Source organism: Gopherus flavomarginatus, chromosome 5 (assembly GCF_025201925.1).
Source record: "Gopherus flavomarginatus isolate rGopFla2 chromosome 5, rGopFla2.mat.asm, whole genome shotgun sequence".
Lineage (NCBI taxonomy): Eukaryota > Metazoa > Chordata > Testudines > Testudinidae > Gopherus > Gopherus flavomarginatus.
Window position 1 is genome coordinate 17302573 of NC_066621.1, and position 71549 is coordinate 17374121.

Sequence of the window (71549 nt, forward strand, 5' to 3'; positions counted from 1 at the left end):
TTTGGTCCTGCCGTGAGGGCAGGGGACTGGACTCGATGACCTCTCGAGGTCCCTTCCAGTCCTAGAGTCTATGAGTCTATGTGGAACCCACTTGTTCTCCTGGCAGGTTGCCAACATGGCCCATTTCTGGGTAAAGTTTGGACAATCCTCTTTCCCTTGTTTCTAAATTGCCCATGACATCCTTTGGCTGGCTGCTAGGATCCCTGGGCAGCTGTGCTCTGTGTTATGCCAATTAAGTCCTGCCTTTGGCTAGTAGCCAATGTGTCATCTTGGCCAGGCAGCATCTGGTCACCCTCGCCTCCCCTGGATCTAAATTCAACAAGCCGAAATCTTACAGGGCTGAAATCGAGTGTCAAAATCAGCCTGCTAATTCCACCTGCCGTGGGGAAAAACTACTGATGTCAAGGGAAGCCCCCGGAGATCAGCCATCTCCAAAAGAACTTCCCGTGGAATCAATGAAAGTGTCTATTACAGAGACACAAGCGGCAGCATTTTAAAGGACAATATCTATAATCTGCAAAGAGCTGTTCACGTGCTCAGACTGGGGCTGGCAAGCAGATTGCCGGAGAGATCACGACCACTGAAATATTGAAGTACTTGCATATAAACTGCTCTTTCAAGTATTTTTGACAAGGGTACTAATTAAATCTTAATTGACATTGCACTAATTAGCTTCTTAATTACATGGAACCACATAATTAGCAGCACACTCTGCACTAATTGTTAATTAGGAAAACCAGCCCCCCTGCCCCCCCGCCTCCCCTTGTCTCTTAACTAAAGAGCCTCTTGTATGGAGAGGAGATGGGAACAATAGAGCTGGTAAATACCCCTTCAGAAGGGCCTGCTGCCCCAGGAGAGAGCGGCTGCTGATTCTGCACACAAGGGCTGTGGATGTGTGGGCTCCAGGTGTGGAGGCTTTTGGGAGGGGGTTGCAAAGGGTAACCTCCCATAAAAAGATAGGCAGAGGCAGGAACAGGTGATGTTTAATGAGGCCCTAGGGTGAAAGGTGTTCTGGATCTAAGCGCAAAGTATTCATTCATGATTATTAATTGTTAGTATTAAGCAAAGGAATCTCCGGTCTGGAAAGCTTACAAATGAACCAGTGGGCACCAGATCATTTAACACTTCTTGTGCCCAGCGGCTCAACCCCCTCTTTGCCAGTCTCTCCCTCTAACTCTTCCAGGACATAGCTGATTAACCCCACACATACCAGGGGGACTGTTCTTGCCCATCTAGTGCTGGCCAGTTTTCACTCCCCACATACTGCACCTTTTAACCCCTTTCTTGCCCAGCCCCCTATCTGGTACCCAGCTTAACCCTTTTAATCCATGCCCATAGTGAGCTGGTTAAAGCCTCCTGGGCAGAATCATTTAACCACTTGTGTGCTGGCCTACCTGCTTCCATGATGAGCTGTTAAATGGCACTGTGCCATAGCATATCGACCTTCCCCGAGTGGACCATTAACCCTTTCTGTGCAGGGCTGCATAGCTGGGCCCCATGGTCCTTAACCCCCTCTGTGCCAGGCTGGAATGTTCAGCTCTTCCTGCACACCCCAGAGATGTTTACGCAGTTCAATGGTAACTACCTTTAAATTGCCAGGCCAGGTCCACAGCTGGGGCAGTGGTTTGTATTGTTATCTGTTGTAATTCCACCAGCTGGGGAACTAGGCTCATGGCCGCCTGGAGTAAAAGCAGCACCTTTTGTGTAGATCATTGTGTGCCAAGCCCTGCTATTGATTCTGCGTCTGACCTTCCCCTCAAAAAATATCCTTTTGCTTTAAACTGTCTAGTGCTTAGTCATAGAAGAGGAGTTTTTCTAAAAATGTTAGATGCAAATCAGCCAAGTCATTTTCGAGTGACACAGCTGCATCAGCCCGCCTCGTTTTTTTCTGGTTCATTTTTAATTCTCTTTCCGTTGCAGACTCCCAGCTGGCTCATGCTGCACATCTGCATTCAGTTTCCTTTGGAGGTGTTAGCCCAGAGCGGGCATCCTGCCAAGTTTCCAGGTGTGAAAAAAACACAGGAGCTGCAATTTTTCAGTGGTGATTCAGGTTGGTTTAACCCTTTTATCTGGTGCACATTGTGTTCTGGGGCTTGTCCAGAGAAGGGGAACTTGCACTGATGTCGCTACAGTAATGCAAACCCCTAATGTAGACACACTGTAGCAGTGGCAAATGAGGCTTGGCCCGGCATGGAAAGTCCTGTCATGCACCAGCATTGTCAGAGAATCCTAGAAATGTAGGGCTGGAAGGGAACTCAAGGCATCATCTAGTCCAGCCTCCCATGCCAAGGCAGGATTAAATAAACCTAGGCCACTCCCGACAGATGTTTATCCAACGTGTTCTTAAAATCCTCCAGTGATGGGGATTCCAGCCACACTAAGCAGGTGGGTTTGCACTGGTTATATTTACACCAGTGCAACCCCACGCCCACTATAGTCAGGGCATAATTCTCTCCCCATCTCTTTTCTCTGTTTCTCCTTCTGTTTCTGACTTGTCCATTCCTTCCTATCTTTCCTTCTTCCATCTTAAATCCGCCTTTCTCTTCCTTCCAGCCTCTCTTTTCATTCTGCTTCTTCCCTTTATTTCAGTGTCGATTTCCCTTTCTTCCTCATCCCTTTCTTCCTTGCTCCCTCTCACCCTGCTGCTCTCTCTCTCTCTTTCAGCCAAACCACTGGGGTAGAGCATTGTATGTCACTGTGTACATATGTCTGTGCATTGTGGGTTTTTTTGTCCTTTTGTTGTTTTTGTGCATATGTTTCTCAGTGGTGGTGTTTTGCTCATGTGTTGGTGTGTACATATATGGGGTGGATTTTGCATGTGTTAGCATGATATGCACACGTGTTGGCTTTTTGTGTGCATATATGCTTATAAGTTGGGGTCTGCCCCTGTGTGGAGGGGTGTGTCTATGCTAAACAGCTGTTACCTTGTTTTGATGTGTCCCTATGCCTGTGTGTTTGTGTACTGATGTGTGCCTAAGTGCTTATGTTGAATTGTGCCCATATGCTGGTAGGTTAGCTTGTGGCCCTGTGCTGGTGTGTTACATTGTGCACATGTATTGACATGTGCCTATGTTGAAATGTACTGGTGTCTTAGGGCTTGTACACGCTAGCGCTTACTCTGGTGGAAAAGCCACCCCTCTGAACGATGTCAGTTACACCTGCGGAAGAAGCTCTCTGGTGTGTGCCTTGACATGGCCATCAAGCAATCTCTCAGAAAGGACTGAGGAAGCATCAGAATCTTTGCACAAAGGATAAGGCTCTGACCCAGTATTGCCTGACTGCACATTTTAAGGCAGCGGTAGCAGCTATGACAAACAAATGTGTGGAATGCAGCCTTCAGCTCCACCAAGAAGCTACCACAAATTGCACGGCTGCAGCTGAAACTGCTGTCCAAATATTATAAAAGTCACAACTGTAAGAATGAGAAATCCTTTGAGCACTGACCCTGGAACAAATCCAGACAACCGACAGCAATGTCTACTGTGCCCTCACCTGAAACTGCAGAAAGTTTGTGCATGATCGGAGAGAAGGGCACACAAGAAATGAAGCCTTTTGTAACCAGTAGGTTACAAAGGGGGGAGCTAGACCTCTCTGACCCCATAAAAAGGCATAATCTGAAATCATTGGATAATCTCAACAAAGCAGTCGAACAAAAGAAGACACAGATAGCACTAGCAATAACTACTGTCCTCCAGATATCCAGCAAGCTGACAGTTATTGCCCAGACCAGACTTGTTGATATCCAGGGTCTGATGAAGTATGAGCTGGCACCTGTCCCATTTTCCCTCTTCAACTTGGGTGGATCTCTAAGAAAGACCCAAAAGAGCAACACCCTATCTTGGCTGGAGAAAAAGCTGTCAGTGGTTGAGCTACAAGCATTCCAGGAGCCAAAAGAGACAGTCAGAGACAAAAAGACACCTTGTAAAAATTGGAAGTCAAATAGAAAGGAACACAAACTTTGGCAAGTCAAGTGTAAAGTATAATTAGGCAGGCTGAAAAAGAATTTGAAGAGCAACTAGCAAAAGACAGAAACAAATGACAATTTTTTTTTTATGTGCATCAGAAGCAGGAAGCCTGCCAAACAATCAGTGGGGCAGTGGACGATCAAGGTGCTAAAGGAGCACTTGAGGAAGAAAAAACAGTTGCGGAGAAACTAAATGAATTCTTTGCATTGGTTTTCACGGCCGAGGGTGCGAGGGAGACTCCCACACCTGAACCATTCTTTTTAGATCAAATCAGAGGAACTGTCCCAGACTGAAGTGTCAGTAGAAGAGGTTGTGGAACAAAATGATAAATTAAAGAGTAAGAAGTCACCAGGATCAGATGGTATTCACCCAAGAGTTCTGAAGAAATGAAATTGCAAAACTATTAACTGTAGTATGTAACCTACTGCTTAAATCAGCCTCTGTACCAGACGACTGGCAGACAGCTAATGTAATGCCGATTTTGAAAAAAGGCTACAGAGTTGATCCTGGCGATTAAGGCCAGTAAGCCTAACTTCAGTACTGGGCAAACTGGTTGAAACCATAGTAAAGAACAGAATTATCAAACACATAGATGAACGGGCAACAAAATGGCAGATGAAATTCAATGTTGATAAATGCAAAGTAATGCACATTAGAAAACATAATCTCAACTATCCGTGCAAAATGATGGGGTGTAAATTACCTGTGGCCACTCAAGAAAGAGATCTTGAAGTCATCGTGGATAGTTTTCCTGAAAACATCTGCTTCATGTGCAGCAGCACTTTAAAAAGTGAAATAAGGATGTATTATTTACCCCTTCACATAACACAAGAACCAGGGGTTACCCAATGAAATTAACAGACATAGGTTTAAAACAAACAAAAGGAAGTATTTCTTCACACAATGCACGGTCAACCTATGGAACTCCTTGCCAGGGGAAGTTGTGATGGCCAAAAGTTGTCAGCGATAGGTTGAGGATGATCTCTTTCACAGGTTTTATTTTTCATGGGTCCTTTGGTGACTGAGGACTCTGATCCTTGAGACACAGGCTCATTGGCAGACATTGCAGGTGGTGTTGGAAGATAGGGTTGGGCCACAATTTCTGCGTGACAGTTGTCCGTCCTTTCTTTTCTGGCGTTTTTCTGTAACCAGGGCAAGGCGATTTTCCTCAAAAGTGGACGTTCCCTCTCTGACAAGTCTTTGCCAGTTATCCCTATTCTAGCCTGCTGTCTCCCAGTGTGCGGTGTCGATGCTACATCTCTTGATGTTTATCTTAAGGGTGTCTTTAAAGCATTTCTTTAGCCTCCCCATTTCCTTTCTCCTTTGGTGAATTGGGCATACAGCGCTTGTTTTGGTAGGTGTGCATCAGGTGTGTGTACATAGTGCCCACTCCACCTCAGCTGGTGCTGGATAATCAGGCCCTCCACACTGAAGATGTTGGCCTCCCTGAGGACACTGACATTAGTGTGACGATCCTCCCACTTTATGCTGAGGATCTTCCAAAGAGAGTGCTGGTGCTGGCATTCCTTGTTTTGTAGGTCGCCCAAGTCTCACATCCATAGAGAAGAGTTGGGGTTACCATTGCCTGATAAACTAAACTAAAAGTCTAGCACGTGTTCCAATGTTGTGATCTTTGAACGGCTGGTGAGACAGTCTGGCAAAGGCAAGGCAGGCACAGCGGATTCTGTACTGAATCTCGATGTCTATGTCTTCCCTCTGTGAGAAACAACTGCCAAGATAGGCAAAGCATTCTACATTTTCCAGTTCTTCTCGGTCTATGTGGATCTTCCTTGCTGGGTCTGTCGATTGACCAGGAGCTGGCTAGTGGAGATCTTTAGTTTTGCCGATGTTCAGAGTTTGGTAAGCTTCAGAGAAACAGCTAACAGCTGTTTGTAGAGCCACCTTTCAATGTGCAACAACAGCACTAACATCTGTGTACTGGAGTTTGGTTATTGTTGCAGATATTACTTTAGTTCTGGCACGGAGACGAGAAAGGTTGAAGAGGTTGCTGTCAGTCTGATATTGGATGCCAATGCCCTATGGTAGATGCTCTTGGGTTAGCATTTTCATAGCTGCTAAGAAAATGGAGAAAAGGGTGAATGCCAGTACACATCCTTGTTTTACGTCAGTTCGGATGACAAAGGGCTCAGAGTTAGAGCCACTGCACAGCATGGAGGTAGTCATCTGGTTGTGGAGGAGTCTTACAATAGTGGTAAATTTGTTTGGGCAGCCAAACGTTGACATGATTTTTCACAGATCCTCATGGTTGACAGAGTGGAAGGCTTTGGTCAGATCGATAAAGGCCATATTCAGCTCCTGGTGTTGTTCTTGACATTTTTCCTAGATCTGCCTGGCTGCAAAAATCATGTCAGTGGTGCCTCGTGATCGTCTGAAGCCACACTGGGACTCTGGAAGTGCTTCCTCTGCAAGAGGGAGCAGGCAATTCAATAAGATTCTAGCAAGACTCTCCCCAGCGATGGAGAGGAGGGCAATGCCTTGATAGTTGCCACAGTCAGCCCTATCTCCTTTTTTGAAAATGGTGATGATGTTAGCATTACGTGAGTCAGCAGGGATTTCTTCGGTGCGCCAGATTTTTAGGAGCAGCAAATGAAGCACATTAGTTAGTGTTTCTTTCCCTACTTTGAGTAATTCAACTGGTAGGCCATCAGGACTTGGAGCTTTATTGTTCTTCACATGCTTAATTGCTTTGCGGACCTCCTCAGGTGTTGGTGGGTTGGCAAGAGTTTCGCAGATTGAGTGCTGAGAGATGGAGTCGATGATGTCGTCAGTCACAGATGATTCTCGATTTAGAAGCTTTTGGTAGTGTTCCTTCCAGAGCTCTGATGGATTCGTTATCCTTAAGAAGGCACTACCATCTTCGGATCTCAGCGGTGTGAGAGCACCTTGCTCTGTACAGGGTCTTTTTCTCCTCACAAAAAAAGCTCCGCATATCATGTCTGTCAGCGAACGTTTAGATTTGTGTTGCTTTGTCCTCCCACCATTTGGTTTTGATTTCTCGTATCCTCCTTTGAACCTCAGCTTTGAGCTGATGGGAAGAGCTCTGCTTCTGACAGGATGATGGATGGTTTTGCCAGCTGCAGAAAGCTTTTCTCCTCTGGTCCAAAAGGGCTGTGATCTCAATGTTGTTGTCGTTAAACCAGTCCTGGTGGCAGTGAGTAGCAAGGCAAACAGCGAGTAGCAATGCCCTGTTCAGTCGTGACCGCTGCTGCTGAAAATGCCTCCCTATCCCAGTCCAGGGGCAAATGATAATCCTCTTGTGGTCACTGCCTGTGAGTGGGTCTGTGACTAGGGACTCCTTGTGATCACTTCACCTGTCCCCATCACCACTCGCCCATCGCTGCAGGTGGATGTGGGGAGAACGTTCTTCCTGGGAAAGAAGCCTGCGCATGAGTAGTTTAATGTAGGGGGAGCCACTGCACACCAGCAGCCACACAAATCTTGGTGGAAGAGGCAGCTGTAGTCTGGTGGCAAGGAGTTCCAAGACAACCAGGGGCTTCTCCTCCATTTCAGCTTTCACCTGCCTTGGCAGCCATTGAGAGGTGATCCTGCTTCATCCGCCTGCTCAGCTGTTGAGGTCTTATACATAACCCATTAGAAAGTAAGAAGTATAAATGGGTTCAAAAAAGAATTAGATAAGTTCATGGAGGATAGGTCCAACAATGGCTGTTAGCCAGGATGGTCAGGGACGCAGCCTCATGCTGTGGCTGTCCCTCACCTCTGATTGCCTGAAGTTGGAACTGGATAACAGAGGATGGATCGATCATTTGATAATTCCCTTGCTCTGTTAATTCTCTCTGAAATATCTGGATTGGCCACTGTCAGAAGACCGGACACTGCTAGATGGATCCTAGGTCTGACCCAGTATGGCTGTTCTTATGATCAACATTATTGTTGACCTCATGCTTCTGGAGGTGGTGTCCACTGGTAGTGTCAAGTGAAAAACTTTTGGGGAGCTGTCCGGTCAGCCGCTGAACATTGTTGTTAGACTAAATCATGAATACAAGGTGGCTCTTGGTGACAATTATGCAAATGAAGAATCATTCAAATGCAAGAAGTTTGGAACCCCACTGTGTTAACACCGTTTTACCAAAGCAACACGTGAAGATGATATCAACTTCAAAGGCTAAATTTAACATTGCAAACTTTCTCCTCGATGTCTGGATTGTGCAGTGCGAGCAGACAGTGTCACCGGGTTGTGAAGTGCACCTTGCTGGTGGGTTTGAGCAGTGCGAGTAGTGCCTGGCCACCATTCTGCAATACTGGAACTTGAGGCAGTTCACAAGGAAGTAGATTCACTCAAGTTGCTCATGCAAAGCAAATACCCAGAGTAAACAGGGTGCTTGGACTCAGATATGGCATCTGTGTGGCTAAGATATTGCTCTATTCGTGGGGTGCATGAATTCCATTTCAAAACTGGTGTGGGCCCAAAGAAGAGATTCATTCTCAGGCGCAGAGTGGCTATGGAGCTGGGAATGGACGTGTGTCTTAGGCTGCCAAACAGTCATGCTCTCAGTGTATGTGACTCTACTTCAGCTTTCAGTGACATTGGAAAAAAGAGATGGCTGAAGAAACCAGCTGAGCACCCAGAGACGTGAATGGAGAAGGAATTTAGAGCTCTTCTTCCCATGTCTGCCCACCCCAGCAGGGGAATGTGGGGGAAAGGGTGTGCCAGAATGCCTCTCACATACTCATTTGGGCATCCTGACTCCCAGGCTCAGGGGTTGTGGCATGCACTGAGTCTGTTTGTTCTCAGTTCCCCACTCTGGTCTTGGGTGTGAGGCAGGGGTCTGCATGGAGGATATCTATTCTGCACTCCCAGCCCTGATCTGAGTGCTTCTGGCATTCACAAAGCATCTTCCTTCTCAGCTGCCTGGGTCTCCGTGAGGTGGCTGTGATATGAACTGAACATACACACTTCCAGAAATCCCTCTTCTCTGGTCTGAGTTCATATGTCCACGGTGGGCCCATTCTCAGCACCCTTACAGTCACAGTGCTGTTTGCCTGTAATATAGGCCAAGTCTACCTGGCCTCAGCTCCCCTCTGTCTCCGCCTTGTGGCCCAGACCCACAAAGGGAATTGCGGGTTGCAATACACAGCATTGCCACCCCTAAATTTTAGAGGCTTAGGAAATCATTGGAACAACAGTAAGACCCTCAAAGCCTGAATGAGGTGGTTAGTGTCCTTCTAGAATTAATAGGATGGATTTGAATAGGGCTCTATCTCCTGAATGAGCGCTCTAATCTCTGAGCTAAAGGGTATTCTGATGTGGGCTGCTCTTCATCTCTTGTTGAAATTGGGCCAAAGCAAGGTATGGTTATGAGAAGTCATCTAGCTCAAGGGATGGGGGTTTTTCCTGGGATGTTGATAACCCTAGTTCAAGTCTTCCCTCTGCTTAGGGTGGGACAGGCCTTTGGAGAGGGAATGTCTTTCCTCTTGCAACTCTTCCACTTTAATTAACTCTGAACTGGGCCAAACCAAGGGCTAACACTAAGCAGCTCACTATAGCACAGAGGTTAGTGCTTGTTTCTGGGATGCTGAGGCTCCTGGTTCAGTTCTTCCCCATGCCTGGGGAGGGGTAGGCCTTTGAGGGGGGCATGGCCTCAAGCTTTCCTCTTGAAGCTGCTTCCACTTTAATTAACTATGAATTGCTCCAAAGCAAACTCCTCAAAAGAGCTGCCTTCTCTGATGTAGAAGTTTGGGTACTTTCCTGGGATGCTGAGGACCCTGGTTCAATCCCTGTGGCAGGGAAGGGGTTTGCAACATGTATCAGCTGCCTCTGGGGCCTTTTACTTAAATATTTATTGGGTGGGGGTGTGTGCTGAAAAAGCAAGTCACTCTTTTGTCCTCCTCAGCTAGGCTACCTGCCCAGGCTGTGGGAGACCCCAGGCCCAACCCCTCCTCTGCAAGGGGTTGTGCCAAGGCTCTCCCACCTCCCAGGAGACCTCCCCCCTCCTGCCTCCCACTTACACCTCCCAGCCCCACCCCCAACCTGGCCCCCAGCCACCACCCCTCCCACCCCCCACCCCTCCTGCCCTTGCCCCCACCCACCACTCTTGTGAAGTGAGCAATCTCTGTTCAAACCCCCTTCTGTTTCCAGAAAGACAAGGGCCTTCCGCAAGCGAAAGGGGACCTAAACAGGAACCTCCCACTTCTCCCCTGGGGGGTGGGACAGCCTTCTCCAAATCCTTTTAAATAGTCAGAGGAAGGATTTGAACCAGAATCATCCACCTCCTAAGCAAGCAACTTAACTGCTGGACTATAGAGTGACCCTAAACCTTAGCCTGGCCCAGTTCATAGTTAACTAACTAAAGTGGAGACAGTGTCAAGAGGAAAGAGAGTCAGAGCTCAAATCCCATCTCTGGAAGGAGATTCGAACCAGGGCCTTTAACACCACAGGCTAAGGCCTAAACCACCAGGCTATGCCAGGCTTCTTATAAAGGTGCTTTGATTGGGATCATTTAATACTTAATTAAAGTGGAATGGCTGCAAGAGGTGAGGCATTTCCTGCTCAAACCCCTTCCCAAGCCAAAATCACGGGGAGGGTGCGCTGAGCCAGCACCCACAGCACATACCCTAACCACCAGGCTACTTGGGCTGAGTATTGCTTTGGCCCAAGTAGCAGTTAATTCATGTGGCATGGCGGCAAGATAAATGGTTTCAAACAGCATGGCGGGGGGGGGCTTTGAACCAGGTGCTCTAGTACCACAGGCAAAGGCCCCAGCCACCAGGCTATACAGGGCAGCTTAGTGTAGACCTTTGCTTTGGACCATTTCATAGTTAATTAAAGTGGAACTGCACCAAGAAGAAAGGAACGGGTGGCTCCTATCCCATCTCAAGGGGAGTCAAACCAGCATCACCAGCACCCCACAGGGGGCTTGTAACCACCAGTCTATGAAGCACTTCTTTGGCATGGCTTTTCTTTTGGCCCAATTAAGAATTGATTAAAGTGGAACAGCATCAGGCAGAGAGAAAAGCACAAACCCCTTCTTTGTCACAACCATAGCCAAGTGCAAACCAGCCTACAGCAGGACTTCGCACAGAGCTGCTCTGTTTTGGCCCCATTAATAGCTAATTAAAGTGGAACAGCTTCGAGAAGAACAACTGAGGGAATTCCTTCTTCAAACTCCTGCACCTCTGTAGTCAGGCAGAGAAAGGAATCGAACCAGGTTCTTCACCATCCCTGCAGAGGCCCTAAGCTTTCAAGCTAACAGGGCTTCTGACTTTCACTTGCTGCTTTGCCCCAGTAAATCATTAATTAATGTGGAATGGCTTAAAGAGAAAAAGCCCAGTGGAGCCCCACAGCAGAATAACATACACCAGCAGTCAGGCCACTCCTTTCAGAGATAGGAGTTCACTGCTCAAACCCCTTTTCATTAGCAAAAAGGGGAGGCCTCAGAACAATGGGTTACAGCGTGAATCTTGCAACCTCTGTGGCCTAATTAGCAGCCTTAACTCAGACTTAGGAGTCCTGTTGTTGTCATCCCACTGATATAGAAACACTGATATCACCACAGCTAAGTCCTTTTGGCAACATATGGAGAAGGGAGCTGAACCTGGGACTACTTGGTTGATATTACAGGAAACAGCACCGTGACTGTAAGGAACTCAAGAATGGGCATGACTCAGGCATATAGTGCTGAGACCAAAGCTGAAGAGTTGCTCAATTCACACCACAGCCACAGCGCTAAAATCTGGAGCACAGGCATGCTTTCTGAATGCCACAAGCATTTAGCTCAGGGTGGGCAATGCAGAACAGACACCATCAGGGGAGGCTGAAGAGTTGAGAACAATCAGTTTCAGTGCATGCCCTAGCCACAGAGCCCTGAGACTGGGGAGTTGGGTGTCCAAAGAGGCATGTGAGAGACATTCTGGAGCTCCCCTTCCACCATGCTCCTGCTACTAGGAGGGGAGGGGAGAGAAGGATGCTAAACCCCTCCGCTGCCCACTTTTTCAGCCACTTTTTTTTTCCCATGCCCCTGAGCAGGGAGTGCTCAGCTTCTTGACGATGTTCCTCTGAAATTAACTACCCATTGGGCCAGGAAAAGGCTCAGAATTGCTCTGTAAGGCAGTGGTCAGGGTGCTGACTGCAATGGTCAAAAATCCTCCCTCAATGCCTCCCACTTCCTGTTAAGAACAGGTTTAAAGAGGCAGCTTTTGGCCTCTTCAGGCTGTTTCCACATTCATTAGGCCAAAAGATGAGCTACTTGTAAGAAGTACTGGATAGCCTGGTGGTTGTGACAACAACAGGACACCTAAGTTGGGCCACAGAGGCTGCAAGATGATGGACTTTAAGCCTGTTATTTATTTCAGTTCAAACCCATGTCTCCCTTATTAAGTCCAACTTCACATTACATACATTGGGCTAAATAACTCTTACACATAGATTGGGATGCATAAAGAAAGAAGTTATTTCAAATAAGGTAATATTTTAACATCTGTGTCTCCAGGCAACTGTGTACAATCAGGGAGCATTAATAAAATGCATGTGTAGCCCATCAATTATGTTTATGCTTTGTCCAGGCTCAGTTCCTCTGGAGTGAAGATTCCCACTTCATTCCAAGTTCCTGAATAACAGAAGGAGGCACTGAAGCAGGATATGAAACCCTTGCAATCAGCACCCTAACCACCAGTTTATAGAGCAATTCTGAGCCTTTTCCTGGCCCAATTGATAGTTAATTAAAGTGGAACAACATCAAGAAGCTGAGCACTCCCTGCTCAGTCGCATGGGAAAAAAAGAGATGGCTGAAAACAGCAGCTGAGCACCCAGAAAAGTGGGCAATGAAGGAGTTTAGCATTCTTCTCCCCCACAGCAGCAGGAGCATGGTGGAAGAGGAGCTCCAGAATGTCTCTCACATGCCTCTTTGGACACCCAACTCCCCAGTCTCAGGGCTCTGTGGCTAGGGCATGCACTGAAACTGATTGTTCTCAACTCTTCAGCCTCCCCTGATGGTGTCTGTTCTGCATTGCCCACCCTGAGCTAAATGCTTGTGGCGTCCAGATTTTAGCGCTGTGGCTGTGGTGTGAATTGAGCAACTCTTCTGCTTTGGTCTCAGCGCTATATGCCTGAGACATGCCCATTCTTGGGTTCCTTACAGTCACGGTGCTGTTTGCTGTAATATCAACCAAGTAGTCCCAGGTTCAGCTCCCTTCTCCATATGTTGCCAAAAGGACTTAGCTGTGGTGATATCAGTGTTTCTATATCACTGGGATGACAACAACAGGACTCCTAAGTCTGAGTTAAGGCTACTAATTAGGCCACAGAGGTTGCAAGATTCACACTGTAGCCCATTGTTCTGAGGCCTCCCCTTTCTGCTAATGAAAAGGGGTTTGAGCAGTGAACTCCTATCTCTGAAAGGAGTGGCCTGACTGCTGGTGTATGTTATTCTGCTGTGGGGCTCCACTGGGCTTTTCTCTTTAAGCCATTCCACATTAATTAATGATTTACTGGGGCAAAGCAGCAAGTGAAAGTCAGAAACCCTGTTAGCTTGAAAGCTTAGGGCCTCTTCAGGGATGGTGAAGAACCTGGTTCGATTCCTTTCTCTGCTTGACTACAGAGGTGCAGGAGTTTGAAGAAAGAACTCCCTCAGTTGTTCTTCTCGAAGCTGTTCCACTTTAATTAGCTATTAATGGGGCCAAAACAGAGCAGCTCTGTGCAAAGTCCTGCCCTAGCCTGGTGGTTAGGCTGGTTTGCACTTGGCTATGGTTGTGACAAAAAAGGGATTTGTGCTTTTCTCTCTGCCTGATGCTGTTCCACTTTAATCAATTCTTAATTGGGCCAAAAGAAAAGCCATGCCAAAGAAGTGCTTCATAGGCTGGTGGTTACAAGCCCCCTGTGGGGTGCTGGTGATGCTGGTTTGACTCCCCTTGAGATGGGATAGGAGCCACCTGTTCCTTTCTTCTTGGTGCAGTTCCACTTTAATTAACTATGAAATGGTCCAAAGCAAAAGCCTGCACTAAGTTGCCCTGTATAGCCTGGTGGCTGGGGCCTTTGCCTCTGGTGCTAGAGCACCTGGTTCAAAGCCCCCCCGCCATTCTGTTTGAAACCATTTATCTTGCCGCCATGCCACATGAATTAACTGCTACTTGGGCCAAAGCAATACGCAGCCTTTGTGTAGCCTGGTGGTTAGGGTATGTGCTGTGGGTGCTGACTCAGCACACCCTCCCTGTGATCTTGGCTTGGGAAGGGGTTTGAGCAGGAAATGCCTCACCTCTTGCAGCCATTCCACTTTAATTAAGTATTAAATGATCCCAATCAAAGCACCTTTACAAGAAGCCTGGCATAGCCTGGTGGTTTAGGCCCTAGCCTGTGGTGTTAGAGGCCCTGGTTCAAATCTCCTTCCAGAGATGGGATTTGAGCTCTGACTCTCTTTCCTCTTGACACTGTCTCCACTTTAGTTAGTTAACTATGAACTGGGCCAGGCCAAGGTCTAGGGTCACTCTATAGTCCAGCAGTTAAGTTGCTTGCTTAGGAGGTGGATGATTCTGGTTCAAATCCTTCCTCTGACTGTTTAAAAGGATTTGGAGAAGGCTGTCCCACCCCCCAGGGGAGAAGTGGGAGGTTCCTGTTTAGGTCCCCTTTCGCTTGCGGAAGGCCCTTGTCTTTCTGGAAACAGAAGGGGGTTTGAACAGAGATTGCTGACTTCACAAGAGTGGTGGGTGGGGGCAAGGGCAGGAGGGGTGGGGGTTGGTCCTGGGAGGTGGGAGGGGTGGTGGCTGGGGGCCAGGTTGGGGGTGGGGCTGGGAGGTGTAAGTGGGAGGCAGGAGGGGGGAGGTCTCCTGGGAGGTGGGAGAGCCTTGGCACAACCCCTTGCAGAGGAGGGGTTGGGCCTGGGGTCTCCCACAGCCTGGGCAGGTAGCCTAGCTGAGGGGGACAAAAGAGTGACTTGCTTTTTCAGTACACCCCCCCCCCCCCAACAAATATTTAAGTAAAAGGCCCCAGAGGCAGCTGATACATGTTGCAAACCCCTTCCCTGCCACAGGGATTGAACCAGGGTCCTCAGCATCCCAGGAAAATACCCAAACTTCTACACCAGAGAAGGCAGCTCTTTTGAGGAGTTTGCTTTGGAGCAATTCATAGTTAATTAAAGTGGAAGCAGCTTCAAGAGGAAAGCTTGAGGCCATGCCCCCCTCAAAGGTCTATCCCTCCCCAGGCATGGGGAAGAACTGAACCAGGAGCCTCAGCATCCCAGAAACAAGCACTAACCTCTGTGCTATAGTGAGCTGCTTAGTGTTAGCCCTTGGTTTGGCCCAGTTCAGAGTTAATTAAAGTGGAAGAGCTGCAAGAGGAAAGACATTCCCTCTCCAAAGGTCTGTCCCACCCTAAGCAGAGGGAAGACTTGAACGAGGGTTATCAACATGCCAGGCAAAACCCCCATCCCTTGAGCTAGAGGGCTTCTCATAACTATATCTTGCTTTGCCCCCATTAATGGTTAATTAAAGTGGAACAGCTTCAACAGGAAAGACTGAGGGGAAGGCCCATGTCAAAATACTTTATAGCCCAGCAGTTAGGACCACCACTTGAGACGTACCTGGGTGCTATACAAATTCCTTTTAATCAAGCAGCAGGGGCTTTGCATCAGTCTCCCTCGCCTTGGTGAGTGCCCAAACCATGGACAATAGAGTGATTCTCAGGCTGTCTGGGGCCTAATTAAGAGTTAATTAAAGTGGAACAGTTTCAACAAGAGATGACGAGCAGCCCCACATCAAAATATCCTTAGCTCAGGGATTAGGGCGTTCACTTGAGATGACAGATCCCTGTTTATCTACCTTCTTGTAGGATGTATGTGTGGGGATTAAACCATGTAAGGCCCCTAACCACTGGTGCTAAAGGTTGTGAGGGAAAGCTCATTCTCTCAGGACACTCATCTGAGGTGGCAGATCCCTGTTCCCAATTCCTTCTGTGCATCGGGCAGAGGGAGGACATTGCCTCAGATTCTCCACTATCCTGGGTGCGCACCTCAATCTAACCGCTATAAGGGAGGCTGTCTCCCCCCTTGTGTGGAGCTAGGCAGATGCTGAGTCTGCCTCCCAAGTCCAGCCCTACTGGGAAGATAGGCAGGGCAATGACTGTTGGCCCCTGGTTTGAGAATTAGGCCAGGGGTCAGGCACGATATAGGCAGCTGGTGCCCAGAGTAGGGCAGCAGGATATGTGCTCAGAGGCAGATGCACAGAGCAAAAACCAAGTGAATTGAGGTGCATCCAGCAAAAACCAAGTGAATTGAGCAGCATCCAGGGTCAGGCGGAAGCCAAGCAGGGGTTTTGTGGATCACAGCAGTGCCGAAACCTGAGACTTTGGATCTGTTGTGTGTGCCTATGCCATGGCCTGTGCATGCCCACTCTTGGCTGCCCTGAATGCTGGGTTGTGTGCCTCTGGCATGAACTCACTCAGTTCATTCCCCCGCTCAGTACTGCATGCCTGCGCCGTCAGTGCTCTCTGCACCTCCAACTAAAATGCTGCTAGAGTTCCCCAGGTCAGAGGAATGGAGAGGCTCTGTTCACCAACTGACACAAAATCTAAATCCAGACAGTATTCTGGCTCTGCATGTGGCATACCGGTTCTCAAGCCAACCTTGTTCTGTATTTGCATTTTACAGCACTTTAAAATTAAGCACAGCTCATTTGCTGGGAGGAGAAGGAAGCTGTATCTCATCAGTCCCTTGAGCATAACCCCAAATTTGTACCACCACTGGTGCCCAAAATGCTAGTTCAGGCTTTGTGCTCCTCTGGCACGGGTTTGCATTCCAGGCCTTGCTCAGAGCAGCACCATGTTGTAGACCCAAAGTAGAGCTCTGCTAATGCTGGGCTTATTGGGTTTTGGAGCTGTGTGTTGGCCAGCTCAGGAGATGGCGTGTCGGATACATTCTAGGTGAACACTTGCTCTAGCTTTATGCAAAAGAAAAGTGATTTCATCCCATCCTAAGAAAAAGCATGAAATAGCAGCTGTGCTGTATCAATTACCTAACTGCACATTGTAATTTATAAGCCGGCTCCCATTACATACAGTCTGAGCAGTTTCGAGGGCAAAGAGCAGAAACTCTCAGGCATGGTCACCCATCAGAGAAGATCTGACAGGCTAGGAGGTAGCTCTGTGTCTGCCTGTTGATGGCTTTATAAATTAGGACCATTACTTTGAATTCATGGCATGGACAGCACTGACGGAACTAGAGAATTAACAAGGACCCAAGCAACAGCTGAAGCAAGTAATCTTTGCTCAGTATTGCTAGCAAGATTTGAAGGTAGGTAACTGCAGTCCAAGCCCACTGCAGCTTTTTCAGAGTCAGTAGCCTACGGATCACCAGCACCTAAGCAGCAAGCATCTCTGGAAAAGGTGCATTATGAGTTGTTTGCTAAGAACAAAACAAGCAAGAAATTGCTACCAACAATAGCCTCTGTTAGGCAGCACCTGAAAGATGCAAATGATCAGTCATACATATGGAATCATGCAACAGTTCAGTATCTTCAAGTGTCCTCTGTCAACTAGGGGTGCATGATAGATAGCACAGGACATCTCGTTCCTACAATGATGGTGCAGGCACCTGCTCCTGCAGCTATCCTCCTGTTTTGGCAGTGTAGCCATGAGAGCACCTGTGCAACAAGGAGCTATAAATACGCAAGGAAGGGCTTCCATGCACGCAACTGTGACAGTGACGAGCATAGCAAGCGCATGTTGAATACGTCAGACACAGATTCTGAGGGCGACTAGAAATGTTTCAACGACCTGCAAATTACTGACTATTTTTGTGAGTAAATATAACTCAAAGTGGTGTTGCATTAGACATTTAGTAGCTCATAATTATAGGTGAGGGTTACATAAAAGTACATACCCGTAGCTATAGTTTGTTATTCACATGATATATTCATACAAGACACTCTACAGTCCTTCTATTAAGAGTCATTGCTGTTATATAAGTAGTTTACATGTATTGTCATTGTATTCAGAAATAGTAAGAAGATAATTACAATTGTACCATGTGTGTTTTAGACTTCAATCTCCTGCCAAGTGGAAAAATCAAATACATGTTTTATAATTAGGCGGTAAGGGTCTTTTTATCTGCAGAACTTTATAAAAACAGCAGAGAGAAAAGCTTCTCCCAAAGCAGTTCATACTATAAATAATGAGAAAATGCCATGTGACTACAGACTTTTGCTTTAACTCGTGGCAAAAAGTAGAGGAAAATGCATAAATATATCACCTGGGGCAAAACAGTTCCCAACGTTTCCAAACCAGCACTATTTTGAGTACATAGTTGCATTACCAATTGTGTTTAGAAGCTTTCTGCAAATTTTGGTCAAAATTAAACCATGTTTCTATGAGTTATGGCCCTTTTGGGGATTTTATGATTTTTTTCAGACGAGATGCCCGATAATGTGTAAACGTTACGTGATACAGAAAAGCTGCATCACTTGCAGCATTTACAGCCACCCTGCAGCTGATCCCCAGATATGTGCCTAACATGTGATAGCAATGACATTTTTCTAGCCCCAAATGGATCCTGGCTGGTAAAATACATGCCAATCTCCCCAGTATCCAGCAGACCAGTTTCAGACTCATTTTTGCCTCTTCCACGTCTGACTGCTTAAAACTCTGCTCCAATAACCTTTCTGTAAGTGGATTCCATTTCCTCAACCTGCCACTGGTTCTGCAGCTCCTGTCCTTGATGCCTAAGCAAAGTCAAACCCCCAAGGCAGCGGTTTTGAAAGCTTCTTTCTCGCTGTCTCTGTTTTAAGCACAGTTTTCCAAGAAATATAAAAATGACTTAACACCTGCTGCGGTGTTCGTCTTTCATGAGGACCTGAAAGAATGTAGCTCTGGTACATGGTGCAGCTGGGGGGATGCAGCTCCCTGTTTATGAAGAAAAGGTGGTGGGTGGCAGGGAGAAAATAATTCAGATTTTTCACGGGGGGCAGGGGTGGAGGGAAGGAGCTGAGAAAAATTGTTCACATTTGACAAATCTTTCCAATTAGGGGCCAATTATGTCGTCAGATTCCTAATTGGGATTCCGGCAGTTTTTCAAGCTTGTAGGGTAATTACAGGCACAAAAATTCTATTAAGATGGAAATTTGGGAGAAATACCTTATCATAACATTTAGGTTTTGCCATCTGTGCAGACAGGCCGTGGCTAGGATGGAAAGGGGACGCTCCCTTTGGGGCTGTCTCTCACGTGAGACGCTCTTGAGCCAGATTCTGAGCTGGCTGCAAATCAGCATCTCTCTGTGGAACTATTTGTAGCAACGGCTATTCTGGACCACATTGCTGGGGGAACTAAAGGTAGAAGGAGCGGGGTCTGGCCTGTTTGTAGGTGTGAGGGGGTGAGGGATTTTAGGATAGGAACTTAGGGGCGGGGAGGCACTGGAAGTGTGCTCAGACACTGGGGATATGAATTCTAGCATTACTTCCCACGGTATGAGGATGACTCATAGTGCTAGTGCACTAGGGTGTGAATTCAGAACTCTGTACTAGGTACTATGTCTTTCTAGGTATAGCCCTGTCTGGGCATGGCACCAGTGTCAGATCTGAGCCCCCCAGTTTCTAACTAGAAAGAGTGATTGTCATTATTCTATCTTTTTTCACAGCATGTAGAAGAAAAAGCATGTGATTAGTTTTGAGAGGCCTGATTCTCATCTTAAATTGGATGTCAGCTATGCTCACTTTAAGATCCATTTGTGCTGGCATCAGAGGGACTGAGTATGAATGAGAATCAGGCCGTAGGAGCTTTGTTTGCTAGTTTGTCTGTGTGTGATTCCTTTTGTATGCACAAGCAGGTGAATTGTGTGTATATGAGTAGAAGTGGGTGTGAAGAACTTACTGAGGGCCTGTCTTCACTGCTTGAGTTAACGTGGTTGATTGGTCCCCGGGTTCGCTTAGCCTGGGTGTGAGCAGCCACACTGCAAAGCCACTCTGGAGTAACAGCTTCTGCACCGGTGCTGTCTCCCCCATGTGTATCGCTAGGACTTCTAGGGGCACATCCCACAGTTCTGGGTGCTGCAATAAGTTGAGCTTTTCTAGGATTCTTTGCAAGTGACCGTCTCTGTCCTTCTGGGTCCACAGGGCAAACTGGGAAGATCCTGGAGGACTATCATCATTCAAGTGACTGAGCCTGCACCCACACTGGATAGCGGGCGGTTGACCAGCCCAAGTCCACCTGGCACATGAGCTTTAACCCACACCCCTAGCCAGGTCAGCTACACTGATTTGCACCAGCTGAGGGTCTGGCATATGTGTGGATGCCACAGTATTACACCTGGTGCATGATTCTCCTTGTGTAAATCAAAAGCATCTGCACTAAAGTCAGGGGAGTTTTGCCAGGGGAAAACTGGTATGCGAGTCCCTCAGAGTCTCTGTCCCTTAGAGTCTGGAAGCAGGCCTCCTAGTGCTAGGGCACAGGAGAAGAAGATCAATTCCCTCGTCCTTTCCTGCATGTAGTTCCTTTCCCTGTATTGCTCCCTCTCCATGTGTCTCGTGACTCCATTCTTGGCACCAGCATTTGGTGAAAGGAGCCAACAGGAAGAGAGGGAGGAAAATCAATGCCAGCCGCTTGACGGATGTGTTACTGCTCCATCTCCTCCTTGCCCTTACCTGGGCACACAGACAAATCCTGCAGTGTTACATGGCTCCAGGGAGCTGTTTGTTCTCCTGCACAGAACTATCTGCAGAGTAAGACAATGCTCCATTCATAGCCTCTCATGCCAGTGGAGCCTGCAGCTAATAGACAACTCCTGGGGCAGAGCGGGGCCATGTTTCCACATCAATACCCAGGCCTGGATGGCTGGAGGGTTTGAACCTAGGATCTTCAGTGTGAGCCTCTACTACCTGAGTGAAAAGAATAACTCCTCTTGCAGGTAACAATAATAGAATATGAGAGCTGGAAGGGAACTCAGGAGGTCATCCAATCCATCCCCCTCCTCAAAGCAGGACCCATCTCCAGACAGATTTTTACCTCAGTTCCCTAAATGGCCCCCTCAAGGATTGAACTCACAACCCTAGGTTTAGAAGGCCAATGCTCAGACCACAGAGCTATCCCTCCCCCAGAGTTGTGTCTGGATCAGGTACTCATATACGAGTAGACTTGTATCTGGATCAGCCACTAGAGGGGGACAAAGACCCATACTATCTTGGATCCTAATTCATTTAACCACCCACCTAGCTTTTAAGCATATGGGCCTAGATCCTCAAAGGGTATCTAGACACCTATCTCCCATTGACTGCAACAGAAAATCTCCCATGATTAAATACCTTCCTGAATCCATCCTTAGTGCAGGTTACACTGTATTTGAACCAGGAGTACAAGAGAAACAGTGTACTGCCCTCCTCTTACTTAGCCTGCTAAGCCCCTCCCTCCCAGGTCTTGAGCTAGCCCTCCCCATCAAGGGAGGAAAAAGATGGTTGGGACAATTAAGGTGCTGACTATAACTTGGGGTTCGGCAGCATGCCACACTGATATAGACTTCGCTAATGAAACTGGCCTGGGGTAATTATTTTAATCTGGGTTATTGGGATGAAAAGCGGCTCTTTCTGTGACTGCAAATTTATAACAACACTTCAAAAAAAAAAAAAGAAGAGAAAAGAAAAAGAAACCCCCCCTGCTCTCCATAAGAGTCTTGCTTTCTTTGATCTTTTGTGTGAGGCCTCTTATCGGCAGGCGAGTAGGTTTACACAGTGGAAGATAGGGGAATAATACTCCACTGAGATAAGCCGCAGCCCTGGCTCTCCTTTGTGTAGCAAATTTGATAGCACTGGGAAAATATTTACTGGGAGACTTTGGGAAGGAATTAGTCCCCAATGCAGCTGAGAAGAAATAATTGCCTTGAATTGTAATTAAAGGGCAGGGGGGGTTCAGTTTCTGCCTCCCTTTGTCTGTCTTAGTTCCCCTCCACTTGTCTGGGTTGCTCTCGGCTTCTCCGGCTTCTCGCTGTTGATTTGGAGAAGAGGTTTGCCGGGGTTAGTCCCCATTGTGACTAGAAGTGGCCCATCCTTTCCTGGATGCTCTAGCTGTCCAAAGTTTGCAGCACACAGACCATTACACTAATCTAATTTCATTCCGACTCTGGCACCAGTGCAGATACACAATGGGACCCATTAAGAATCCCTTCTGAGGGGAAACTCTTTAGCAGAGGGCTGGGGAGGGGCAGCAGGGCAGGTCTGGGTAAGGCTGAGCACAGCATGTAGTGTGTTTAATGCAGCATATTCCATCTCACAAACACAGACGTTAATGAATTAAGCCTTGGGGTCCCCCGAGAGTTGCGAAAGGAGGGTGAGCCCCACAGTACAAACAGGGAAACAGTCATGAACGTTCTGGCCACCGTTTCCAAAAATGGCTTCTGATTCTGGGTGCCCAACCCAGGACACCTTGGCCCAGATCCTCAAAGGTAGTGAGGGGTCTAACGCCCAGGATCAGGGCTGTGGGGCCTGATTTTCAAGGGGGGCTCAGCACCCACAACAAGGCAATGGGCGCGTTGCAGTGGTTCAGCACCCAGAAAGGCCATCCCACGGTATAAGCATCTTAGACACCAAAAATCAGTAGCTCTTTTTTAAAACGTTGACCTGAGTGTCTCACCCAAGGAGGCAGGCCAGGATTTGCTCCCTGAGCTCCTAAATGTCAGTCTAGAGCCATACTCCCAAAAGACCAGTCTTCCTCCCTTACATACACCCACCCAAAAACCCCGGTGACAGGATATAAGAAATAGATCAATAACTACATCCATCAGCAGCAACATAATTCACAGCACAGCCGTATCAGATCTGATGCTTTCAGTTCACTCCAATGCAACAGCCCTTCAGTTCTGCAAGGTGTACCATTTGCTTTGAACAAAGGCAAGCCGTCAAAATGAATACCAACGAATGCCACCTGGATTTGTGTTGAAAACAACACAGTTCCCAGTTTATTCAAAAGCAGGAAGGGGTCTAACCCCTTTCAACAAACTGTCCGGGTTTGGGCTTGTTTTTTAAATGGAACATGGCTTGTCAATCAGAACAACATTTTCACTTGTTTTTCAACCAAGCAAATGCCAGAAACAAACAAACAAACAAACAAATGCCAGAAACAAACAAAACACCCTCTCCCCTTAAAAATACCCAACAAACCAACCAACCAACCAAAACCCATTTTCTGCTTTTCTAAAACATGTTTGCAGGAAACTTAGGAAACAGCCCAACTTTTTTTTTTCCTGAAGTTTCCACCAAAAAATAACCAACCACCAACCAAACAAAACCAGTTTAGCCAAGTCCTGCTTGCAAACCTTGCTAGTCTCCTGACTGTATGAAGCGAGAGGCAGGGTTTGGGAGCCTCTCTATACTGACCCAAGGACAGCTTGTATTAAACAAAGTTCCTTGATTTTTATACTTTACCTAATGGCACATAATCCACAGCCTACTTCAGCATGCAACTCTGTCTGCTCCAATGGGAGGCCTCCAAGATGACCTTTGAACTTTGCAGCTACCCATCTCCCAGCCTAGACATGCCTTTATAGACAACAATAGTAGTTACTACACAGAGGGGCCCAGTGGTCTGCAGTTTTCCATAATCACAGGAAAAGGGATTAGACAAGGGAGTTAACAGAGCACAGCCATGAAGACTAGTCCCCATATTTGGTGCTGTGCCAGGGAGATGTTTTTCCTGATTTTTTTTTTAAATCGATTTAGGCAGTTACCTGGAATGCTGGTAATGAAGCTCCCTGATGCAACCTGTGAAATGGACAAGTCTGTTTTCACCATCAGAGCAGAGTGCCAAAAACGCAGTAACAGTGGAAAAGTAGAAAAGGAAACTGGAGTGTCTCAACTCCTTTCTGCATTAACAACATACAGTCCTATTTATGGAACAGGAGTTAGTGGATACTGCCCCCTGCCATGTAGTATTAACCTTTTGTATCCTTTAGAGCAGCTCTGTGGCCTCTCTAATTTATGCTGGCTGTAGTGGCTCCCAGTGCTGCTTGACCCATATCAGGGATCTGGGGTCAGGAAATCAACACCCCTCTTAACAGGAGGCTGCATGACCTTCCAGGTAGAACACCAGCCCAGGAGTCCAGAGATTGGGGTTCAATGCCTAGCTCTACCACTGGCAGGCTAGATGATATTTGACATGTCATTTTCTCAGTGTCCCTATCTATAAAATGGGTATAATGATCCTACTGTCCTTTGGAAAGCACTTTGTACTCTAGTGATGAAAAGTGTTAGATAAACACTAGTTAGTAGTAGTATTATTACCAGCATCTTGATGGTAATTAGACACCTGGGGAATGATACCATAGGTGAGATCCTCAGCTGCTGTAAACGGATATTGCTCCACAGACTTCAACACAGTTTGTGGAGCTAAGCTGATTTACACCAGATGAGGTTTCCAGAGAGCCTGATTCAGCCCCCACTGACTTCACTAGGGATTGGATCAGGTCCTGCATCCCCCCACCCTGCCTGGGTTCCTGCTGTCCAGCAGCTCCAACTGGAGAAGCAGAGCAAGAGGCTCAAGCCTGCAAGTGAGAGGAATGGTGGGGGGAGGTAAGTAAAGGGAGAGTGCAAAGGGTTTTGGATGGAGACGCAAAACATGAAGGATTTCTGCTGTCTCCTCTGCAATGAGTTTGCCAGAGGGACAAGGAGGGGGACTCTTACAGGTGCCAGAAGGAATTTCCAGACAGCTTTCAGCAGCCCCAGCCCTCCCTCCGGCTTCTTGGCAAGGACGCGGCTTTGCCTTAAAGACAACCCTGAGTCATTGAGGCTGGGACAAGGGAGACAGTCACCTGGGAAAGACCCCTCCATCCATGGTTGGCTAATCAGTTTCCTATTAATCAGGCTTTTTTATTATTATTATTATTGTTATTATTATTAAACATCGCTCTTCTCCCAAATCATCTCACAGCCGCAGCGAGGTCCCCGGTAATAGCTCCATAAATTTCAGCTATAAAAAGTAATGGAGGGAGACAAATGAGATAATTAGGAATAAATCTTGGCGAGGTCTCTATTCATCAACATCCCCCAGAACCGGCCAATATTCCAAATCATTAGCAAAGCCCGTAATTAACAAAGAGCCCAGGCTTCCAACGTTAATAAAGCTCTCTCGACTCTACATTATCAGGTAGCGGCTGACGAATCAGCCCCGTTAATATTATGGCCTTTGTTAAAGATCCTCTCTCTCTCTCTGCTTTTTTTTTAAAGCTAAAAAACCCGTGTCAATTTTTCCCCTCTTCTGCTAAATTTTAATTAGATTTTGCATGTGCATCTGTAGAGGGCGAGTAAGGGGACAAAGGGACAAGAGTTTTTCCTTTTATGTTCCAGGATGCTGGCGAAAAAAGAATTTTGACAGATGGTTCATGCTCCCCCCACCCGCTTTTTCTCTTCTGCGTTTATTTAGCATGATGTACCTCCACTAAGGATGCCCTTTGGATCAGAGATTGGGACTCCTCATGGAACATACCTTAAAAGCCAGATTTTTTTTTTCCAAGCCCCACATTTGAGGCTGGATTTCCAAGGCTGCTGAGTACGATGGGTGCACATTAGGTGCTGAGTGCTTTTGAAAATCTATCCGTAAGAGTTATATGGGGAGCTGCTGAATGCTCAGCACTTTTGCAACTCCGGATCCATGTGTCTGCAGAGGGCATGAACCCCTCAAAACACATACTGCCTGCTTGTCCAGATCCCAGGGAATAGCACAAAGCAGAAGATCCTTGCTGAAGAGTTTAGAATTCCATAAGCTCCTAACGCTCAAGCTAGGACTCCAGGTTCTCCATTGCCTAGCACCTTGGCTCCCGTTTTGAACGGTCAAGCTCAGCGGGCCAGCCCAGGGGGTGGGGGTAGAAAGGTGACTTTATGGCATCTTTGTGCCTCTTAAATTCTGGGCTCAGTTGAAGGTCTGCCCATTCCCCTGGCATAAGTTAGAGCAGCCCTGTGGCCCCTCTAATTTATGCTGGCTATAGTGGCTCCCAATGCTGCCCAGAATAGTCAAAACACTCTGTCCCATCTCTGTCATACTGATGCAGTTGCCTATGTCCCTTCTCCCTTGGCAGTAGTGTTAAATAGGAATTGCCACATCAGAAACAACCATTGGATCATCTAGTCTGACCTACTGCAGGCCATTTAACGTTCAGAGGAAGTTGCCAGAGACCTATTTATGGACAACTATGGAATAACCTGCCTGTAGGGGAAATGTCTTCCTAACCCCAAAGCAGTTAGTGGTTGGCTTTTGCCCTGAAGCATGAAGGTTTACACCCCTTATACATGTTTATCTTATTTTATAATACTCTGAATTATAATTAGATCATGGAACTCATTGCCTCAGGACATCATAGATGCCAATAATTTACCAAGATTCAAAGAGGGGTTGGATGTTTATATGAATCGGAAGAGTATCCAGAGTTATAATAGTTAATATTAACAGAGTTTTGGAAGGGATAAACTCACCTCATACTTCAAGGCTTAAGATGATCTCTAACTGTCCGGGATTAGGACGGGGCCTTTGTCAGAGGCAGACTATTCTACACCTGGCTACTTTGGGGTTCTTGCACTGGCCACTGAAGCATCTGGCATTGGCCACTGTTGGAGTCAGGATACGGGATTGATGGCCCTCAGGTCTGATCTGGGAAGGCAATTCTATGTTCTCTATGAAAGTTCTTATAATCCAGCTCCAATCTAAATTCTCTGGAGCACTTGCCCTTGATGATATCATGGGGTGGTGAGTCCCAAAGGTTGTGTGCATTTTGTGTGTGTTGTAAAGCATCAGTTCTGGTCAGTTTTCTACATGTTGTCTGACAGTTTCATTGGACGCCCCTTTGTCCTTACATTATGAGGCAAGGTAAGTGGGAAGGCACAAAACTGCAGGTTGGGGGGTACCCTGAGATAGACCAGTCCCTTATTCCAGCTGTCATAGTTGTCCTAGTCACCAATAGGATAGAAGTGCTCACGTTCAGGGCCAGATCCTCAGCGGGTTGTAAACTGATGGAGCTATGCTGATTTACACCCGCTGATTGTCTCCAAGCACGGAGATGGTTTCCACAACAATTTTGTGTCACATTGTCACTGTACCACAAGTGAAGTTTCAGCCGCTCTCTTCCTGGAGTTTGGTCATTAGCTGCTTGTGAAAGTCAAGTATAGGGTGATGGGATTTCTGCTGCCAGATGCCTCTTAATGTTGCACGCAAGGTGGCAAATGTTCTGAAACAGTGATTGGGAAAGGTGAGCGTGAAGTCGCGTAACAATTCATTGGAGTTTTGGTTTTTTTTGAGACAGAGAGGGAGCATCTTCCACATGGGGGTTTTCTGTCTTCTGTTTTGCATGGTTCACTGGCAAGGGTAATCCAAGATTTGCTGCGTTGCACAATCACTAAAACCCATCCTGAAGGAAAGGGAGTTGAAAAGTCAACCTGGCTTGCCTCAGCAGCATGAGTTTGCTGTAGGGGACTGGGAGTCAGGACTCCTGGGTTCCTTTTCCAGCTCTGCTCCTCTGTATCAGTGCGACCTTGGGAATGTCACAGTTGCCCATCTGTAAAGTGGAGGTAATCATGCTTTACACTCCTATCTAGCATGTGCTGACCTCTGTGGATGAAAAGTAGTGGGGTACTAGGCTGGGACTCAGGAGGTCTGGGTTCAGTTCCTGCCTCACCCGGAGTTCCAGTGGGACCCTGGGCACATTGCCTAGGACAGACTTTTTAGAAGGGCTCCTCTCCCCCACAGTCACCTAAATAAGTGGCTGAGTTTTCAGGAGAGCTCAGCATGTTGGATGTGAGGCACTTGACAAACACAGGGATTGCCTGCCCCTGGAATGACATCACCTCTGGGGTGGAACAGACAATAGCAGCTGTGTGCAGTACACAGCTCCTCTGCACAACAGTTTAGGACAGTGATGTGAAGGAGAATGCTGTATCCAGTGGAGAATTGACTGAGGCTGAATGTAATCATTCAAACTGGAATCTGGCCAGAAGACCAAAGCAAGAAAATCTCAGCTCTCATGGAAAGTACCTTGGGATCAGACTATTTCAACAAAACAGCCCATGGGCCAGGATCGAAAGAAGCACCCCAGGGATCGCTCTTCATCTTGCCTGTGCACAAAAGATTTAGGGGCAGAGCAGCGATGTCTGGCTCTTTAAGGAAATTAATTGTGACTGGATCCCCTCCCACCATCCCCACTGTGGCTCCTAGAAAACAAATATCTGCTGTGTGAAACAACAGCTGGAGGGACCAGAAAACAAGGAAGAAGAAAACCCACCTGCAGAGGGAAATCTATCGAAGCTGCTCATTAAAGCAGGGGGGAGCGGGTTGCATGTTTGGGAGGGAAGATCTGAAGCCACGGCAAGAAGATGCTACTGTTGAATCACAGACATGAACTGACGTTTAAGTCTGTACAGGATACATGCGCAGAGCAGGAAGGTGCTGTGGCTGCACAGATAGCAAACGGGGAAAGGCGTTAACGTGAGTCCTGGTCCTATGGAGAATTTCATTTTCATCCAATGTTCTGAATGGGCGGAGAGCCCACTGCTGGGCTTCTTTCTGCCTTCTCAAGTCGTGAGTCTGGATTAGACCTAATTCTTTTCCATCGTATACTCCTTGGGACAGGGACTTTGGATTGCAGGTGTGCCCAGGACCTGGCACAATGGGACCCTGACGGGAGCCTCGATGTGCTACCGCTACACAAAGTCTACCCAACAGTAATAATAGTCCAATGAGAAATGCCCCCACAGCGCCTCCTCTGGGAGTTGCACATAACAGAAACATTCCAGTGAGGTTCACAGATGCTCATTTTCAGTTCGGAGCTGTGGTCTGCAGAGACATCTCCCAGCATACACTGCTCTGCTTCAAGCCCAGCAGCCAGCAGAAGATCAATGTCAGGCATCACACGCTGGACCTGTAGTTTCCATGGGTGGCGTCCCCTCATTAAAGATGGGAGCTGTTGCAGTCTATGACTCAGCTCCTCAACTGGTGTAAATTGGCATCACTCCACTGGCGTCATTAGAACCAGGCTGTTTTACACGAGTAGAGGAATTCCATTAATGCACTTTAAGGGCATCCCCTTTGGCTGCTGGTAAGTTGCCAGTGCAACCTCGTTGGCTGGACAATCTCTGGACACCCTTGGTATATATGGACTTTTCAGGAACTTCTGAGTCTCATGGGTTTGCTGGTTGCTCAGGCCATTATGATCTGAGATACAAGAAGGAGGGACTGGGATTCAAATTGGGGCTGTGCAGCTCCAAACTCACAGTGTCCCTTCATCAGGGATTGGAAGTCCAGCATCTCGGGTTCTTGCTCGGTCTCTTGTTCAGAGAGTCAAAGGTAAAACTTCCCTCACTCAACCTGTGCTGGACTGAAACGTGCCTGTCATCCATGAACAGCCTGGACAGCCCCAAGAGACCTGAGCAGCAGAGATGGGAACCAAGCTGCAAAGTTCAAATGTCCAACGCCCCAAAATTCAGGGCCACTCAGCTCCAGGATTTTTACAAAAATGGGGGCCATCTGCAAGATCTGGGTCCAGATTTTGGACCTGAGGTTTTGATTTGGGCTCAGCTCCGCCGAAGAGGCACAGAACGTCCTCAGGTTCGATCAGTGCCTCCCTCTACATGAGGGGACTTATTCCATGGCCAAAAAGTCATAACACATTACTGCGCAGAGTTGGAATGGACCTGTAGACTATCCATCTCAGACACAGCCCTTGGTTTTTCCCATGGGATAGCTCAGTGGTTTGCCCATTGGCCTGCTAAACCCAGGGTTCTGAGCTCAACCCTTGAGGGGGCCATTTAGAGATATGAGGCAAAAATTGGTTAGATTATTTAATTGGGGATTGGTCCTGCTTTGAGCAGGGGGTTGGACTAGATGACCTCCTGAGGTCCTTTCAGGAGCACCGCCAGCCTTTTTGGCGCCCTAGGCAGCGGAAGGTCCTGCCCCCGAAATGGCGCCCCTGACAGTGGCAGCGGAAGGTCCCGCCCCCGAAATACCGCCGATGACCGGGGCACCTGCCGCCCCCCAAATGTTAGCGCCCTAGGCGACTGCCTAGGTCGCCTAATAGGTTGCCCCGGCCCTGGGTACCTTCCAACCCTGATATTCTATGTCTCGCTCGCTCTCATCCTCCTGACACGGTAGAACTCAGGGTGTCTAAATGCATTGGTTACGCTGTCTCTGACACTTTTTCTAATCACTGCTGTAACGATTCTTTTCAGGGGAGATGTCCCTGTGCTTCTAGACTAGACATCACTTCAGATCAAATTCCATAAACTCTCCCTAGCGTGACTGGCTGCATCATATTTCTTTTGAAGTCCATGGGAGCTGTGGATATTCAGCACCTCTGAAGTTCAGGCCTCTTGTCTCCTCATTTTACACCCCTCCCCCACACACCCTAAAAATATATTGACCGGAAAAGAAGATCGCACAGCAAAATTATTGCACTGTTGGCTGGGAAACTGTCCCCACTAATATATAACCCTTGAAAAATTTGGACCTGCGTGGTCCTCTACTCCATCCCATAGAGGTCACTGTAGTTTGTTCCCTACAGAATGTTCTGCAGGGTTTTCTGCAGTCTGATTTGAAATGACCCAAGCTATAAGACTCCCAGATGAAAAACTGCACACCTTAATAAATATGGTTTATTGAGATACAAGGACTGTATATAATGGGCCAGTTCCTTAGCTCCCTAGCTACACCCATTTACACTAGCTAAAGTTCTGGCCCAAAATCTAGGCACAATTGCACCACTTCCGCACGGACAGGATGGGTACAGATTGCCTTGATGCCTTCAGAGCTACAGCCTGAACACATTATTGGCAACCGAATATCCTTTTTAAAAGGTAAGGATCGATAGTTCACACTATAAACTAAGAAAGATTGAGTTCATGATCAGCAGCAACCCAGGCCATCTTTCAAATGCTGGAGGACCGGAGAGATGTTCTGACCCACATGGCAGTATATGAAAGTACAGACAGACAGACTGCAGGAGAGAGATGATTATTTGATAACATCTGGAAGCCATTTATGAAGTATATTCAACGCCATAGTGACATGCAGAACTAGTACAACAGCTAGACTGGTTTTGCAAGAGGGCCTGTTGCGTTCACTTAGGCACGCCATAACATGAAGGAAGCATTTGCAAATTGGGGATTGGACTTAGGCACAGATATACCTTAAAGGACCTAGCCCCGTGTCTCTTTTGAAAATGGGTCTTAGATGCTTTTGAAAATGTTGCGATTGGTCTCATCGCATGAGGCCCCACCGTCAAATAATTAACAACAAATGGAAGTTATATGGATGGATCCCAACCAGCCGAAGGAGATATATTGCACTATTGAAACCACCAGTCTCTCCTTTCCACAGGGAATTTTTAACAGGGAGGGTAATTAACCATTGGAACAATTTAACAAGTGTCGTGGGGGATTCTCCAGTACTGGCCATTTTAAAATGAAGACTGGGTGTTTTTCTAAAAGATCTTCTCTAGGAATTATTCTGGTGCAGTTCTCTAGTTTGGGCTATGCAATGGTCCCTTCTGGCCTTGGAATCTGTGCATCCACCCCATAGGACGGAACATTTTTCAATCCCACTCGGCGAAGAGAACAAACAAACCAACAGCATCACAGCACCATGAATAAATGCAGTGCCTGGCAACTGAAAGCCAGATATTCTCAGACCAAAAACTGCAGCATCAAGATAACGTCAAGCACCGCCTGGGGTGAAGAGCTAAAAATGACACTAAAGGCACTTAAACATGGACAAGAAAGGATGCCGCAGCACATCTGTGACTCACCAGGACCATGCAGAACTCGAGGGTAGAACTCTGGTCTTCCTGCCGCAGAAGGAAAGCACAGCATCTACTAATAAATAATAATAGTAATTAATAATGACACTGACCTTTGTAAAGCACTTTGAGATCTACTGTTGCAAAGTGCTAGATAAGAGCTAGATATTAATTGTTGTTATCATCACTAGCATTTAAGCTAATGGAGAATCTCCATTAACAGCCTGGGGCCTCTGACACACAGTTGAGCAGTTCTGATTCCATCCAGTAGTGGGCAGTGAGGGCTGTCTCTCACTCTCCAAAATAGACACACACACAAAAGCTAGTTCACTGCAGTATCAAAAAGCAGACCCGCAAGTCAAATGAAAACATTATTAAAAGAACCTCGCAACCAAGCTGGCTCCAGGTATAAATATCACAGTAGGCCAAATTCTGCCCTTAGTTATACCCATTTAAGTCAGTGTGGTTGCACGGGTGTAATTGAGGGCAGGAGTTGGCTTGCTGCCTTGAATAAGCAATATACAGCTCCAGCTAATTACTGGACCTATCCAAACCTCAAAAGCAGCTGAATACACACTTCTCAGGCTCCTTCCATGGCGCATTCAGTCTCCAGTTCACTTTGAGAGGCTCTTTATAAAGCAGAGTGGGATCGGCAATGCGGTTCAGTGAGGCACTTGAAATCTCTCTCACTCAAACAGTCCCACTGTCAGTAGGTGTTCTGAGATACCCTGCAATCAGCATGAAGCAATTCACAACCATCAAAGGGGAGAAAAATGCTCTCCCCACAATGCTCAAGGGCACAAAAAAATAGTTAACGGTGCATACAGAGCTTGCGCTCCAGGGGCTAAAATGGGCCCCCCCCCCGAAAATTCTCCCTGGCACATGGGTGTTCTCAGCAGCCTCTTACATCACCTCCCCTTCTTGAAATTGATGCAAGGGACATGGTGGGGCTGGCGGGTAGTGGCACAGCACACTGTACATCAGCCATCTCCGAGCTGGATTGTTATGAACTGGTGGAGTTTAGCGCAACCCCCAGGTTCCTCTAAACTCCACCAGGCCCATTTCTGGGACTGAACTGGCCAGAGAATCAGGCAGCTGTAACTGGTGCTCTGATGTCTTCCACCTTCTGCTGTTCTGGGAGGACCCAAGAGCAGCAGAGAATCTGACTCTTACTCCAAAAATAACTTACTTCAGCTGCTCTGTGGTGAACGATTAAACAAAGAGGCAACAACATCTACTAAAGCAGTGGATAGGAAGCTAGGAAACCAGGATGCTCTTCTACTGACTCTGTCTCTGATGTTGGGGAGGTCTTCAAAGGCCAATTTTCAGAGGTCAAAGAGAGCTCAGGACCTCTAAAAACCAGACTCTTGATCTCTCTGTGCCTCAGTTTCTGCATCTATAAAATAGGGCTATTAATACTTCCTTCCTTACCTTTGTAAACTTCTTCATGATTGTAATGTTCTAAGTACCAAGAGTTATTCATAGTAATAAACAGCCGCGTTTCAATCAGAGGTGGTAGTAGCTGAGTGGTGGGTAAAGCAAATACTGTTGTATGGCTTCATTTTATGCTAACTCACGCCACTGTAAAATTGACATCTGTGGAACCACTCTAGGGTAACTAGGCTCTGACCCCAGCCCAATAGGGTGGCCATGACGCACAGGACTGGGTCTATTATAAAACTACATATTAAATCTTTCTGCAGCAGTGAAACTCGCCCATCATCAGAGGCAAGGCCTGCCCTGGATTTGAAGATAATCAGACCATGTGTTTGCACTGGGATAACGTGTGCATCAGGCTAGTGTTTAAAATCAGGGCGGGGGGACTTGTAAATAACCCAGCTTCTCCGAAAAAATGCTGCTGACAAATGTTAACTGAAGAGATAAGAGCAATCAAATATTTAGAAAAAAAAATCAGCCTATGTAAAGAGAATGAATTAGATCATCTAGCAGCAATTACTCTCCTGTATCAGTGCCTGGTTTAAGTCCATTTCTGAGCATCCCCCTCTTACCCCCTACCCTCATCGTGTCTTTAAGAGAAAACAGATTTTTCAAAAGAGCTCCACTCCCAGTCAGGCACCTAATGAGCAGCCAGATTTTCAGAAGTGCTCAGCACCCAGTGCACAGCCAATGTTCTGGGCTCCTCTGATACTCCGGCGTCATTTAGGCTGGCTGAACGGGAGCTTAAAGTCTATGAGTCTATCTGCCTCGACTGTGGGTGCGGAGCATTTGAAAATCTGGCCCAGGAACGCTTCCCAGTGAAAGGTGCTTAACCTTTTAGACCTTGTCTACTTTTTTTTATTGAATTTAACTTTAAGAGGAATGCTGGCTCAGTGGTTGGTTAGGGTGCTAGCTTGGGACTAGGAAGGCTGGGGTCCAGTTCCCTGCTTAACCACAGATTCCCTGCGGGACCTTGTGCAAGTCACTCCGCCTCTCTGTACCTCAGTTTCCCCATCTGTAAAATAGAGATCATAACCCTGCCCTACCTCATGGGGGGGAGGGTTGGAAGGATAAATACACTGAGGTGCTGAGTGCTATGGTAATGGGGCTCAGTTAAGCACTACAGAGGGCTGTCATCTCTTGTGAGACTGTGGTTATAAATGGGTGTGACAATGTGTACGAGGCAACGTGAGTTAGGGAGCATGCGGCTGGGGACAGTGGGGTGTGCATATGTGACAGCAGGGTGCTGGGTCTGCATGCGTGAGGACTCGGGATAGCAGGTGTGAGTGTGGCAATGCATAAGACCAGGTGAAAGAAAATGTGCAGGACTGACTGCATGCCTGTGTGGGAGAATGTGCAAGAACATGCAGCACTGCTGGTGAGATCAGGCAGGAGTGCGAATGCCAGGGACAATGAGCAGGCAGGAAGCATGGTGTGGTAGAAAGGCAACCGGGGCTCAATTTCCAGTTCTGCCATTGAGCTGCTGTGTGACCTTGTGACAGTCTGGTTTCCCTCCCACCCCGGTCTGTCTTGTCTAGACTGTAAGTGTTTCAAGGTCCAAGCCATCGCTTCCTCTGTGTGTGTGTATGTGTACATACAGTGCCTAGCACAGTGTGCCCATGATCTCAGTGGGGCATCTCAGTTTCTCTCTAATAGAAATAATAACCCTGTGATGGTCACGCTCACGTGACGCTGCACGCGTGGACATTTGGAAATGTGTGCGGGCATGAGAATCCACATGAGGCTGGGTGCATATGTGCAAGAATGCGTGTGGGGCTGTACACGGATGGGAGCGTGTGTGCGCTGCACGTGGATGTGTGTGAAACGTGCCAACTTTCTCTAGCCTTCCTGTTTTAAAACAGAATCTTTGCCATATTTTCACTCTATAACTCAAGCAGGCTTAAGCCCATTCAATGTATTTCAATGTGGGTTAAAGATATGTGCCTAATTCTCCTCCAGAAATATTCCTTTTAATGGCTTTCAAATGGGGGCCTGTGTGTATGCACCTTGGCTGCTGGCCCTGTCTCGATCATACAGCAAACTCCCCAGCACTGAGAGATTTAAACTAACACCAGCTCCTCTCCAATTTCAGCTGCGTTTTTAAAGAAAACAACTCCCCTCGACTGCAGCAGGAAATCACTGTTTGGATTTATGAGGCACCTCTTCCTGACCATCCTCTCTGAAAAAGCCTTTGCTAAATTGACATGGCTGCTCCATTCTCGACTCCTGCTGGGAGAATCTGGACAACGGGAGCTTGGAGAGTAAGGTGTAGTCCAGTGGTTCTCAACCAGGGGTACATGTACCCCTGGGGGTACGCAGAATTCCGGGGGTACATTAACTCATCTAGAGATTTGCCTAGTTTTACAACAGGCTACATAAAAAGCCCTAGTGAAGTCAGGACAAACTAACATTTCATACAATGACTTGTTTATCCTGCTCTATGTACTATACACTGAAATGTAAGGACAATATTTATATTCCAGTTGATTTTATAATTTATATGGTAAAAATGAGAACGTCAGCAATTTCTCAGTAATATTGCACTGTGACGCTTTTTGTCTTTTTATGTCAGATTTTGTTAGCAATTAGTTTCTAAGTGAGGTGAAACTTGGGTGTACACAAGAAAAATCAGACTCCTGCAGGGGCGGTTCCAAGCACCAGCACAGCAAGCATGTGCCTGGGGCAGCAAGCCACGGGGGGCAGGTTGCCAGTTGCTATGAGGGCGGCAGTCAGGCAGCCTTTGGCAGCATTTCTGCAGGAGATCTGCCGATCCCATGGTTTCAGCTGCAATTTGGCAGCGGGTATGACAAAGGGCTTATGCTACTGTTTTTGCCGATATAAAAATGTCATTTAAAGAAAATTATACCTTTACATCACATTGCTACACTGGCAAAAGTTTCTTGAGTAGACCTGGCCTCAGCACCATTACTTGTTCTGTGTTTGTACAGCTCCTAGCACAATGGACCTGGTCCATGACTGGGCTCCTAGGTGCTACTGCAATACACATAATGAATAAGAATAATAATATTCCACTCCCTACAGCTATTCTTGCTGGGGAGGTCATGACATGGGGAGCTGTGAGCCTGCTTCCAGCCAACTCACCATTGTCATCCCCTCCCGCATGCATGGGATAGGCTGGGTTGCTGAAATAGCTTGTGAGTTTCACCCAGAATAGTCCACTTTGGCCATTCCCTACAGTGACTCCTGCTGGCAGATGGTGGAACAGGCCTAGACCACACACAGCCGCTATACAAAACCTAGACCAAGCGTCAACTCATTTGGTAGCAACTGCTTCTACCAACTGTTTTACTAACCTCTCCAGTGCTGGAAAAAATCAATCTGAACTCCTGCTCCAAGGGCAACCAAAAACACAGCTCTCATTCCAACGACAACCTCTTTTTAGTGAGAGACAATACACAGGACAAAATCTCAGGAGTCAGATGTCAGTGATACACCTGTATACATGAACTGCATTTGCACTGGTGTACCTGAGATCAGGATCAGGCCCTGGATCTTTTGAGAAGGGCACCTAAGCATGCAATCCAGATCAGAAAGCCAAGCCAGGAGGGCCGACACCAGCACGGTATTGATATATTGTCTCATCAAGCCTGGCACATCCATATGAATGCAGGGCCTGCATGTTCACTCGTAGGCCTACAGCTGGCCTTCAATCAAGGCGTAGTGATCGGCGGTGGGAAGAAGAATGGCGTTGGATGAAGTCAACATCCAGGGGATAGTTGCAGCTCTCTTGGGGGCATGAGCAGACCTCACCTGGCTTTTCAGCAGTGAGCACCTACAGAGTATGGAACACCTGTTAGTACGACTCTCTACTGAGGTCAACTTACGTATCAGCAAACTGCCATTGAGCAAGACTGAAAAAGAAAGACTTGCCCAGATCCCACTAAGCTGGTAGGCACCTCCTTAGAGCAATCACTGCCACAGATGATATCCTCAGCTGGTGTACGTGGGTGTGGCTCGGTTGACGTCAATGGAACTACACTGATTTACACCCGTTGTGTATCCAGGTCTAGTTTTTTCAAAGCAGTTAGATTGCCATCTCTGTCTGGCTTATGCCATTATTGAATGGAGTCTTTTTTTGGTTTGTTTGTTACATTTCAGAACTATTAGCAAATAATTTGGAGGCTAAGAGTGGAGCAAGGTTTCTATAATTCTCATTGATTAAGGACACTTTGGAGAGAAATCTGGAGCTGTATAAATCTGCAATGGACAGACTGGGATGGGGTCACACAGATTTAGGTCAGAAAGGGATCTACAGAGAACGGAAGGAGATTTAAGGGGCTAGCCTATGTCTACTGTAGTGAATGGGAAATTCTCTCCATTGACCTCACTGGATCAATCACCAGAGAGCAACGTACAGGTAGAACGGGCTTGCTGGTGGTGGAAGACTCTAATTGAAGACTCTAGGTACTACTGCTCTTTTTTGTCTTCCCTCTCAGGGCTCTTCCAAGGCTCAAGCAAACATCTGTGGGGATTATGCTGATCTCTAGTAATGCTGGAATAAGTGTGATCTCTCCTGTGTGACATGACACCTTGGGACCCAGTGCTCAAAACTTCTGGACTGGTAGATCTTGATCAGATCCCTCTGAGAAGCTCAGATTTGTGAGGAGCACGGTATAAAAAACTATACAGAATAGAATGTTCTGAGCTGCCTTCCTCGTGGTCTTTGGTCCCTTTCCTCACCATACACAGGCGACGGTTAACTCAAACCACGATGTATTTTCCTTCTCCAACTTGGTAGCAATGCAGAACGACGCAGAACCTGGAGATATATGGTCTATGCTCAGGCCCCGGTGTACACAGGCTGGCTGAAGTAGTCAGATAGGTTGCAGTTTGGCACAGAAATCAGCTGGACTTTGCCAGTTCTACGCGCTTCAGATGTAGCAGAGTTCAGACAGCTTCTGACACCATGAGATAATTTTTTCGGTATTCTTTACTGGCCAACACAACGCCAAGCTGACTGAGACCCCACCCCCATGCAACACAATGGTGTGCCAAGGGGCTGCTGCATTTGGAGTGTGATCGAGAGTCTAAGCAGTCTCGGGAGGATTGTTGCAAAAACCAGCGAGCATCATATAGCAACTTAATTCAGCTACATCAGCAGGGGAGAGGCCATTCCAGCTTGGACCAGCTTTCAAATAACTCCACCAGCAGGATATTAAGTGGCAGCGTACTTAGCTAATCAAACACAAAAGAAAAGCATGACATCATAAGAACCAGTCGCCATCAGCCAATGAGCAGTCCTGAAGACAGAACACTCACCTAGCAATGACGGAGAAAGGATGAACGTTTTCAAGGGTGTTGCATACACTGCAAGACTCTCTCCACTATTCACACGCAGCCGCCACTAGGTGCACTGGTAACTGAATGCTGTAGCCCCCTTATGGCAGGGTGCTTCACTCACTCCTCAGCTGGTGCCTCCTCCTGGCCGCTCCAGGGAGTAGCTCATGAGGTTGACACTTCTTCTTGTGGTCGCACACCATCACTCTGTCTCTCTCTGGTCTGCAGCTCTATTCTTGCTCCAGGAACTGCAGCGTCCTCTCCGTGATTCAGCCCTCCGGCCAGATTGCTCAGCGTCCCCCCTTCAGGGGTACAGTCCTTCCAAGTGTCCTTGACCCAGGTAGTCTTCCAGTTGACTGCCCCACCGGTGCCACTTCCCCAGTGGTGGGCAGGGGAACCCAGGCCTGCCCTCTACTCCAGGTTCCAGCCCAGGGACCCTACAACATGCAGCCAAGGTCTGTTCAGTCCCCAACCTTGCTGCTTACTTCCTGGGCTGCTTCCTACCCCAGCACTCCTGGGGTTTGCCAGCCTCTGTATTCCCTTCTCCCAGGGAGTGACCCTGGGCTACTTGTCGCTATAGACCCCAAACACACCTCCCTTCTCCCAGGGAGTGACTGCAGACACCTCCCTGCAGCCCTCAGCCTGCTCCCAGCTCCCTGGCTTTATAGAAGTCCCATCTGTTCCCACACAGGTGAGCTTGCCGTAATTAGGGCTTTCCTCTCAGCCTTCAGCCTAATACAGGGATTGGCAACCTTTGGCAGCGTCCGCAGGTTCGGCCGATCACAGCTCCCACTGGCCGTGGTTCGCCGTCCCAGGCCAATGGGAGCTGCAGGAAGCGGCAACCAGCAAATCCCTTGGCCCGCACTGCTTCCCGCAGTGTCCATTGGCCTGGAGCAGCGAACCACAGCCAGTGGGAGCTGCGATCGGCCCAACCCGCGGATGCGGCAGGTAAACAAACCGGCCTGGCCTGTCAGGGGGCTTACTCTGGTGGGCTGCAGGCCAAAGGCTGCCAATCCCTGGCCTAATAGGTTAATTGGCCCCTCTGGCCTCCATTAACCCCTTCAGGGCACATGTGTTGGGGGGACATCCCATCACATCCTGCTAATGATTGGAGGTCAGATTTTTAACTGGCAGTGCTCTTTGTTTAGCATGGTGCTGAGAGGCGTAAGGCAGAATGCTCCCTTGGAGGTACCAAATCGACAGGCCTAAAGGGAACCAATGCACATCTGTGGTCAGTAAATGTCACACACAAGATGCTGCAGAAGAAGGTGGCATTTCCACCCTCACTCCCGGGGGTAGCCCTGCTTTAGAATGTTGTCCGAACTTTGGCACTCTACTCTCTTTGCAGGTTTTTTTGTTTTTTTTTTAATCTGATGAAACCAGCTATGGTCTGCAGCTGGAAACCTCAGAGAGTGAGAAGGTGAAACTGCCGGTCATCAAGCTGTTTGCTTTCTGGAGGGGGGGAAAACCCACCGAACCGGCTGACAGACCTGAAATGTTAATTTCTTCCAGCTGTTGTCAAGTCTGGCAGGCTCTCAAAGGAAGTTTAATAGACTACAGGCTTCTCTGCTTGCCCCCATCCTTCCACTGGCTCTGCTTACCAGAGGCAGCCTCCTGGAACCTATCTGATTAAACAAACGTCCTCGCCTTCCAACAATTTGTTTTCTCTTTGGCTTGAAAGATTTTTGTGCAATGTGTTTGTTTATTTCCCCATCCCCTGGCCCTTTGAAATTGCCATTAATTGCAGGGGAGGAGGCCAATTAGGCAGGCTCAGGACTGCGAATAAGGAGCAAGCAGGACCCAACTAAGGGCAGCACTTATAAGCGAGAAGAAAGCAAAGGTGGGGGGTTCATGAACCATCTCTGAGACTTCACCACTTCGGTGCGTGGCCAGACAGGAAACAGGATCAAAAAGGTCTTTGTAGTTGAAAAAGAAAAATCCTTCCACTTGCATTTGATTGATTTTGATTCAAGACACAAGTAGGATACGCTGTTGAAAGCAAGGAACTTCTAGGTTTGATCAGACATGGGACCTCTCTAGTCCTGTATCTTATCTCTGACCAGCGTCAGATGTGTCCAAGGACGTGATAGGATAATATAGCCTGGTGGGATAAAAACAACGAGGAGTCCTTGTGGCACCTTAGAGACGAACACATGTATTTGGGCATAAGCTTTGGTGGGCTACAGCCTACTTCATCAGATGCATGGAGTGAAAATCCAGTAGGCAGGTATAAATCTACAGCACATGAAAAGATAGGGTAGTTTCTTTCCAGCCAGTTAGAGGTTGGCTGATGCCTGGCGAAGATGGGTTTGTTATTACAGCAAGTCAGAAAATTTTCATCTAAAACAGTTTGCTATTGGAAAGTGCGCTTCTGACTAAAGTGATTTTTTTGTGAAATTGTATTGATTGTTTAAGGAGAAAAAAATTAAAAAAAAGTCAAGTTTAAAAATGTCAAAATGGGACGTGTGGACATTTCCAGAATGAAGAGTTCTGATTTTTCATTGTAGACTGACTTTTCATTTCAAAACTTATTTTATATTAGAAAAACAAACATTAAAAGAGATTGAAATCAAAATGAAACATTCCACATTTATCAAAATGGAAACGTTTTGGTTGACCCAACATAAATCTTTTCAGGCTTTGTCAAAAATGTCAAAATGTTGGTTTTTCATCCTGATTTGAGATTAAAAAAAAAAATTGGAAATCTCATTTCCCCCCCGCAGGATGCAAAATTCATGTTCCGACCAACTGTATTACAGCCCTTTCAAAACTCCTGGTTATTTTTGAATCCTTTCTATTATAACACTGAGAGGCAAGGTGGGTTGGTAATATCTTTTATTGGACCAATTTCTGTTGATGAGAGAAACAAGCTTTCAAGTTACACAGAGCTCATCTTCTGGTCTGGGAAACGAAAGCTCGTCTCTCTCATCAACAGAAGTTGGTCCAATAAAAGATATGACCTCACCCACCGTCTCCCCCAAATACTCTGGGACTGACATGGCTCCCCCACCACTGCGCATGTTATAACTCAGGATGTTTTTGTAGGGTACAATTTTCAAAAGCGTCCAAGTGACTTAGAACCCTTAGGCCTGTTTTCAAAAGTAACTTAGGGCTTGTAAGTCACTCAAGACATTTTTGACATGTGACTTAAGCACTCAGCAGTCCAAGTCGAGTCAATGGGATTTAGAATCCTAAGTACCCAAGTCATCTTTAAAAATGGGACATCATCTCAGCCCTTCTGGAAATGCTGCCTCTCATCCATCTGAATGTTGAAGGCCACAAAATACACATTCAGTGATGCTAAACACACATCTAGGCTGGGGCAGGTTCATGTCATTCTGAGCACTTCACAGCAAGCTAAAGAGCAGCGTCAAGAAAGCAAGATGAGTCGAAAGCTAATGTTGCTCATGCTGGCCTGTGCAAAGGACGCCACGGTGTGCCGACTGCATGGAACAGCACTGCAAGTGGCTGAAGAAGGGCGGACAAGACACACTGTCCTTCCTCTCTGAGTTCTTTGGTGTTGGCATAGAATCTCTGGTCTAGGAATAAGGGGACTAATTCCCAATTATTCTAGTCCTGTGCTTGAGGGGGTGGCAGGAGTGGAGGGATCTGGGGTGGATGTAGGAGTAGTGAGTACAAGGCCTCTTTGTACTCTCTGGATTCTAGGGCCACATCTTAGTTACAGCAGCCCTGAGGCTGCTCTAACTCACACTCTGCATCCCAAGGCCCCTGGGAAGCAGAGGCTCACCATTGTGTAGCATGCTTCAGCTGTGCCCCTGGTCCACTCCGTGCTGGGGATTGGAAGCAGAGCTGCTGGAGAGCCCTTAGTCAATCTCTCCACTTGCCAAGGAGGTCATATTCATCCCAAACCCCCGACCATTAGGAAAGATCAGGCCCAGAGCTAATTTTCATGGCTGGCCTCTCTCTGTCTGTCTAAGATGGGGCCATAGATCCCCCACCCCCTGGACTTTGTGACTGTTCAGGTCCAGAGCCAAACGGTGGGGTTCAATCCCCATCTAATATGGTTATTTTGCAGAGCAAGGGTATCTCCCACAAACCATGTCCAAGAATGCTTTACAGAGCAGGCATGTCTGCATTGCCATCAAGAGGCATGATAACACAAGTGAATTAGCTTTGCTCTAGATAGCTCCAGTAACAACAGCAGCGAAGCCCGTTCGGCACGGGAGATGGCATGGGCTAGCGCTAGGCCATGTGTACGTACCTAACATCCTGCGTGGGCAGGGCTAGCCCATGCTGGCAATCACACCTTCCGATTGCAATGTAGCCATACCCAGTGTTCAGTAATAACCTGCTAGGGGAGGAGGAGGAAGAGACGGAGAGCCAATGAGGCAGAGAGATGCATAGAGACTGTTACAGGTGGTAGGGATTGCAGATGGGAAGACTCTCGCACATGATCAGCTATGGCAGGACTGCGTAATACTATTGTCCAGGCCACACAAGTGAGGTCCCCTCCAGTCCCATCCAGACATCCCATGCCCTTGGCCATAACCTCCATCTGGCCTGACCACCTCTCCATTTGGGTCTTCAGCCCAACTCAGCCATTACTACAGCAGAGCACATTGTGAAAAGCCACATCCAGGCAAAGTGAGATTCAGGCAGGTCGAGTGAACAGTGCCTTATGCTTCCCAGTTCTCAGGAAGGCATTAGTTCCCTCGTGGTTGATCAGCAATTAGACAACGAACTTTCATTATTCCTATGCCCAGTGTCTCGCTCCTAACAAATCGCCGGCAGTGAGCCTGCCACAAATGGAAGTCCTAAATATAATCAGCCAAAGAAGGTCCCTCCAGCTGAAATGGCCAGGCTAAGGACTTCTTGGCAGCACACCGTCCCTTTTGCTTTCCATATATTAATAGACCTGGCTGGAGTTCCAGAAGATAAATTCAGACCCAGGCCAGCCCACTCCAGAAGGAGCAGAACACGCAGCCTGAGCTGGTGAACCCTTGACTCGGGATGGCTTACGACCCAGGCTGGCCCATCTCACCACGACCTGGAGAGAACCACTGCTATCTGCAAGGCACCTCACAAAGGCGATTTCATCCAGGTTCTCTCTGCAGCCGGAGACTGATCCTATGTCTACTGCCCGCCCTGGGAAGTCTTTCCATTGTCCGCAGTTGGCTTCAGAGCGGACCTTGAGTTTGGGAACTGAAGGCATGCTGGTTTTAAACGAGATCTGGGCCCCAAATGGAACCCCTGGATATTGACTAATTGCATCCTTGCATCCCACCGCTGTGGGCTAGGGAAGTAGTAATTGTCCCTCTGTTATAGATTAGCCATCCCTGCCCATGAGACCTTGCTGCTTACGTAGCTGTGTGCAACAAGAGAGCAAAACATGCGCAGAATGAGTGGTGGGATGGGGTAATGATGCAAACAGGGGCTAGCAGAAAAGCAGGAGACTCAGTCATACCACTCGCTGTACCAATGCCAACCTTAACTCTGCTCCAGAGCAGGCAGGGCGTTTGGCCTCCATATGCACACACTCTCAGCCAGTAGTAATTCTCAGCTGATAGCCTACATGCCCTTGGGAAACCGCTCGAGAAGCATCACAGCTCACTGCTACTAGTGTCAGAGGCTGGGTGCGCACCCTGGCCAGCTGGAGCCTATGGCAAACAGGAGAATAATAACCCCCTTTAACTGCCATCGAGGCCCATGCAGGCAGCCCTGGCAGCCTGGGACCTGCCAGGCCTGCAGGCACAGAGCTAGCTTTGGCATCCGGACAGCTCCTTGACTTGGACAGGCTTCCGAGGGAACTGTAAAACCAAGTGTCGGCAGGAGATTAATTAATTGAAACCGAACACATCTGTTGTTAATTAATTCCCAGGTAACAGGGTTAACTCCTTCCTCTCCTGCTCCAGCTAGTCTCAAAGCCTTGTGCCCTTTTCCAAGCACGAAGGGGAGATTTCTGCCCCTTTGGCTCCCACTGCAGTGTTTTAGGGAAAGCAAAATGCAGGGGGTGGGAGGTGGGGAGGGCTGGGTTGAAGGTAGGGAGCTGATTGGGAAGTCATGGGGATGGAGGACTCTCATCTCTTCCTGCCCCAAAGCTAGTTTGGAATGTAGGAGGGACACACAGGGGATGTGAGTGCGTCCTGGGGTGAGAGCGGAGCCTGACCTGCACATGGGAGATGGTGTAGAACATCTGGAACGGTCCCTGCTGGGACCTCAAAAGTGGTCTGAGCCAAGAGTCAATCACTGCATGGGAAGTCTAGCTCTGCTGTCCAACCATCCTGTCCTCCCCTGCTCACCCTCCAGAGAGGCCCTCCCGCTTCCCCACTGGCAGGCAGAATGCACCTCCCATTACCTTGTCCTTGCTTCGCTCCCCTGTTCACATGCTGATGTTAGCCCCTACTCAATAGCCAGCTTGGAGCTCCTGCTGCCGGCAAGCCTCCTGGCTGCTGCTCAACCCACCTGGCTACAATTTACTTCTCAAATCCCAAGAGAGTCTTTCCTCTCCCCAGCCCCAGATTATTGCCGGAGGAAGATATTTACACTCAGTGCCCTCTGCAAACAGCCCCTCTGACCCTTGCATGACTCCCCCATCCAGTGCCCCTAGAAAGTGGCCAGAACTTCCAGAGAGCTTCTGCTCCCATTCAAGTGCTTAAAAAAGTGGCCAGATCTGTAGCTGAGCCCAGCACACAGAGTTGCACTCATCTGAAAATCTAGCCCCAATTTTGGATGCTGAGCACTTGAAAATCTGGCCCCACAGCTCCCAGCCTTCCGCCACAACCAGCGAGTAGCAGGAGAGAGAACTTGAGGGCTAAGGCTTTTGCTGAGGGCTCCTTCCTGCAGAACCATTTGGAAGTCGCACAGTTTTGGTGTTGAAGTCCACATTTCTCACCTTCTGCTTCCTCAGTTGGAAAGCCAGCTCCCCGGAGACTCCAGGACAGGCGGTGCTTGGGAAAGAGTAAATCCCATATGAATCCCAGGAGCGCTTATCCCCACGTCCGCTCTTTTCAGGACCTGTAGCTTCCCTCCTGGATTCTATTCCATGGACCAATGCAGGCCCTTTGCAGGGTTCCTCAGCTGCCAAAGGAGAAATCACAGGGTTGGAGCTAAGACTGGCAGGGAGGAACAGAGGTGCATGATGAGTATCATCTGCAGCCCTGTGGAGATAACAGGCTACAGCTTTGCTGTGCAGGAAAGGAGCCTGCCTGATCTGCAATTGCAGCAGACCCCATTTTTAAGCCTTGCCTTCCCAGAAGAGCCTGGCAAGCTGTGGAGTGCAACCGGCCCACAGTTTCTCTCAAAATCCTGTTAGGTTTCGGGCATTTCAGGGATAGTCCATCAGGGCTGAAGCAGGTGAGCGAGGTGAGAGTTACACCAGAACCCAGCCGGTGATCTGATGCCAGAAAAAAGAATGAGGCCCCTGCAGGTTTCTGTTTAATATTCATGAGCCAAATTTCCTCTGCGAACTCTGGAGAGTCAAGCCCCATTCCAAGCAGGAATTCACTTCCTGCTGGGTTATGAGGGAAATGCATGGGGACAGGCTTGCTAAAAGACTAGGAAGGATAACCAGCTTAATTAGTGGGAGGGGCACTTCTGCATCCAAACTTGCTCCTAGAGAAGATGAGAAATTAGGGAGATGGTGGGAAGAGAAAGGAAACAAGAGGGAATATAGTCTGGTAGTTAGAGCAGGGGGAACTGGGAGACTGGATTTCTGACTGTACTGCTGTTTCACTGTGTGACTTCAGTCAACTGCATCGTGCCTCAGTTTCCCCATCTGTAAAAAATATACATTACCCTCTTTCATCAAGACATTTGACATTTTCTCATGAAAAGTGCGAGGTAAATGCAACTTGTTATTAAAAGAATGAGGAGGAGAAAGGGAAGCAGCTGAAAATGAGTCCAGAAAGGAGCAAGAAAACCCAAGATGGGAGCTAGAAAGAGAAGAGCAGAAAGAGTACAACGCAGATCAAGCAGGAGAGAGTTGGGATAAGAGGGAGAAATCACGCTGAGTTTGCAGTGGCACACAATAGCTGGGGAGAGGCAAGTCCTCTCAGGTTTTATACCCTGGTTCTCTAAAAAGAACACCTTCTGACTCAGAAATGCTGCCCTGTGGTGTTAATTCAGCATTGTTCTGTGCTTTTGTGTCATCATTTAAACCTACAGGTTTTAAATGCCACCAAAGGAGAGCAGCAGGATTTAACACCCATTTTGCACATGTGTAAATGACGACACTGATTGCACTGCAATAGTGAACGTGTGTGTATTCACAAGCAGATCTGCTGACTGTTCTTTACTCCGGTGAACTCCGTGGAGTCGGCACAGCTTTGGGTGGGAGTGAGCTGGAGTATCTCGCATGGCTCATGCACTGTCAGCAGTTCTGATTGCTGGATCCGAGTGAGAAGGAAAGAGGCCAGCCTGCCTCTGTGCAGGGCTGGCTGGTAGGAAACAAACAGCATTTTTCTTTGTAAGCCAAGTAGATTTGATCCGGAGTCACAGAGACACAATACATTTGGAGCCTTCTGATTAGAGCCGGGAGAAAATCTTTCCCACAAAACTTTTTTCAGCAAAAAAGGCAGTTCTCGCAACACTGCAACGTGTCACAAATTCGTGTCAGTTTCATGGAATTATTCATTTGGACACCAAAACAAACAACAACAACAACAACAAAGCAGGAAAAAAATTCAAAACGTTCAACGTTTTCAGAATGAAACACTTGGGTTACGTTTGGTTTTGAAACATCCTTTAAGATTATTAAAGGAACATTCAAGAGCGTTAATCAATGAGCAAAATCAAAAGGAAACCTTTTGTCAAAACAAAACTCTGCCTTAGCCCTGAAATGAGTTTTTTCTTCGACTTTTTCAAATTGCCAATGAACCAAAAAATTCCTTCTTTGCCCAGCTGTGCTCCTGAGGCCATTTTCACAGTGTCACTTTTCAGCATTTAGCCTCACTTTCGATTAGGCCCAGCTCCAGTGAGCAGTGATTTTTATTTGCATTTTCCAGCACAGCCGTCGCTATAGCATATGTAGGTGTTAACAGCACATACATTTAGAAATACATCATTCCCCATCACACAGAGAAACCAAACTCCTCTTCCTTACTCACGAATTTTAAGCTACTTATTTAAGGGGCAGATAATTCAAGGTAGCTGCGTATGTGTTTGCCATAGGATCCCATTTGCTCATGAACACAGTAAAATCGGAAGTATTTAGGGGGGCAGGATTTCAAGGGCTCATCACCCATAATTGGTGATGTACTTGCCACAGAGCACAAGTCCCAGCATGTTGAGCTCTTCTAAAAATCTGGCCTCTTTCTTGCTGATGTGTGTCGGAGTGTGTGGCTGGCGTGCATGCTGTTTTTACAAAGTCAGGCTCAGGGTTTTTAATCCTGTGCACAGGAAGAGTCAGTCTTGACACAAGGGCGGTCAGGTTAGGCTCCCATCTGAGAACAGACAACTACACCACCTCGGGGCTGGCCAGAGCGTAAATGCCTCTCTCCGCATACAGCGGCGTGAAGCACGCGATGCAGATGTGCACAGCTCAGGAGAGGCACAGGAGGGTGGGGATGATTGTGGGGTGGGAAAGCGCGTGGTATGTGCTTTTTCCCCACTCCCCTCTCCGTCTGGCAGACAAAAGCCTGCACTGTGCTTCTGACAGCAGGCCCCGGTTCCGCTGGGGAAATCTGTTCCCCATTAGCGTCTCTGGCAGAGTTTGTTACCACAGCTGGCACGTTGGCCAGCAGAGGGAAGAGCTCAGGAGCTGCCAGCAGTCACTAATTAGCACCACAAGTGAGGCCGGGGATTGGGGTCTGGGGAAAGGCCTTGTCCTGGTCCCCCTTGCCAAGGATGCAGTTTCAGGGCTAAGGGCCTGATCCATGGCCCAGTGGACGGGCTTCCATTTACATCAATGGACTTTGGAGGAGGCCCTCCAGGAGCAGGGTGACCTGATAGCAACCATGAAAAAAAGGGACTAGGGGTGGAGAGAGCTCTCTAGCTCACCACAGACTGTACCCAGCTTCTGTCTGCTACACCGGAGATGGGATTGGATCAGGGTCCCAGGCCGAGCCTGGGGGTTAGCTCCGTAGGCTTGCAGAGTGGTTCTGCCCAGACTCAGGGGCTCTGCCTGCTGCCAAGCCCACCGAAATCAAGGGGCGGCTTTCCAGGTTCTTTGGATCAGGCCCTCAGTACATGTGTAGCCTTTCACTTTGTGAGGCTCGGGCTCAGTGCTGCCTTAGGTCAGCACTAAAAATAAGCTGGTTAACTGAGACTTTATCCCCAGAGGGCAAGCAGCCCAGGTGTGTCACTCTGGCCAGCTGACCCATTTGGCCTGGTGTTCTTCCCCCCACCCCACCCCCCGAGATGAGCGTGAAAGCAGGCTACTCTTAGGCTTTGACTTCGCTATATGCAGAGATCTCCACGGAATATCCAGGCAGGGAGTGAGTGGTGTGAGGGATTCAGTAGGGAGAACTCTCCCCTCTGAATGATCCAATGTCCCTACCAAGGTGTTAGGGGCTGCTGGAGGGGCTGTCTTCCAGCATGCTTGTGATCTTTATCCCCTGGCCCTCTTCTCAAGAATTCAGGGTCTTAACCCCAGTGTCTTGGGCTGGCCAGTGTTGCCAACTCTTGCAATTTCACTGCAAGTCTTGCAATATTTGCTGTTTTTCTTAAAGCCCCAGATCCTGGAGTCCTGTGATTTTGTGAGAAATTCAGCTTGCATTTTTTTAAAAGAAACTTTCTAGTCCTTGTGATGGCAGAGAAAAGCTGGAAAACAGGCTCAAACCCCAGAAGGCAAACAAAACAAAGTCAAAATGTATCATTAAGAACTCACAATTTTTAAGCTAATCTCATGATTTTGGCGGACTGGCTCATGCTTTTTGAACACTCAGGGTTGGCAATCCTGTTATCTCCTGCCTCCCCAAGTTCCCGTGGCAGCTGTTTTAATTGCAGCGGCTGTTCGTGGCAGATGCCTGCGGGAGGTCCGACGAAGCCGTGGGACCAGCAGAGCCTCCGCAGGCAAACCACCGGAGGCAGCCTGCCTGCCGTGCTTGGGGCGGCAAAATCCCCAGAGCTGCCGCTGCAGAGGCGGGTGAAGCGGCAGAGGTTTGGAGCCTGCAAAGCAGCCTGCTGGGGTGGGCGGTGTAGCGGGAATGGATGCTTATTCCCTGGTTCCATAAAAGCAGTTCACCTTTCTGTGTGGCGGTTTCCTAAACTAACAAAGGCAGATCCAGTGGAACAACCCATGGAAGTGTCTAGCTAGAACCATAGCGAGGAACCCCAGGAGATATCTAAGCAAGCAACCATCCCAGTACCCTGTCTCAAAGTGGGAGATAAATACCAGCAGTTCTGTGCCCTGGGGGCTCTCCCTTATTACCCCTAGCATGATACCCAGAGGGATAAATCCCAGCAGGCTTCTCTGTCCCGCCTCCCTCATGTCCCTGAAGAGAGAACACTCCAGATTGCTACTCAGTCCCCACTCAGTCCCCAACCCTGTCCTAAGCAGGGACAGAACCACTGCTCAAAGGCCCTGAGGATGGTGGGGGGCAAAGTTGTTCTGGGGAACGTTTGCTGGGCTCCAGCCTTGATCCCCTGATGCTGCCCCAGGCTGAGCACACGACACAGGAGACATCAGGGGTCAGAAATGCAGGAAGATCTTTATTTACAGTAACAAATCAAACAGACAAAACCTCACAACCCCCCCAGCCTTTGCAGGGTGCATTCCCTCCCTGCCCTGCAGTTGAAGGCCCAAGCAGGGTAGGCCAGTATAGGCCAGGGGGAGAGAGAGCCAGAGCCACTGGCCCTCCGGAGGCCTTCCCAGCAGGTGCAGGTGCAGTGTCCAACAACCACTGCTGCGTGGCTCGCACCTTTGAGTCAGGCCCGGAGAGCTCTGTCCTTCCCCTGTAACTAGAAGGTCACGAGAGAAGGTGTTTCGCAACAGGGAGAGTCTGGAACCTCCTCTCTCCTCCAGTTTGTGCATGGACATGCAGTTTCTCTGCAGGGAAGGCTCTTCAGGGCATCCACTGTCAGCCGTCACAGGGGCAGTTAAGGAAAAGGCTCTGTGCAAAAGTGTGTGTGTGCGCGCGCGCACGCGATAGCCCAAGTGCTGGGGTCACAAGGGAGCAGCCGGCTGGGTTTATTGCACTTGCCTATCTTCCTCAGCACCACGAAGGGGGCAGGGAAGCCACTTCCAACCGCAAGGGGAGGCTGAGGCATTCGATCTCCAACCTTCCATCCCGGCCTGCCCCCTGAAGCTCACAGCGCCCTGCAGCCCATAGCCACCGCTTCCCGCCTGAGGAGGGAGGATGAGGACGGTGCATGCATTTTGTGGCACGTCTTGGGCCCCATCGTCTGAGTCCGCAGGGCAAGGAAGTTAGACGGGCCTGCGGGAACTCTGTGAAAAAGTCCTGTCTTTGTACTCTGGGTGCTGGCAGGCCAGCTGCAATCCCCCTGCGGGCTCATGGTACCTAACTGCTGACTAGGGGACATCAGCCTACTCCTTCAAGTTGCAAACCAGCAGGCACTCCTGTGTCTAGAATACCAGCAAGCAGGCACCACGCCCTTGCCGTAGTTGTGAACTAGCAGCATGGATGCTCCTGCAATAGCTGCCAATCAGCTGGCACCAGTGCACCTGGCTCACTTTTCTTTGCCAGCCAAGGGCCACTCGTGCCGTGATAACACGCCAGCTGTCAGCCAGCGGGACACTGGAGCAGCCAGCCAGTGGAGTGGCACCATTCGCTGATTCCTCAGACAGCCTCTGGCTCGGTGCATGTCTGATCTTGGCCTAGCAAGGCAGCTCAGGGTCTCCGCGTACGACTTGCTCTCCTGCTCTCGGCTCAAGTGGCAGGAAACAGCCACGCTGCTGTCTCAATTCCCTCGTGAACCGCTTGGGGTTACCTAGCCGGACAGCGCTGGGGGAGGTAGAGAGAGAAAGTTTGGGTCCTGCAGGTTTCCAACGAATCTTCCGCTGTCCCATGGCTCTAAGGAAGGGACTCTCATCCCCAGGTGCTTTCCAGCCTCAGGTTACCAGCTCTGCTGGGGTCTCCGGACTCCTCCCCTTTCCATCTCCCACGTGGCTCTCTCAAACATTGGCTCAGGAAACCTGCAGGGTCCTCCGAACACATGACACGGGGCAGGTCAAGAAAAATGAGAGCCAAATGGGTGAGGATGGAGTAGGGGGAGATCCCCAATCCAAGGCTCGCCTGCCCCGCCCCACCCCCATCCCCTCAGGTTTATGCCTGGGCGAGGGATTTGGCTCTGGGTTCCTCGCCCCTGCCTCGCTTCAGGAGGAGAAGCACAGGCCGCAGCACTCCATGCAGATCTCCAGGCAGTCCGCGGACTCGCAGCAGGCATCCACGATGCCGCAGTCCATGTCGCAGGGGAGGTCGCATTCGGCGCACTCCCCGGAGCCGCAGCAGCAGCAGCAGATGCAGGAATCCTCGGAGCTGCAGGAGCCGCAGGTGGCGCAGTCCAGCACAATGTTGCAGAGGGTCAGGAACTCACAGAAGAGGCAGGAGAGGATGCAGTGGACACAGCAATCTGAAGAGGGGGATGGCAGAGCCAGGGAGGGAGTGTGGTGGGGGGGAGAGGACAGAAATGAATGATACTGTTATTCACGGACGCTGCCCGGCACAGCACTATCACAGGGCTTGGATGGGAACATTCCCAACAGGCATTTTAGGGTTCCAGGTTTAACCCCCTAGCTCCCAGCTTCCATAGAGACCACCACAAACAATTGCTTATTCTCAGGGCAGAGATCTGAGACCAGCTGGGCTCAGCGTGGTTGGTTATTTGGGCCTTTGGCTTCTGCAGACACACAGGCAGGGTGGGGCCTGTGAATGGCACTATAGGGCCAGCTAGTGCTGCCCGGGGAGCTTAGAGACTTCATGGAATCCTCTTGTATCTTGGCCATTGCTGGCGATTGTGTGTGGAAGGTGCCCAGATACTGTGGTAATGGGCAGCAGTATAAAACCCTAAGAGAGGCAGACCAAAACCTGAAGGCAAACAAAAAGAACTCGCCAAAGGTCAGCAGTGAGAAACGGACAGAGCTTTACCAGAATGGGGCAGATATAAGGCCAGCGTGAGGGGGAGGAGAGCATCCCGGAATCTATGGGGCAAGTGTGAGGTCAGTGTGAGGGGGAAGAGAGCGTCTCGGAATCTATGGGGCAAGTGTGAGGTCAGTGTGAGGGGGAAGAGAGCGTCTCGGAATCTATGGGGCAAGTGTGAGGTCAGTGTGAGGGGGAAGAGAGCGTCTCGGAATCTACGGGGCAGATGCAATGCCAGTATGAGGGGGAAGAGAGCATCCCAGAATCTATGGGGCAAATGTGAAGTCAGTATAAGGGGGAAGAGTGTGTCCCAGAATCTATGGGGCAGATGAAATGTCAGTATGAGGGGGAAGAGAGCATCCCGGAATCTATGGAGCAGATGTAAGGCCAGTGTGAGGGGCAAGAGAGTGTCCCGGAATCTATGGGGCAAGTGTGAGGTTAGTGCCAGGGGGAAGAGAGTGTCCCTGAATCTATGGGGTGAGTGTGAGGGGAAAGAGCATGTCCTGGAATCTATGGGGCAGATGTAATGCCAGTATGAGGGGGAAGAGCACATCCCGGAATCTATGGGGCAGATGTAATGCCAGTATGAGGGGGAAGAGAGTGTCCCGGAATCTATGGGGCAAGTGTGAGGCTTAGTTCTCCCTTAGTGAAGGAGATTACTGGAGGGCTGGGAGGGACATTACTGGGACTGAATGGGGTCCAAAACTATATGAGGGTCATGAGATTAGGAGGCAGGGGCCCAGGACCAGAGTGAGGAGCGAGGAGGTGGGGCAGAGGCCCTGGCAGGGATGGGGAGGCCAGCCCAGAGCAAATAGGGAAAATGTGGGGGAATCGGACCAGGATCCACACAGCTCCCTGGCTTGAACGGCAGCAAGGGGTAGTTGGCAGAAAGCAGTAACTGTGGGCGTCACACCTTTCACCCTGGGTGCTCCCATCTCTCTCGAGCATTGTAGCTCTTGTTCCCGTCAGTGGACATGGAGGATTTGGGGAGCAGGGTGGGGGGCAGGGAGAGCCGGTACCTTGCTGTGCCTCCACAGGGATTTGGGAGGAGGCTGATTTGGAGCTGCCTTTGCTCTTCTTGCTGCCCTGGCTGTTAATGGAATAGTGTGACTGCAGCTTCCGATGAGGCTTCTGAGAGCTGGGCAGCGAGCCGAGGATGCCGTTCCCGGCATCTCGGTTTGTCCCGCCTGGGTCCGGGACACACCCGGCGCCATTCTGCAGCAGAGGGGTGCAGTCCATGGGGCTGGATGGCTGGATACCCCGCAGGGGTGTTCGCACCTGGGGCTGGCCTGTGGGCAAGAGGCAGCGGTGTGTTAGAGAGAGCTGCACTTAGAGGAGCATCCCGCATGGCAGAGAAAATACCGGTCCTGGCTCTAATGCATATCGAGATTCTTACTGATGTTGCTGGATGCAGGGGGGGTGTCTTGGCAGCACTCTGAACCCAGGTGTGTGGGATCCTGGCTTGTGGATGTGTTTCTAAGCCAGGCTTGAGTGTTCACACTGCATTTTGTAAAGCTGGGTTGACAATTGCTGAACCCAGTTTCACAGCCACACTAACACATCCACACTGCACCACGCAGACCTTCAGACTTGGGTCTACAGCTTGAGCTGCATCCACATTGCTAAATGACAGGGTTTGGACTCAACTCACAGTGGGACTCAGGTTCTGATCCATCCCTCTAGCCACATCCTAGGACCCGGGTCCTGAGAGCTTGTTGACTCGTCAGACTGATGTGTGTGTGTGGACAGAACGGGGCTTGAGCTCAAACCTGAGTCAGAGCCTGGGTTTTGTTTGTAGTGTAGACACAGACAGAGTCTGTGGTTCTCTCTAGCTCCCAGCCCCCATTACCTAGTGCCAGCACATTGCGTCTCCCCATGTCCTGACCTGGACTAAACAGTATTGGAAGAGACAGGGGGCTACAGGAAAAAGGGGTGTAGCTCACAATCTGGAACATGCATATGCTGGCCCCAACCACTCACGTATCCCCCATCATCTCCTCAGGCAGAGATGCCATTGCGCACAAGAAGATCACACACTAACTGCATAGGTACAGGCAGAGAAACCCAGCAAGACATTCATCCATTAAGCACTTAGATCGGAAGCTTTTCTGGGTGGGGCGTGGGGGCCACTTTTTCATTATATGTGTGCACGCTGTCTAGTCCCCCTCTATAACACAACACCGCAAGAACTACCCCACTCCATAATGCACACAATAAAGAGTAATGAATAAAGCACCAGATGGAGAGCGATGTAAGACCTAACCAGTCTCTGTTTGAGACATTTCTCCCAGGGAATTAAAAAGGATGACAAACATTATTCATACGTGTTTGCCTTAAAATGTAGGCACCTAAACTAGTGGTTGGATTTTCAAAGATGCTGAGCACCCACAGGTCCCATTGATGTTCAGTAAGGCAAGAGCTTTTCCAGGGTATCTAAAGTTTAGGAACCCCAGAGGGAACATTTTGGCCTGTATGAATAGGGTTCATATGTAACCCACTCCTGGCCATGGGCCATCAACAGGGTTTGAACCCACAACTGTCACCACCAGAGCACAGCACAGACCTTTGCCCCTTTAACTTAAGGAGCAGCTCCCTGTGTTGGCAGCAGTATCAGGTTGTAGCCTCTAGTGGCCCACTAGAGAATGGGACACAAATTTTGCCAGTGCATCAGATAAGTAGCAAGCTCACCTACAAACATGGAGGGGGTGGGGGGGGAGAGAATACATGGTAAAGTGTCATTAAAAAAAATAGAACTGCCCCTTAGCCAAGTTAATTTCTATTTAGTTTAAATCAGTTAGGAACAGGTTTAAACTACAGCTCAACCCTGTGTGCTCACGGTTGGGCCACAGGAGGCTGCATGAGGAACAAAAAAAGCATCGAAGGCTTTGTGCTTGACAGCCTCCGCAAGGTTTGCTGGCAAACATGGACAGCAAACACTATAAATAAGGTGACTTCCTTACAAGACTCATCATTGGAGCTGGTGGAAAAATAAGTAAATTCTAGAGGGAGGAGGAATGGGCAGGGGAAATTTCCTCCCCGGTTGAAGTGCAGTTAAGCGCATGTGTGGACAAGGCTAAGTCCCACAAAGACATTTGAGTGGAAAGTACAGTCCAACTGGGCTTGCTTAAAGCTCTGCACATCTAGGGAGAATTTTTATAAAGAGAACGTTAAACAGCCCTTGTCCAATGGAACCATCTGGGAGAATTTTACTTGAATGGAGACACGGGAGAGCCCTGTAGCCATTTTTTGTTCTTCCTGGAGGGTATTTGGGGAGGCCATTTCAACTGGGCTTAAAGGCCTTTCATAGAATCACAGAAATGTGGGACCTCAAGAAGTCACCAAGTCCAGCCCTCAGTGCTTAGGCAGGGCCAAGTAAATCTAGACCATGCCTGACAGGTGTTTGTCCAACCTGTTCTTAAAAACCTCCATTGATGGAAATTCCACAACCTTCCTTGGGAGCCTGGTTCAGTGCTTAACTACTCTGAGAGTTAGAAGGTTTTCCGTAATATCTAACCTAAATCTCCCTTGCTGGAGAGTAAGCCCATTACTTCTTGTCCCACCTTCAGTGGGGACATGGAGAACAACTGATCACCGTTCTCTTTGTAACAGCCCTTAAGATACTGGAAGACTTATCAGGTTTCCCCTCAGTCATCTTTTTTCAGACTAAACGTGCCTAGTTTTCTCAACCTTTGATCATGTGTGTTGCTCTCCTCTGGACTCTTTCCCAGTTTAGCCACACATTTCCTAACATTTGGTACCCAGAATTGGACTCAATACTCCAGCTAAGGCCTCAACAGTGCCAATAGAGAAGGACAATTACCTCCCGTGTGTTACATACGACACTCCTGTCAATAAACCCTAGACTGGTACTAACCTTTTTCACAAATGCATCACATTGCTGACTCACATTCAGTTTGTGATCCACTATGACCCTCAGATCCTTTTCAGTCTTACTACCCTCTAGCCAGTTATACTCCATTTTGTAGTTGTGCATAGGATTTTCCCTTTCTAAATGAAGAACTTAGCATTTGTCTGCATTGAATTTCATCTTGTTGATTCCAGATCAATTTGCCAATCCATCAAGGTCATTTTGAACTCTCAACCTGTGCCCCAAAGTCCCTCCAACCCTGTCCCAGCTCGGTGCCATCCATAAATTTTATAAGCATACTGTTCACTCCGTTATCCAAGTCATTGATGAAAATACTGAATAGTACCAGACCCAGGACTGACCCCCATGAGACTTCATTAGATACCCCTTCCCAGTTTGAGAGCGAACCATGGATTACTACTCGGTGAGTATGGTCTTTCAACCAGTTGTGCACCCACCTTATAGTAATTTCTTCTAGACTGCATTTCCCTAGTTTGCTTATGAAAATGTCATGCGAGACTGTGGCAAAAGTCTTTCTAAAATCAAGGTATATTGCTTCCCCCACATCCATTAGGCCCATAACCCCATCAAAGGAGGAAATTAGCTTGGTTTGGCATTATTTATACATGACAAATCCATGCTGATTATTATTCTATAACCCTTTGTGGAGGGCTGTCAGCAAAGGCCACCTCCACATTGTGAGGCTTTATCCCTTTTCAGCATAACAAGGCAATCCTCTGCTGAGGCAGCCTTCATGTTCTGCCCCCAATCCACTCCAACCTCAAACATGTGAAACAGGGAGACAGGAGGCTGCTGGAAATTAGATCCTCAGCTGGTGTCTTCGGTGCAGCCCCATTGGCTTAGCTACCCTGATCTGGCCTGGTGCATCAGGGAGGGGGAAAGGGAGGCACAAAGGATTGAGGGGGGGAGAACGGGAGAGATGCAGAAGAAGATGATGTAGTAGAGCAAGAGGGACATGAGGAGGAGGGAGGAGAAGGAGTGGAAAATAAAGAAACGGGCGAGTGGAGTCCTTTGGTGGAAGAATGGCCCAGTGGTTAGAACGCTGACCTGGGACATAGGAGACCTGGGTTTCACACGCTGCTCTGTGTGACCCTGGGCAAGTCCCTTAGTGTCTCTGCTTCAGTGATAGCCCTGTCCCCTCTCAGAGGGGGGTTGTGAGGATAAACGCAGCCCAGATTGCAATGCATTCGATTGCTATAGTGACGGGGTCATATAAGATATTCATGACAATGGGATGGGAAAGAAGAGAGCCCAGAAGGCAGGTTTTTAAGAGAGCTCAACACCAAAGAGGCTGATCAATTCTGAAAACCTGGTCCGTATAAAGGATAAAAGCCTACTGCTGTTACCAAATAATGAAGTTACTCCTCTGGTGGAGGCGCTGCCTCCACCGGTTCAGCTCCATTGATGGCAGTAACATGGCTGGACTTGGGCTGCGACCACTGCGTTGATGCCACCCACTTAGAGAGGGTCTAAATGACACTCTGGATAAAAACTTCTCTGGACTGAACTACGCTATCACAACCCTCAAAGCAGCTGCCCCCACAGGTTGATTTCCCAAAATAAGGCTAGCACGGACACAGCCCAGGCTGGTCAGCTGTCTGAGAGCCACAAATGGGCTGCTGAGCTCAGGAAGGAGTTGTGTGTTCACATTGGACTCCCACCCCAGCACCCCCCAGGGCTGAAAGTCAGAAAGGAGCTTAAGAAGATGATGCCCCAGCTGGGCTGTGGATCTCTCTCCAAACAAATTAATGCCCTAATTAAAAGGGATCCCCAACCTATGGCTGGACATTAAAGGGGAGGAGAACAAACATCTGCTTTAGCTGCAACTCCCTCTTGTCCTTGCATTCTGCAGAAACAAGTCAGGCTTGCGAATCTCCCTAACCGGGGCCAAAGGGCTGCTCGTCTGTACGTTGCTGTGGCCAGACAAGGCAATGCAGGGGAATCTGGAGAATAGTTTAATCCTGCCTCCCCCCATGCAAGGTTAGCCAATCTGATTATCGACCACAGACAGGATTTGGAATCCAGATCAGGAAGGGTTAATCATCAATCTCCCCGGCCCACAACATAACCAAATAAATAGAACCCTGCCTGCTGTTGTCTGTGCCAAACTTTGCATTTCTCTCTCTCTCTTTCGTCAGTAAACAAGTGATGATTCAGCAGAAAGGCTTGAGGGCAAAGGCACCTAGAGCCAAGCCGGGAAACAGTAGCCGCATTCTGTTTGGGGCGTCAGTGGGACAGGGAGCCTGAACTGCAAGGAGGAGAAGGGCCAGGACTGCATTGAGCAAGACGGCCAAACACAAGGTGCTTCTGTCTCGCGTTGGCGGGGATGCCAGGCCGCTCGCAGGCAAAAATAAAATCGCTGGAGGTAAGAAAACAGCATCTTGTTTTCCTAGCCTGGGTATCCTAGCAGGGCTATAGCACTACACTCGGTCCGGCTAGCAGAAATGGGGAAATGGCTGGCAAGAAAGTAGTGGGGCTTGCAAAACAGGTTAGTCCCCCACAGAATAGCGTGTGTGTGGTGGGGGGTAATGGGGGTGGAGTGTCCCAGGCAGTCACTAGTGCTTAAGGCTGGTTTTAGAGCATGAACGAGGCTGGGAGAGAAGTTTAAGCAACTGGATCCTAAAGGAGGGTGACTGTGTGAGAAGTTCCATGGCAGAGCATGCAGGGAAAAGTGGGAATGAAAACTGAGGTGCAAATAACTGGGTGACATGATCCAGAAGGAAGGGAATAGACAGAGGAGGGGTGAGAGGGGGATAGGAAGGAAGAAGAGGGGACGAAGGAAAGAACAAACTAAGCTTGGATTAAATCAGACTCCCATCCCCCAACCTTTTCCTCTTTGAGGTGCTGGATGATTTTCAGTTTCAGTTTCCAGCTAGGAGAAGCACCTGAAAGCACATGAGCGCCTGTCCTTGAGAGATCCCCAGCCTGAATGTACACACCGATGGAGAGGAGCAGGATCCGAACTTTCAGCTGATTCTCCAAAGCAGGAAACCTTTAGATGCTCTCCCATTGTCACAATGAAGGCCTGATCCTGTCCTCCGGGGAGCCTGGGGGAAGCAGGAGCAGGCCCCAAAGATCACATGGCCCCAAAGATAATGGCCTAGCAGAAAAAACATTTGCAGGGGAAGCAAAAGGAACCATTTTTGAGGCTGTTTGGGTTCCAGAAGGGCTGGTTCCACACATTTCCTCTTGACGTCATTGGGAGGACGCACTTGGCTCCTCTGACAGGCCCCACTGGTGTTTTGATGATTATTAGCTATTACCATCATACCTATTATCATAGTATCTCTGGGCCCCAGTCCCGGAGTAGAATGCCCCTATGCAAGGGCCTGTGCAAACACAGAACAAAAACAGGGTCCCTGCCTTAAGACGCTTACTGTCTAAGCGGCCACTCAAAATCAATGGCTGCTTTTGAAAACTGCCTCATTAGCTTGGCTTAATCACTCCGCAAGTTCCTTCTTTAATGTTTAAACCATCATTGATCTGTACAAGATGTCATCAAGGTGCCCTAATTGCATAAACTGCCTATTTTTGGGTTTGTTTTTTTTCTTATACTGTTTCATCATGGCAGACCAGATCAACAGCTCTGTGCTGAGGGGAAGGATGGTCTTGTGGTGAAAGCATCGGGCTGGAGTCAACACCCCTTTCTGTTGCAGGCTCCCTGTGTCATCTTAGACCAGTCATTTAAAGGATGGAATTTCTGCTGGTGCTGTGGATTCTCAGCACTTCTGATAATCAGGCCCTTAACTCTGTCCCCTCCGCCCCCATGTGTATAGGGACTAGCGATAACACCATTTCCTTTCTGCCTTGTCTATTTAGACTGTAAGCGCTTTGGAACAAGGACTATCTAGTACTGTGTGTCTGTCCAGTGCCTATTACATACAATAGGGCCCCTGTCTCAGCGGGGGTCTCTCAGTGCTAGCATAATAATAAAATAGCTACACATGGACATACATTTATAAACTGGTTAGAAAGAGCTGCCCCTTGAACTGGGTTGTATCCTCGGCGCAAGCTCCAAGTGAACTTCTACAGCTGAATTTAAATCCGCCCCTGAGAACATGCGTTTGTGCTGACATGACCGTAACCGCAGAGGCACAAGTGAGATTACATAGTGGTGAATCCCTGAATCAGAAAATTCCAGGTGAGGCCTCAGATGATAAGAATTTTGCTCCCAGCTGCTCATTACCATTTCCCCAGTTCTCCCAATATGCTCTCCCTGTGGAGGCTGGCCTCACGGCTCTTCCCCCAGGCGTGATTTGTTAAAATGGCATCTCTCCCACTGTCAAAGAGACAAGAAGATACAATAGCCCCTGGGGTGGGCGGGGGTGTTTCCGAACTGTCATGAGACTAGCGTTCGAGAGGGTGCAGTCCTGCTAGACCCTAACTCATGTCTGGGCCCCGCCCCTCTAAAAGGCCCCATCTTCAGTTCAACCCTGGCCAAAGCCCACTGCAGCCAACAGAAGTCTTTCAAACCCAGAGCCAAGGAATCCAGTTACAACCGATGATTGTCCCCTGATCTTTTTGCAACTTTTAGCCTACTTGTAGCTGGACTAAACTATTAGCTATTGTACAGAAGCACAGAGAGAGACCTCCAGCCAAGATCCAGGCCCCATTGTGGTAGGTGCTGTATGTACCCCAAGTAAGAGACAGTTCCTGCCCTGAAGAGCTTACAGTCTAAATAGAAACACAGAGAGGGGAAGTGAATTGGCTGCAGGTTAAAGGCAGATTTGGGAATTCAATGTACGTCTTCCGAATTCCTAGTAAAGTACTGCATCCACTAGATTACACTCCGTCCTCTAATGCACTAATCTTTTTCACCTAGTTATGGGAAAACAGTCTCTATTGCCCTGTTGGAACCAGGTCCCCACCTTCATTTGGTGTAGACAGAATCTAGCAGTGCATGGTCCAGTATGAGTCCAATATGCTAGGCTTCAAAACCCTGCTCAATCTGATGCAAGAAAGGCCCATTGAGCCTAGGAGTCTGATGCAGTCCACAGAGAGAAAGTCAGAAGCACAGGTCAGGAATTTTCAGACATGCCTTGCCAGCCACTCCCCACAAATATTCTACAGCTTCAGTTGTTAAATGTTTTTGAAAATGGCAGGGTTTACAAAAGTGCCTGGTGTACATGGTTTGGCTTGCTCTGTTTCTTCGCATTCCTCGGATTAAATTGTTTGTAAATCAAAATCATTCCCTGATCAGACAAGCACTGAGCAGCAGAGAAGCCAGGCCAGAATTTTCCCTCAGAGTTAGTAATAATATCTTACAGTTACAGGGCTGTTTTCCACTCAAAGGATCCCAAAATACTCAAAAGGAGATGGAAGAATGGCTACATTCTACCTCCGACATGCAGCTGCCTCTGGGGAGGAATGCAACAGCTGTTTAACAGCACAGTGCAATACTGCACGACAAACGAGTCCAGGAGGGTCTCGTATCCAATTGCAAGTTCAAGGAGAATTTTGGGAGTTATAATCCAATTAACCAGTTAGAAATGGTCCAGGAAACCAGGACTATCACCCCTATTTTGGGGACATTGTCACTGGGTATTTAATGTCCTGAAGAGGCCAGGACCTTGAGATAGCACCTTCAGCAGCTTCTAGCACTATGTAGATTCAGCTCTAGTCATGTCACCAGGAACTCTGAATGGATCTGACCAGAGCAGTGTCTCTTCCTGCTAAGACCAGGTTTTAGGAACAACAATCAACTTTGCTGAAGGTCATTTTTCTGAGTCCCTCACAATGCTGGGATAATACCAGGACCATGGAACAAAGACACAAATCCAAAGCCCCCTTCCCAAAGCTTCCTGCCTTCCCCTGTAAGTGCTGACTCTCGGATAATAAATTACAGGATCCCAATGCTATAACCTCTCCTATACTTCAGAATGTGTCATTTCACCTCCCTCTGATATTATCCACAGGGGGATATATCAAGATGCACCTGAGATCTATTTGCCCTGCACCACAGAGCAGATTTTCAAAGGAACTCAGCCCCCAGCTGCTCCCATTGTGACATTTATGGCCAGACTTTCCCAACAACTCAGCACACTGGGTGCTGAGTGATTCTGAAAACTCAGGCTATTTACTTAGGTACTTAAAAGGGAACTGAACTGTTTGGAAAATTTGGCCCCAGTTCTGAGTCCTGAGCTCTTTGAAATTTGGCCCAGGTCTTGAAAGCCTGAAAATATTTGCAGTTCATCATTGCTTCGTTTTTAGGGAAAGACCCACATCTTCCTGACAAGCGATTTTTGATTGACCATTAGCGGAGGTCATCATTAAAACAAACATTCACCACCTTACTAAGATACCACCATTACTTCCCATTCGAAGCACAGTGATTTACGTTGGTGTCTCAGATAGCAGTGTGGGGTAACTGCTGGAAAATGATGACTTTTTAATGGCAGCTTCCTGTAGAACAGGTTTCACTGTATTTAATCCCCACAAGGTAAATGTGAAGCATCTGTTCAAAGGTCCACCCTGATTGGTTGTTGCACACTCCGGCGTAATTACCCCATAAAGCGGCATAGCTGGAGAGTGACAGAGTTGGCGCGGCTGTTGGAAAGAGACTAATTCATCAAAGAAATTCATCAAATGAACCTAGACCATCCCTGCTGACAGGATTGTCCAATTCTTAAAATCCTGCAATGATGGTGATTCAACAGCCTGTTCTAGAACTGAATGACCATTCATTGAGGGTTAAGGCACATAAATAGCCTCATTCCTAGAGCTCAGGTTTCCTGGTACTAGGTGAGAAGTTACACAAACAAATCCAGATCCATGGTTGCTTATTCTCCCCCTGCCCCATTATATCAGATTAGATCAGAAAAGAAGGATGGGCCAGGGGTCTGGTGCTAATCTAGGGGTCAATTCCCTGCTCTGCCACAGATTCTCGATGTGACCTTGGGTAAGTCAGTTAATATGGGATTTCCAAAGCCACCTCAGTGGGCTAGGCACCTAACTCCAAATTGAAAGTCAATGGGTCTTAGACACCTAACTCACTTAGGAATTGCCTCAATTCCCCACCTGTGCAATGGGGATACTAGCACTCCCCTACTCACAGGGGTGCTGGGAGGATCAATATAGTAAAGATTATGAGGGGCTCAGATATTATGGTATGGGGGCCAGATAAGTACCTAAGAACATTGTTCCGTCCAGTCCAATATCATCCTTCCAGCTGCAGGCCTGGAGATTCAGAGGAAAGATTTAACTTTATCACAGTGCAGTTAACCAATGTTGTATTCAGTGAGGAAAATTCTTCCTGACCCCTGTTGCAATCTCATGATGCCCTGAAGCATGAGGCTGAATTTCTCCCCCACACAGCCTGCGTACCTGTCAACTGCCCTAGTGTTGTTCATCCACTCCAGAGAGAGCTTGCTCTCTTTCCAGGTAAGCCACCTAGGGCCGACTGCACTGGAGCTGATGCGGAGGCAGCACACATGAGCCAATCCGCGGCAAAGAGAGGAGGGCTGAGAGCTTGCTCCTCAGGCTGGGCACTGCATGACAGCAGAGTGACTCAGAGGTGCAGAAGGTCAGATGTCTGCAAGGTTTCCAAGCTACAGTACAGGAAGCACGTGATCTCTTCACTCCACGTACTCTCATCATGTCCATCCATCAGGATCAACCCTACTTCGCTATCCTTTCCCTGGCTGCCCTCCGTCCTACCCGCTAGTCTGCACCACAGGCAATTTGTTAACCTCACTGAGAGCTTCAGCCCCCACTGTCCGGTATTCCAATGGGAAGCCTCAATGCATTTCATGCCCCTGGAAAAGTAAAGACTTTACTGAACTATACAACGAAAGGGGATTTACTGTTGTATGTAGTGTGACCAGACAGCAAGTGTGAAAAATCGGGATGGGGTGGGGGGTAATAGGAGCCTATATAAGAAAAAGACCAAAAAATCAGGACTGTTCCTATAAAATTGGGACATCTGGTCACCCTAGTTGTGTGCCTAAGGGGCAGACAGAGGGCAAGACCCTTAAATCCAGGCTCAGGGCCAGGGATGCATCCGAGGGCAGGGAGAGAACAGATCTAATGATTCAGCAAGGAACCGGCCTGCTTTCTCCCAAACCTGATAAACCACCTTCACTCACCTTCAGCACGAGGCACAGTGAGGGTAGCCTGCCCCTGGGTCCAGTTCTGCTCTAAATCCTCAGCTGGTGTTTTCAGGGGACTGGGGATAGAGCTGGTTGTCTGCACTGGCAAAAATGGGACCCATAATGCAATGGTGGCACTGTCCCTGTCCCAGCAAAAGTTGGCGCATGGATAGAGGCTCTGCCTACGCCGCGCTCCAAAGCATGATTGCAGCTTCACCTAACAGGCACAGCTAAAAACAGCCCAGAAGCCCCAGCAACACAGCTTCAGCACAGGCTAGCATTACAAGTACAAACCCAGAGGGACTGGTTGGGCCTGTACAGCATGCACCGGTGGCTGTGCCATCATGGCTATTCATAGCTATGCTCGCTTGATTAAAGTGAGCGTAGCTACGCCTGCCTGAGCGGCAGTGACCCTCTGATTGCAGATCAATAGCATAGCCACAGACAGACAGAACTCTGGCGATCTTCCCACTGTGCCATCTGACCCTTCACAGGGCAGGCTTTCGACAGCACAGTGCGAAAAATGCACTCGACTTGCCTACTATGCCACAGCTTTCATCACTGCCACCCCAGCGGAGCTGTACCCCCAATGCATGAGCCCCTCAGCCCCACCCCTTTGTGCCAGCCAGAGGATCCTTGTGTTGTCTCTCTGCAGAGCTACTGGTGTCAGATCTCTCTCAAAGGACATGACCTGTCTCTCATGTGGGAACTGCAGATTCTCATCCCTACCGTGCCCTTAGCTGTGTTTGGGGCAGTCAGAGACATGCACTTTAGCCTTAAACCCACAATCTCTGCAGGTTGGTCCTGCCACTTCTTCAACCCCTAGTTACTTAACTTGCCTACATGCTGGTGTAGGAGGGACAGTCTGTAATGTCAGCGAAAACCCTCCCATTTCCCCCTTCTGTCCCTCTGGGGGGCTCTCCCCGTCTGGTGCATTTTGCAGGAGTTAGAAGGTGTGTCCCTCATTTTTCTTCCCACATGTCCCTGTGTATAACTTTGGCAGGTAAGGTTAACACTATGGACAACAATAGCAGCAATTACCCCCTCACTGGGTGCTCCTCCTACTTTCACCACCTGGACTAGTGCCACATACTAGTGTATGGGATAAAAATACAGCTCCCTGCTTTTATCTGGGAGTGGGAGGATAATGGAAGAACAGGGATAGTGCCCACTCTTGCTAGGAGCCTCTGACATCATTTTTTGTACGTATTACAGTATTTCCTACAAGCCCCAACCTGGCACTAGGCCTATTGTGCTAGGTGCTGTACATACCAAAAAGGAAAAGACAGTCCCCGCCCCAAATAGTTTATGGGTTTCTTTGAACCCATGAGTGAGGGGAGAGGTACCATTGTGATTTCAAGGAGCCAACCCCCAACGCCGATTCTGCCCCAGCAGAACCCAAGGGAAAGAAGCAGAGACTTACGTGTCACAGCTTCGGGAGTGACCATGAACTCTGACTTGGCCTCACTTTTGGGTGGTGCTGTTCCATTTGCCAGGAGGTTCAGGGACTTGTCGTCTTCTGGCAGTTTCTCTTTCTCCTCCGTTGCTGGGGCCTGAGGGAGAGGGGCTGGGATGTGGCACAGAGCAGACGGTGCTACCGCTGGATTCTGCGTGGAGGAAGTGCACGAGATCGCCTCCTGATCTGAGACAGACAGTAGGGTTCTAATTATTATTATCTGTGCGAGCATACCATGGACTAGGATCCCACCTTGCTAGGTGTGGTTCAAAGACAGAACATAGACAGTCCCTGCCCCAAGGAGCATCCAGTTGCAGTATAAGATCAGAGACAACAGATGGAGTCGGACAGACTGAGTGGGGAGTACCAGGAAACAACGAGACACCTCTTCCATCATCCGTTCCATCTTCACAACCCTTAAACAGTGCGAAGGCAGCAGGCTTCCCAGATTCGAGCCTGGGCACACTATTCACAAGAAAGTTCAGAAGCCTAGGGCCAGATCCTGAGCTAGTGTAAACAGGCATAGCTCCATTGATGCCAACGGAGCTACATCGATTTACACCAGTTGAGGATCTGGCCATTTTGGGTGGCATTTTCAGAAGCGCTCAGCACGGTTCGACTCTGCTTCTCATGCAGTTAATGGTAAAAGTCCCGTTGACTCTCCTGGGACAGAGTCAGGCCAATGCTGAGCACTTGTGAATTCTCTGGGGGCAGGGACTATCGTGGTCTGTGTTTGTATAGTGCCTAGAACAATGGGCTCCTGGTTTGTGACTGGGGCCCTTAGGCGCTACTGCTAGACAAACAATTAAATAAGACACTTAGACTTTAAGGCCAGAAGGGACCATCATGATCATCTCGACTGACCTGCTGCACATCTCAGGCAACAGAACCTCACCTGCCCACTCCTGGAATAGACCCCTCACCTCTAACTGAGATACTGAAGTCCTCAAATCATGACTTAAAAGACTTCAATAAACATCATTTTGAAAATCCCACCAAGTTTTCACAATTCAAATTTTAAAATCATACATTTCTCAGATGTTTTACTCAGAAACAGGCTGGTGCATCATTTGGTTTTGTTTAAATCCAACCCCTGTTTATTTTCTAATGTTTAAATGTTGTGTGCGCGTGAAGGTCAGTTTGTTCCTGGAAGATGCGCAGCAATTCGAAATGGTCACAAGGTCTGAGGTCCGTTTGGCTACCCTGTGAAAAGCAAAACCTCTCTGTCCCATATGCTGCCCATGGCAGCAAGCTCCCAGCTGCGGCCTTGCAGAGCTCACCCGAGCGCTCTGGAAGTACCCACGTAGACAGCACTTGGATGTTATGGCTCTGGCCCTGAAGCCTATTTCCCACCCCAGGCTCCAGAGCCCCAGGCTCCAGAGCCCGAGCTCCAGCCCAAAAGGCGACACCTACACAGCTATTGTTAGTGTGGTAGCATGAGCCCGAATCTGTCGACCTGGGCTAGGAGGCTCCCTGCCGCGGACAGGGTAGCCATACCCATAGTGTCCTGGTATGAAATTGGAAACATGGGTATTTTTCCCATGATAATTTGTAGAAAAAAAAATTGACATTTTTACTTAGACCCTACTACTGGGAGCAAGCCCGTGCTACCAGAGCTCCAGTTAGCAACCCTCAGGGCACTGCTGTGGGGAAGCTCACACTGCCAGGGGTTCTATCCAGCAGGGACAGGGCACTGCTGCATGGAAGCTCACTGGGACTCCAGCAGACTGCACTGCTTTCTCACAGCTGCATCCTATCGCAGGGTGAATAAAAAGTCCCATGCTGTGGGAGTCTTCGCCGACATGGGCTTCGGGTACTTCCACAAGGAAGGACCCAGGAACCGTAGTGGGCATTAGAAGGGCACTGCTCTGAAGAGGATCTCACCAGGGCGTTCCCAGATGGGAAGAAGAGGGCACTGAGTGATAGGCAGCCCATGCTGCCACAGTCCCAGCTGGCATCCACAAGACGCTGCTGCATGAGAAACGTGGGAGTGCAATTACCGCAACTGAACGGCAGCACAGCGAGACCAGTGAGAAAGAGGAGGAGGCCATCAGGCACACGCCATCTGCTCCTGAAGCCTGCTGGAAAGGTACAGCTCCTTCGCACCACACAGACTGAGCAGCTGGTTGTCACACATCCCAACTTCAGCCAGAATCCTCTGGATTGCCAGGCTCCTGAAATCCCCTTGGCTTGGCTTTTCATCTGGCAGGTCTCTGTCAAAGGGGCCTGACCCACAGGAGATGGGCAAACCAGACATGCAGCCCTCAGCACTTGGTGGAAGGTATTGATGAGGGCGCTAGCCTTAGTGAGATGGAGGAACAAGATCAGGCAGGGGTGTCGGTAGGTATGCAATGGAGTTGACAGACAGATCCCCCCAAATCCAGGCCCTGTGCAGCCTCATCCTTACCACCTGGCTGAGGCCCATTGAGAATGAAGCACATGAGTGACTGGTGAGTTAGCTTGATGGCCAGAGTGGCACTGTGGGAAAAGCCCGACGGGGACGTCATTCAGCTCTGCTATTGTGATGCGACACGGATTTCCCGCTGCACGGGCCAAAACACGATGGACCAGACATTGTTCAGCCTCAGTCCTGGTTAGCCCTGGGAGTGGGCGGGAACCCTACAGCAGCCAGGCACGGCTTGCAGCACCTGAGATGGCTTTGGTGTCTGTATGCAGGGCATGTTAGAGGGATCGCGTAATGTTAGACAAGGGTCATTCCTCTCATGCAGACAAGGCCGCTGGAGACCCTGCGAACATGAAGAGATGGCCCCTTTCTGCAGAGTCCCCCTCACTTTCTTCCACTGGCCTCCCAGTTGGCCTATCCACCTCTGACCCTCCCCCATGCTCCCTTATCTCTCAGAATAGCAATCGTTTACACAACAGGGGCTGGAGGTGCAGCAGCATCGGGGCGGAACCGCACTTTATATAAAGCTAAATTATACCTTAGGAGGATAAAGCTAGACAAAGCACCCATAATTACACTGACTGTAGCAAGAGGTCCTACACGCAGCTGGGCAGGGGCAGAGGGTGGGAAGAACGCGGCAGGCCTTGGACCCCTCATTATACCCAAGATAACAAACGATCCTTCATGCATGCAGACAGGGCAGGAGGCAGACGGGGAGGAAAGGAGGCAGACCTCACACATATAATTATAGTGGCCATAATGACAGAAGGGAGGAGGGCCTGATCCAAAGGCCTCTGGAGTCAGTGGCACTCTTTGCACTGGCTCTAGGGGACTCTAGACCAGGTTCCGAGAGACTGATGGAGAGAAAAGCAGAGGAAGAGGGCGACCTCGTACACACAAGGCTATCCAACAAAGAGAGTGGGGAAGACAGCCCAGTGGATAGGGTGCTTGAAAGACCTCGATTTCACTCCCAGTCTTCCTGCATGGTTAACTCAGCTCCCCATTGGTAGAATGGGGATAACCCTTCCTCACCTCACAGGCCAGTTGAGTGGATAAAATCCATTCAGGATGGTGAGATGCTCGGAGACGGATGGGGGCAATATAAGCACCTAGACAGACAGTCAACAGAGGCATGTGAGCTTTTGGTAGGAAAGGCAAAAACATCAGTGATGCTAACCTGGCTGAAAAATACAGCTGAGGATCCTTGAGCCTTTCAGCCTAGCTAAGCCCTACTTTTAAGTTCAGAGGAATGTACGCCCCTGAATTTAACTAGCACTTCCAGTGCTTGGTGGTGGAGTGTGCGTGCTGAAGAATTTGCTTCCCAGCTGTTTTCTGCATACCAGCAAATCTGGACTGGTTTATGGTTTCACACGAACATCAAGATTAAATCCCCTTATGGGACAGTCTGATAGAATTTAATAGAAAACAGCGATCTTTCTAGAGGTTTTTCAAACTACCCTGTAGAATCCAGCAGAGAATTCTCCCCCACCTTCATTCGCTATGAAATCTTTGAGGCTGTTAGAGTAATTTCTGTAGAACCCTGTTGGTTTCAGCGCTCTTCCATTCTACAGGACTTTCCCACAGGCATGTGATTTTGCCTGGTTTTAATGTGAACCCAGGAGAAATTCAACAGCTTCAGGAAAGGTTTGCATTGAGAATTTGGGTCCAACACTCAGAGTGAGCCTGGGCAGGAAGTAGAAGTGTGTGAACCCCTCGAAGCAGAGCAAAAGGGAGGAAATGTTCTAGTGCTTCCTTGAAAACCCAAGCCATGGGAGAAAGAGGTGCATACCTGAGTGTAAATAGAACAGTGACCACACAGAGCTAAATGCTGCAGTCATTTGTCTGGTCTCAGTCATGGGAGTTTGGCCTGAGTAGGACATGCAAAGTTTGCCCTATAGGCCTGATCTAAAGCCAATGGCAAAAATTCCATTGACTTGAGTGAGCTTTGGTTCAAGCCCTTACTCACACGTGATTCTGAGGTTACCTTTCAGGCCATGTGATCATAGGTTCTCCACTGTATTTGTGTAAACCCAGAACTGATATGAATGGAATTACACTGTCATACATTAGTGCTATCGGCCAGCTGGATCTGGCCCAGAGGCAATTATTTACACACTTTGATAGGGTGCCCTAAATCGACATAACACTTCAATAATTAGAAAAGACATGATTGCCTACTCAGAAAAGCCTACAATGTAATATATTATCAGGGGCTTGATGGTCACATACACAGGTTCCCCCTCCCGTAACTTCACTGACTTCAGTAAACTCATTCCTGGTTTACCCCAATGCAAGCAACTAAAGGATGGGACCCAACATCTGAAAAATTAGTCTTCCAGATAATTGGGCGCTACCACCTAGTGGTGGTGGGCTACCAGCAGATGAGAGAAAGAATGGCTTTCTGGTTAAGACCTCGAACAAGGACTTGGGGGATCTGGTTTCAATCCCCAGTTCTGGAACACGGCAAGTCACCGTGCCTCAAATATAACATGGGGATTAGAACACCTCTTTTGTCTGTTTAGAATATAAACTCTTTGAGGCAGGGACGGTCTCTCGTGATGCGTCTGTAGTGCCCAGTACAACAGAGGCTGTCGACGCGAATGCAATACAAGTAATACTGGTAGACAAACAGATAGCTGGCTGGGCTGCACACTGTTCATACGTGGTTAATAACACCAAACACTAGGTCTCCTATACAAACAGAGAAATGCAGGGAGGAAACTGGCAATTAGATTAATTTCCACGGGAACAAACAGGGCAGAAATATAGAGCAGGAGAGAATTTGGACGAGTTGGTTCTCCCCTGTGTGAGACACACTGACTCACTCCCTGGCATCTCTTCAGCTGCGTGCCCACACGTGAGAGCCGCCGCGATGCGCTTCACAAGCGTTCCGTGGAGCACGTGAGCTGCTGAAGCAGCCCCAACACCTCTCCTGGCACTGAGACCGAATGGCAGGAGTTGCTCCTACTCTCTGTGGTTCTGTGATTGGCATGATGTGGAGTCAACGCGTGTCTCATCGTTAACAGCTTAGTGCTGGCTGGAGCTCAGACAGATTTCCTTGCAGTGGTGTCAGGGAGACAGCCCAGACATGCTCACACTTCAAACGGGCTCCAGGGACCCGGCAACAAGGCAGATCAACCCCTGCTTTGATGCATCTTCTTCCCTGCTGGGAGCTTTCCAGACCCAGCCAGGCCCAGGGGAAAACAATACTATTAACTAAACACCCTACACTCATACAGTAGCTTTTATCTCGAGATCTCAAAGCACTTTAGAAACAAGCCTTGTGAAACAGATGGGTAGGTAAT

General features: G+C 48.6%; 1 protein-coding gene and 1 long non-coding RNA gene across 5 annotated transcripts in view; one reads left to right on the plus strand and one right to left on the minus strand.

Moving 5' to 3' along the window:
• The first annotated feature begins 1923 nt into the window (after nt 1–1923).
• Nucleotides 1924–40873, plus strand: LOC127052963 (uncharacterized). Its single transcript, XR_007774916.1, has 3 exons — nt 1924–2050; nt 35206–35374; nt 37571–40873. It is a non-coding gene; the product is annotated as an uncharacterized LOC127052963 (long non-coding RNA).
• Nucleotides 40874–50438: 9565 nt separating this feature from the next.
• The window catches only part of MDFI (MyoD family inhibitor), a 40156-nt gene continuing 19045 nt past the window's right edge, over nt 50439–71549 (minus strand). For 2 of the 4 annotated variants that reach the window (XM_050957116.1, XM_050957117.1), the window contains exons 3-5: nt 65808–65991; nt 53428–53697; nt 50439–51902 (exon numbers count right to left, since the gene is read on the minus strand). In XM_050957116.1, coding sequence (XP_050813073.1) covers nt 51646–51902; nt 53428–53697; nt 65808–65991 — 711 coding nt within the window. In that variant the 3' untranslated portion in view covers nt 50439–51645. Of the gene's footprint in view, nt 51903–53427; nt 53698–65807; nt 66027–71549 lie in introns of all 4 variants that reach the window. The other 2 variants (XM_050957115.1, XM_050957114.1) reach the window with 1 other exon arrangement.